General features: G+C 41.7%; 2 protein-coding genes across 4 annotated transcripts in view; both read right to left on the minus strand.

Annotated features, from left to right (window-relative positions):
• Positions 1–16,195: 16,195 nt before the first annotated feature.
• On the minus strand, positions 16,196–55,634 carry plod2 (procollagen-lysine, 2-oxoglutarate 5-dioxygenase 2). Of its 2 annotated transcripts, XM_018741308.2 has the most exons (20): positions 55,141–55,634; positions 41,257–41,348; positions 40,072–40,205; positions 35,730–35,893; positions 32,677–32,789; positions 32,433–32,496; positions 32,225–32,322; positions 29,853–29,954; positions 26,796–26,921; positions 26,581–26,702; positions 25,402–25,506; positions 24,094–24,219; positions 23,541–23,682; positions 22,400–22,462; positions 20,624–20,737; positions 20,304–20,369; positions 19,648–19,752; positions 19,192–19,338; positions 18,658–18,783; positions 16,196–17,539 (listed from the first exon to the last, which is right to left on the minus strand). In XM_018741308.2, the coding sequence occupies exons 1-20, from the start codon at positions 55,271–55,273 to the stop codon at positions 17,384–17,386; spliced, it is 2,298 nt and encodes a 765-aa protein (XP_018596824.1). In that variant the 5' UTR covers positions 55,274–55,634; the 3' UTR covers positions 16,196–17,383. The 2 variants fall into 2 exon arrangements, with proteins under 2 accessions (XP_018596824.1, XP_018596825.1); XM_018741309.2 differs by lacking the exon at positions 22,400–22,462.
• Positions 55,635–65,249: 9,615 nt separating this feature from the next.
• LOC108927560 (phospholipid scramblase 2) overlaps positions 65,250–72,089 on the minus strand; it is a 9,032-nt gene continuing 2,192 nt past the window's right edge. The window contains exons 3-7 of one of the 2 annotated variants that reach the window (XM_018740959.2): positions 71,824–71,866; positions 71,247–71,467; positions 69,742–69,903; positions 68,124–68,285; positions 65,250–67,374 (exon numbers count right to left, since the gene is read on the minus strand). In XM_018740959.2, coding sequence (XP_018596475.1) covers positions 67,345–67,374; positions 68,124–68,285; positions 69,742–69,903; positions 71,247–71,467; positions 71,824–71,866 — 618 coding nt within the window. In that variant the 3' untranslated portion in view covers positions 65,250–67,344. The other variant, XM_018740958.2, reaches the window with a different exon arrangement.

Here is a 72,089-nt window from a genome sequence, read left to right on the forward strand (position 1 = left end):
AGCGTATGAGTTTATGACTTAAAAAAGGAGGGGGGGGGGAACATTTAATGCAAAGTTCCACAATTTCTAATGCGCTGTGTCCATTATTTCTCTCGTCCTCTTTTTGAAAAAAAAAAATGGCAGGAATCATGTCCTTCTTTAGGGGGGAACAAATGTCCCCATTTCTATGGAGAAAAAAACTGAAGATGCACTCAGGAAATAATGAAATAAATAAGAATAAAGGGCTTGGGTGCTCAAAATCCCCAGATTTAGACTAAGAGGGGAGAGCGCACACAGCGCTGGCGAAGGCGTCCCTCCGAAACGGGTCCGTCCCAAAAAATCAAAAGGTTTTTTCAGTAAACAAGTGTTTTCCCATCTTGGCTCCAAATCTCACTTTCATGCACCTATTTCTGTCCCGGCCGCTTAGAAAATGTGTTAAAATACACTCAGCCGGGTTGTTACCTTGGTTCTGCTTTGGGCTTTTCACAGTTTTTGCTAAGAAACCAAGCGTCTATATAAGAGGGACGCTTAAAGAAACTCGTAAAACGGTTCTCCTTTTATTTTTCGTCTTGATGATATTTTACAGCTCGCAGCTGCGCAGCGCTTTGGCCGCTTGCTCTTTAAGGGAAACCCGGCGAACAGCATAGCCTGAGTCCGGGCCGCGCGTGCAGCTCGGCAAACCGAGGCAATCGGACAGGGCCAGTGAAATTTGGGGGCGGCAAAAATGAAAAAATAAATTCGAACCTTGGAAAAACCCAAGCTAAGAAAAACCTTGTGTAACAATAAAAGAGCAGTTTTACTACAAAACTGAAGATCTGCCACCTTGTATACTATGTAAACATGGTATGACACGTGGCCACTAGCTGTCTTTGAAAAGCTACAGCTTTGGAGGGAACAACTGTTATGAAACAAACTGTGGCTCCACACGGTAAATAGAAAGTATCTTTGTTCCTTTAAAAACTTCAGCCTTGAAAAAAAGCTTTCAGTTCGTTTTCAGTTATTGAAGTATTAATTTGTGTTCTGTGACTATATAACATTGCCACATGCGTTATAAATAAAAACATAAAAACAATACTTTATTTATAAATTCAGATTTTAACTCCCTTTCATGATTTATATGTATTTAGGTAAAATATATATATATATATAATATATAATATATGTCTATGTCTAATATAATATGTCTAATATATATCTAATATATAAAAAATATTAAATTGAACTGAACTGAACAGAGAACAGCACAGTGTGGCCCAGGTGCCTTGCAGCTCCTGGGCTGTGGATTCAGGTGTGTGTGTGGAGTTTGTTCTGAGTTTGTGTGCATTCCCTCCAGGTGCTCTGGTTTCCTCACACCATCCAAAAGATGTGTTTCGGGTGAACTGGGTAATCAAAATTGCCCGTAGTGCGTTTGAGACTGAAAGAGCACGTGTGACTTCCATCTGACAGACAGGCACCCTGTCGAAGAGGTAACCTGACTCACACCATATTTTCCCGGGATAGACTCTGGACCACCACGACCCTGGACTGAAAATGTTTGAATTGAGCTGGACTGAATGGAATGTTCTCCCATCTATTTTAAATGTCCTTCATACCTTACAGAAACCTTGATTTTAAAATGTTCTGCTGGACACCTTCATGGGTATTTGTTTTTTCTAAAATAAAGGAATAATGTCCTGATCTGCTTGATCTGACAGCTTCCTCTTTACTTTTACCTTTTATTAGATAACAGCACATTTTGAAGGTTATAATTATTTCATTGCATTATTGAGCCTTGGAGTTTTCATTAATATTCCCAAGAACTCATGCAGAACTGTTGCATAACTGCAAACAACAAGTGTTTGTTTGACCAATATTAGGCAGCAATGACTTTTTTGGATGGCAATGAAATGGTTTATACTAGAAAAGTAAATAATTATGCAGCCAGATGATGGACATCTTCCTTCCTTATCCTGGCACAGCCATCCTGTGTGTGTGTGTGTGTGTCTATGTGTGCGTGTGTTTATTCACCGCTCCTCACATTTGTGCGCCCGACCTTGTGAACCAGACTAAGGCTTTGCTCCAGGCCCACAAGCTACTGGCTCTCAGGAGGTCTGGAGTTTTTTTTTTTTAAAGCTTTGTACTTTCATTCCCTTTCATTTTGTTTGTGTATGTGCCTCTTTGTGTGTGTGTGTGTGTGTGTGTGTGTGTGTGTGTGTGTGTGTGTACGTTCAGCTCATGGAAACGACAGCTGTTTTGACAGGGAAGCTCTGTGCCCCTGACCTTCGGCTGCTAATTTTACCCCTGCTGGGGATGGGTTTTACAGTCTCGTTGCAGCCCTGATAACAACCTGTCGTTACACAAAATGCTACCTGTCCGGTTCTGCCTGGCTCTTCTTCATCATCTGCCAAAAATAATACAGTGAAAAAAAGAATGTTCCCTTTTAACAGACTCGATTTCCCCATAACCATCCTCTAAATGGATGCGGTAAATAATGAAAACATTCCCTCTGTCCCGCGTTTGTTCTCCTCTGCCACTTGGTGGAATTCGCAGGCGGCTTCACCGGGTTCGAGTCGAGAGGGACGTGTTTGAAAGGAAATTCCACAGCGTCACTGTAACGCAGACGTGGAACGCAAACGTTTGCTTTTCCGATAAAAACTCGAGGAGAAAGCCAACTGCCAAGAATGCCCACGTGGTCAACTACCCTTAACCCTTGGGTTGTGTTCAAGACACCTCTGCTTTTGGTGTTCCCATCCAAAAATGGGTGGCTCATTATAAATGTTTATAAAGCAATTGTGAATAACATATGATGACCTAATGTTGTGTTACACCTTTTAACCAACTTCATTCCTAGTCATTATCACAAGTTCTACACTTCTTTTAAGAGTTTATGGTCTGTAGACCTCATTTACCCGAATTGATTCAGTGAAAGGGCTGATCATTAATTTTATGTGCTGAGATGCCTCGTGTGAAGGATCTAATGAAACCCTATGGTAATTGTGATACAAACCCTATTTCTGATAAAGAAAAGGTGTAGATGGATCGCATTGGACCAAAACACAAGCCAAGGGTCAAAAAACTGGGTAATTTTTAAAAAAGTAACTAATTAAATGAAAATTTGATTTCAGGTGCCACAGCAAGTAGCTCTGCTGTCTCACACCCCCAGGTGGTGCAAGAGGATGTGGGTTCAGTCCCCGCTCAGTCTGTGTGGAGCTTGCACGATCTCTCCGTGTCTGCGTGGGTTTCTTCTGGGTGCTCTGGTTTCCTCCCACAATCCAAAGATATGCTGTTCAGGTTCACCCATAGTGTGTGAGTGACAGAGAGAGTGTGTGTGTTTTACTGCTCTATGGATGAGTGACTCAGTGTAAGTAGTGTATCTAACAGTGTAAGTCACCTTGGTGAATAGGGTGTGTTGGCTGATAACACTACATAGAGTTCATTGGTAGTCGCTTTGGAGACAAGCGTCTGCTAAATAAATAAATGTAAACGTATCGATGAGTTGTGCTTGTGCAGTTTCAGATGGGGACACAATGCCCTAAATCTGCCCTCGTGGTTCTTTCTCGTGCATTGTTCTGAACGAACGAACGCATTAAAAAAACCCTAACAGTAAAATTGCCCTGCCTGGCATTCTCACAGCAGGATCCTATCTTTATTTAGTCTTGCTGCTGACCACACTTTCCTCTCCGCTCCAGTTTAATGTGGTCATTCTGCGGGAATGTGCCGCCAGTAGCTGTGTGCTCCCTCCCAGTGTTTACTGAACCTGGCAGGAGCCCATGAAGCCCCCCTTTGTTCCTTCCTCGAAGGTTCTTCCAAAGACCTGGCACCGAAGACCAGCGACGGTAGATGCTGGAAACATGGGGAAGTCTGGTTGCCACAAAGTTCTGGTCGTCCATCGCAAAAGTGCAGCTCTTTGCACGTTAGTCGCCTTTTAAATTTATTCTGGAAGCAAAGACGACGAGAGAGGAGCATGACACAAAGGAGAGAGAGAGACTGATTCAAAAGGCAGCACAAGTCTCCCGTTGGCGGGACTTCGATCCCGGACCCGAATCCGTAGTGGTGACATGCTGTTTGTGCACGCAAACAGGAGCCAAGAAAGTGAACCCTTGTGGTTTGGTCCTTTAATGTGCAGCCAGAGGTGTGGGGGGATTAGGGCAGCAACCGCAGGAGGCCTGCGGGTTGTCAAGGGGCAGCAGGTTCACACGGCGGCCCTGAATGCATGCCCACCGTACCAAGGGTCTATCTGCACGGGCAACGGAGCTGCCGCAAGCGCTGAGTACAAATCCGACAAGAGCCACGCTACGGTGAGCATGTAATCACCGCGTTTCCAGCAAGGGCCGACTCCCTGAGGGGCGGCGCCGTGCCATGAGGGGCAGGGTCACCTGAGGTAAATGGAAGATTCCTGCATCTATGAATACGGTCCACTGCATTCTTAATGTATCAGCCTATTTATTTTCCCTCCATTTTTATGGTCCAGATTGAGGTAGCTCTCAAGCATTAAAAAGAAGACAAAAAATCATTCCTATGATACCACACTCCCTGTACTGATGCACTGTGGCCCCGTGTGATTCTTTTTTTATTGTTCCCAAAAATCAAAATGAAGCTCGACCTAAGACTTGATGGTGCTCCCAGCAATCGTGAAGGTGGAACTTACTCACATTGTAGTTCATGATTTCCATCGTTTCTTCCAAAAGAGGCAGGAGCACTGAGACAAATGTATTTCCCATGCGACTGCAGTTTATACATTTCTGAATATATGGAAATGACCCCAAAGACACACTTTTGGTAGAGGGTTGACTGACAAATGTTGAGACTATTGCAGCCATCCTGCATCTGAAGGTTCCTTGAGGTTAAGGTTAAGGTTGTGTTAGGGTTACTGTACCCTAAATTCTTCTTTCAGTGCCTTCTTTCACACTCTATACACTACTTGCAGCAGTAAAAAAAACAACTTCTCAGATACATGTAGTGGCAAATTTTCGGGCATTACCTTCAAAACGCAAACCATAGATTGTTTCAGCTCTTCGTCGTCTCATTAGTAGCAGTGCTTGTTCTCCCAGACCAAACATCATCAATAAGGGTCATGGGATCATCATTTAAATGCTTCCGCCACCTGAATATTGTTGCCATACTTACTGACACACCTGTCTCTCAGTTGAAGAAACATCACTAGTGGCCTCCATCTCAAAATTGGGGTTTAACAACTGGGTGGGACAATTGAAGGGCGAAAACTAAATGTTTAACCTTCTTAACTTCACCACGACAGCCAAGGTAAATGCATTCCTCCTTTTCACAGAGAAAGTGTGAGCTCAGCATAAGTGGCTCTACTCAAATGATCTCAAATTTATTTAGAAATGTGGTGCGTACGTGACATCTCGCTGACTCTGGTTACCGTAAAACATCATAAATGAGAGCTCCGTTTAATCTGCAAATCCAAAAAAGAACTTCTTCGTTCGCCGTCTCTGCCGCTTTTACGGTGCTGTTCAAACACAGGATATCGGTTTGTTAACACAGCTGTTAAGAGGTTCTGGAGGTCTCCATATCGCATGACAGGATCTCAAAACATCTGCATCAGCAGAGCTGGATGAACAGTTTGTGAGAGGATATTTTGTACATCTGGACAAGCCTGATTTACACATAATGGGTTAAAATTCACACCCTGGGTAAACAAACATATTCGTTGCTTCATGAACTCATCGGTTTAATTTGCAGTTGAATAAATGGAATCAGAGACAATGAGAACAAGCACTGGGCTCAGTGAGTGGCTCAATGTCCCATCTTTTTCCTAGTTTTCCTCATATTTTTGGGATTCCAGCACCCAATCTTGATATTCATTCATTTTTCACTTGGAGTGAAGGCTCCTTTCGATAATTCTTATTTAGAATACTAAAATATAGTCACTGGTGCTTAATTTTTGTTTTACTTATTGTTGTATTTGTTTTTTTGCCAAACATAAAGACTGGTCACCAGTACATCTATATATCTATGTAACTGGAATTCACAGCAGTGGTGCCACTGGACAGCCTGTGTAGTCCAACCAACCAACAAACCAACCAAGGTCATTAATCGCTTCTCCCAAGCGGGGTTGAGGTGAGCCGGAGCCTATCCCGGAGACATTGGGTGCGAGGCACCAGTCCATTGCAGGGGCCTGTGTAGTCTTGCTCAGCTTTTTAAAAAAACTATAAAGCATTTACAGTATCTTGTCATCGCATGACTTGCCTTGCATTTCTCCACAGCATCTTGTTTGGTATAAATAAGGCATGTAAATAGAATAAAGTACTTCATGGATGTTCGAATGATTGTGGAGTGGTACAGTATGTTGAACTAGGGGAATGGGTTAAAACATCCATGAGGTGCATTCGACTCCCCGTCACCTTCTTTCTTCCAAGAACTCAGAGAGTGATTTATGACACGGTAGGTGTACTTTCATACTTACTACTTTCATAAGCCTCATGCATTATTTTTTGGCCCAAAATTAGTTTTTTTAGTCTATGAGAGATTTTTTATGTATCAAATTGTGCTAACTGGGGACTGAAAAAAAAAAAAGAACAGCAAATTTCAAAATAAAGATCATATTCACGGTCAGAGACTTTTTTTTCTTCAAGTAAACCTATGTTTACATGATACTTTTTAGGAAATGAAGTTACGACTTCAGCAAATGCTTTATCTAAGGATAGGCTAAATCAGTGCAATTATTCATGAACCACACAATGTCACTCTGTGTACCTATGTATAGCAATGTAAATGAGTACATACATTTCACTGTTCTTTTGCTCAATCAGTATTCAAACTCTCTTTTTATATCATGTTTATAATTTAGGCGTATTTTATGAGAAGCATGAGGACCACTTTTAACACCTTCTCTTAGACAGCTGAGACATCTGATGGAAAAGGACAAAACTCGTTAGCAAACTGGCAAACTACTGTTGGTGGGCTATTCCCCCATGGACGGATGGGCAAAACTAACTAATTAACTAACTTTAACACCTTTTCTTTGACATCTGATCAAGTTTCAGAAGTACATATACCAAACTGAACCACTTGTCGCTGTTCTCCATTTACTATGAATAGCGGTGAAAGCTGTCTGCTCCCACCAAGAGCAAGGACGATGTTGGTGAACTAACAGTGAGCCGTTCCTGATGGCTTTATTATACACACCAAGCATGACCCCAAGGCCTCTGGTCCTTCCCAGCTTCCCCGTGGCAGCATTCCTGGCTGTGGGGCTTGACCGCAGCCCTCTTAACACCTCCGTTCCCCATTTGGAGCAAGTGGGACATTATAAATCCCCCTCCCCGACAAACACGGGCTGCAATCCTGCTGTTGAGCCACTTTTCTTATAAACCAGAGCCCCAAATAAAGTCCAGGAAGGCAGTAAAATGCAATCTAGACATGGCAGCACTTTTCCAAGGGGCCCTGAGCAACACTGAAAACCTCAAAAAGAACCTCATTTGTCTGCCCATAAATCAATAGTCTGCATAAACACCGTGATGTTGGGCTTATGATTGTTTTTATACTGTGTTGCCGTGTAATTTGGCAAAACGGCACATACTCTTGGGTTACAGTGAAAGAGTAAACAGTCGCGCTCTGAGAAAATAAACGCTGTGCTTCTTCCGCAAGTGTACAATTTACTGTGATTGCTGTTTTCTCTTTAAGCTACCTGGAAAGGCAGGTGAGCCTGGACGGGGACCCTCCTATCACTTTCCACTCAAAGGATGCACCACAAAGCAGTTCAGGTTACAGTCTACTCAGTGTAAATTGCTGCTCCTTTTTTTTCTCCAAATCCTGTAATGGATGATCATTTTTTTTTGTCCTAAAATTAAGGCAGCTCCTCCATATGAAGCCAGGTTATCCCAAGGGCTTTTTTTTCCCTTTACAGTTTTTAATTCATCCACTGAGAGTGAAAAAGGCATCATTTTCATCCAAACTGCACAGTATGGAGATTATATACCTAAAATCACTACAGATGCTCCTACACTTACGATTTTTTGACTTTACGATGGTGAGCTGGCGATAGACATTTAGTAGAAACCGTACTTTGAATTTTGAATTTAGATTTTTTTACTGGACAAGCAATATGCAGAGTGATACTCTCTTGCGATGCTGGGAAACAGCAGCGATCCGCATCTCCCATTCCGTCACACAAAGATGTGTATTAGGTGTATTAAATGCATTTTCGACTTACGATAGGTTTCGTGGAACGTAACCCCATCGTATATCAGAGACCACCTGTACTGCTCCTGCTTTTCATAATACCAAGATAGATTAGGAAGTTTTTTTATCTTCGTGTACACTTTCAGCTCCATCATACAGAAATAAGATGCCATCTCTTTCTGTCATATGTCTCTTTTTCAAGGTTTGTCTATAATAATTGTAATATTAGAAGACATTGTTCTGTTGCAGTGCATTTTTTGTTCACTGAGTTTGTAATAAAGTGGTTGAGAACAAAGTCTGGGAATCTGACGTCCGCTTACTGTCACGTGGAACCAAGGATGCGGGGACGGCTGGACCCAAGTGCAGGATCGTTCGTCAGGAAACAAGGGGTCAGGCAGGTTCTTGTTGTTGGGGACAGGCGAAGAGTTGGTCGATTGGCGGTCAGAATGAGAGCAAGCATCCATGGACGTAGTCAGGGGACGAGGCGAATGGTCAAAAGCCGGGGAACAGAGACAGTAAGCTAGGGACGAGGAAGAACAGGACATAGGCGCAGACAGGATGATTGTCTCAGTGAGATTCTGCAAGTGCAAGGGAACTGAGAAGGGTCTTTTAAAGGCAAGTGCTCACATTGGTGTCAAGTGCTTGATTGGTGTCAGGTGCTGTTGATTGTGGTGCGGGTGTGGACGTGACAGTACCCCCCTCCCTACGAGCGGCTCCAACCACCCTGCAACACCTGAAAGGGAGGCGGCTTCTGGGACGAGGCGCCGGCTTATCCAGATGGTCCCGATGGAAATCGGCAGTAAGGGATGGATCAAGGAAATTGCGGGCCGGCACCCAGCTGTGTTCCTCAGGACCTTACCCCTCCCAGTCCACGAGGTAGTACAGACCCTCACACCGGCGCTTTGAATCCAGAACGGTGCGGACGGTGATACCACAGGAGGGGGTATTGGGCCACCCCGGGTGGCTTGGAGCAAGGAGGTGCTGTAGGGCTTCAGAAGAGAGACATGAAACGTGGGGTAGATGCTTAAATGAGGAGGCAACTGTAACAGGTAGGTGACTGGGGTGATCCAACGAAAGATTTTGTATGGGCCTATAAACCAGGGGCTGAGTTTCTCAGAGGGCAGTTTCGGGCGGAACCAAGTACGCGGGGACGGCTGGACCCAAGTGCAGGATCGTTTGTCAGGAACCAAGGGATCAGGTGAGTTCTCGTTGTTGGGGATGGGCGAAGACTCGGTTGATCGGCAATTAGAGTGAGAGCGAGGATCCATGGACGTAGTCAGGGGATAAGGCGACTGGTCAAAAGTCGGGGACCAGAGACAGGAAGCTAGGGACGAGGAAGAACAGGACATAGGCGTATATGGGACAGTTGTCTCAGTGAGATTCCACAAGCGGAAGAGAGCTGAGGAGGGTCTTTTAAAGGTGAGTGCTCCATTTGATGTCCATTTACTGTACCTTGAAAGAAATAATTACACACACACACACACACACACTTTCAGAACCGCTTGTCCCATACGGGGTCACAGGGAACCAGAGCCTACCCGGCAACACAGGGCGTAAGGCCAGAGGCGGAGGGAACACACCCAGGACAGGACACCCGTTTATCACAAGGCACTCCAAGTGGGACTCGAACCCCAGACCCGCTGGAGAGCAGGACCCGGTCCAACCCACTGCGCCACCGCGCCCCCAGAAATAATTACAGCAATGTGCTTTACCTGAGCTGCTGTTGTAAAGTGCAAGAAAATACATTTCGGCTCAAAAGTTGCTTTGAGCTGAAACGATTAATAAGCGAAAAAACAATAAGCACTTAAAGGAAGAAATAATTAAACTTCTGGACAACATCCTTGCGTGTGCCAGAAATACCACATTTCCAAGCCATTGTATGCCCTGCTCTCGTGCTCTGTGTGGCGTGGCAACAAAGAGATGCACATTCTTCCATGTTACATCATGCACAGTCTTTTCATTTCAAAATGTCCTTATATGTTTTGTGGTCCTCAGTTGAAAGCCACTATTCTTGGCTGCAATTACAACTTCAAAATGCATAATGGAATCAGGTTATAATTAGAGGACTCCACCGTTATATTTTACCTGGGTACGTTGGGAGGGGCAGCGCCAGCTATGATGGTGTCCCTGTAATTCACTCACTGCGGGCTGCAAGGATCCATGACAATGACCTCATGCGTGTAACTGCAGAATCCCAATTACATGCCACCGTTTCATTTGTGTGTATAACTGGGGCTCTTGAGTTAATGCATCTCTTTACTATAGTAAATCCCTGTTGCCGTCTTTCATATGAGTACATTTGCATATTCAAAGAGTAAAATTTAGAACATAAAGGATGACAATTCATCTAATGTAAACATATCTGAGCAAAGATGCAAGAAGAGCTCTTTTGCTGCCTGATCCTGAATGTCTCACGTCTGCTTCTTATGTAAATTTGAGAACCGTTTTTTTTTTTTCTTTTTATGCTTTATTAATGTCTCTGTTTGAAGTAGCTGGGTTCACGAGCATTAAAATGTTCCTGTAGGATTTTCTCATTTTAAATTAGCTTTGATTACTTTTTTAGCACTTTTCCACAGCTGAGTCACTTCGCCGACTGAACTGGAACAGAAAAAAAAGGCTTTTTAAGACGCTCAGGGAGAAGATATTTATATCTGAGCTTCTAAAAATGAAAACCAGCTTTCTATTTTCATTTGTTGTATATAAAACAAAAATTATAATACAATTCTTATTTTATTCCCAGTAGCTGAGCATTATCCTGTGGGCCAGATGCTAAGCACACCTCCAGAAAATGTCAATAAATAAATTCAGAGAAAATACTACACTCAATTTATTGCACTGAAAATTGAAAACCTTCTCATAGAATTATATCAAACATAGTAGTAGTGTCATGAATCCCAATGGCCATACCTTAGGAATCCAAGTCATGATTTCATTTCCCCCTGTACACCTGGCCCCAAAAAAGTCCTTTGTCAAAAAGTTCCCAAAATCCCCTTATTTTATGATTGTTCTACAGTCAGGTGTCCTTGTCACCCTCACCTCACCAATATGTCCACTGTCTTGTATTGGTTTTAGGATGTAATTCTAATTTGTCTAATTCCAGTTAGTGTGAAAAACTCTGCACTTAAAATCTCCTTCAACCGCTGTGTCATTATATATGGCACAGTAAAATTTCTTTTATTTTTCACTTTCTTTTAGGTAGCTGTATTTTCAAACCGAGCTTGCACTTCATGGAGCCCCCGAAGCTCATCTACTGTGGTTAGAGCTGCTGCCTTTGGACTCAAAGGTGTCAGGTTCAACTCTCACCTCCAGCTGCAGTACCCTAGAGCAAGGTACTTACCCTAAATTGCTCCAGTAGAATTACCCAGCTGTATAAATGGGTAAATAATTGTAAGCAGAATAATGTCAATGTATGTCATTGTCTACTGCCACCAACTGTTCCATAAGCCCCCTGTTAAGAGCCACTGCTGTAGACTATATGAAGTAATGGCACTGAAATTTTCAGACTGTAGCCATGAACAGTGAAGACCACAAAAAGTGAAATGAGATACAAAAAAAAGCATGGTTAAACGTGTGATCAACACAGTTATGCAAGCTATCTGCTGGAACCATGACGACAGCATCTGAAAGTCTTCACTGCAACCAAAAGCACAGTTTGCACCGGTCATCAAAGTGTGAGAAAATCTCCTCACCACTTTCTTTCCCCTTTGACATAAAAAAAGTGTTGATAACTGCTTAAAATCATACTGGGTCTATTTGTCTGTGTATGGAGTCAATCACAGGTGGCCGGTTCGACCGGAAGCGCCATCAGATGCCTTTTCTTTTCATCTGCCCACCAACGCGTTAATAATTGCGTCATTTAACCACTTAACAGATGTCAGACTTGCAGCCGTAGACAAACAGTTTACAGTTGAACACGGTGCTTGTGCACAAAGCAGCATAAACACGGTGCCCAGTGTCAGCGAGGCAGTAAACAGGATGGCACCACCCACGGATGGGAAAAACAAGCAGGGTGAGGCCCTGGGGCCCGTCTCCACCTCTAGGCCCCACATCTGTTTATTCTCAGGCCCACACTGGGCTGTAAACACTCTCGCTGGTGAAAATGCGGCGCGGTTTATACTCAACTACATGCCACACTGTGGGTAATCACTATCTGCCACTGGGCACCCTGCAGTTAGAGGGACAGCATAAATCATGTTAACCATAGTCTAATGTTTCATGTCTGTTTTACCAAGTGGTGATTTGACCTTAAACGCTATCTTGGCCTCTACTGGCGGTTCATAGCATTTTGCTAAAGAAGCACGGCGGGCTTCCTGGAGTCCAAATCCTGTGTCTCAACTGATGGGTAAAAACATAGGAGACTGACTTCTGCGAAGGCTGAATTTGGATTTCATGCCTTCTGGAAGCTGAGAGGTACCAGAGGCCAGAGCCACAATGAGCTCTTCTTCTTAGTTATAGTTTGTCTCGTACTGCGTTAAATTCTCACCCTCCATCAGCCCTAGTTTACTAGTTTCACCTGTTATAATGTCAGTGATAACGTCCCCGTTTGGACTGTCCAAACCATGTCCACTTGTCCACTGAGTGTCACGTTGTTCACGTTTCATTTATTTCTTTAATCTGCACTGTTCTGTTTTTATTAAAGGCTGAATTAATATCTAAACGCTGAGTATTAAATGTATGCGTGTTTTATTTGTGTTTAAGAATACCGCACGTAATAGGTATGAAAGAGCTGCAGAAGAAATGCAGGTAGGCAGCCTCAGAGTAAGGGAACTGCACTGTTATGATGTCCATCCATCGTCAACACCTGCTTGCCCCGAGGCGAGCCGGAGCCTTACCTGGCAAGGCTAAGGGGTTGGAGGGGACACACCCAGAATGGGATACCAGTCCATCACAACGCACCTCAAGCAGGGCTCGAGCCCCAGACCTGTCATACAGCAGGCACCGACTGAACCCACTGTGCCCCCACGCCCCCCTACTTGTTATGATGCGTTATCACTAATGTTGGCTACCGAAGTAACTGCCCGTTTTAATGCGAAGCATAAACATGTGCCAGAAATGGAGTTTGGGAATGCATATCAGTTAACGAAGAAGTGGTTACATTCAACCGAGAATACTTACAAATTTCTTCACAAAACAATTTCAAATGAAAACACAATAAAAAGAAAAAACTTTTTAAGGATAAAAACTGTTTAAGGAAATGCATTTGCATTTTCTCAGCAAGTATGTAGCAAATCAGACAAGTTTCATACTGATACGGCTTGTTCAGTGCTTAGGCTGGTTTCCAAAATGTTCTTTTCTCTGGTAATTTGTCAGTAAGTTTCTAGCCTGTGCATGAACTCGAGCTCCCGCAGGGGTAAAGCTGATCAATGTCAGCTTTCAGCACTCGGCCCAAGGGAAACAGGGAGGTTGGGTGTTTGAGGGGCTGCCTGCAGAAGGATTGGGGTTTGGTGGGAGGATGGGGGTTTCCGCTTACAAAGACGGCTTTCACTGTTCTGTGGCTTTTCACGGAGGTCCGACCTAGATCCCCCTCAAGCCAGCACTCCAAAAGCTGAATGAAGTGGCTCATGGGACCGAGGACCGAGCAACGGCCCACACCAGGGTGCCTTTCCTCTCAGATACTTTTGGAAAACAGCCTGCACTTCCCCAAGGGATCTCTGCACGACCTCGGCAAACCAGTACACGGCACGACCCTACCTTATCATCATACCGAAGTGAACTTGACTAATGTGTTCAGTTCCCAAAACGTATTCGTTGTTTCCCGTTATTATCGTTCCTATTGTTCTTGGCTGATGTTCTCACCAACTCTTCATATGGTACACAGCTTAGATCATCCTGTGGTATGACAGCATGGTGACCGCAAGTCCCCCTCCTCTTCCTCCCTGCTCCACGCCTCCCACACACTTTAATCCCAGTGCGACATGTACATATAGGCCTGGGCGAGTGTGTATGTGGGGGCGCGGTGGTGCAGTGGGTTGAACCAGGTCCTGCCCTCTGGTGGGTCTGGGGTTTGGGTCCCACTTGAGGTGCCTTGCGACGGATTGGCGTCCCGTCCTGGGTGTGTCCCCTCCCCGTCCAGCCTTACGACCTGTGTGTTGCCGGGTTAGGCTCCGGCTCCCCGCGACCCTGTATAGGACAAGCGGTTCAGACGATGTGTGAGTGTGTATATGTGTGTGCGTGCACGTGCGGTGGAACCCCTGGCCATCTTTGCTCTGCAACATGTGCATAAAGACACATTTATGGGTAACACTGAGAATGGGAAGAAGAAAACTGTATGTCTAGGTATTGTACTGTATTGTAATTTTCATATGCATGAGTTTGTGATTTTCATATGCACGGGGTAAACTTATGTTGCCTACGGAGACTTAGATTTGTTTCACCTTCAATGTATGGGTCGTTGTCACCTGCACTTCCCACGTAAAAAAAGGCATCACTTAAAGAACTGTGTTATGCAGATCTGTGCATGCTTTCGTTAGATAATGTGCTTAATATGTGTATCGATTACATTTTTTAAAATTACATTTAATGGCTATGTACAAATGAAGGATTTTTAGTTAAAATGCTCAACGATGCTTGCCTCGAAAGCTGACTTAAATACTGCTAATAACAGTTACTGATGATAACAGAAGCCATTACGTAATTAGGTTGAGTAGCTATTCTAGTATCTATTAATAGTATCTAACAAGTCTAGGTAACTAGATTAAGTAACTAGCAAATTAATGATTCTATAACCTCCAGACATGATGCAAAGATACTTTACAATTTTTACTGTGTCTGTTCAGGGTGAACAAAAAGGTACGAAAGTAAGTGCTCATTCAGTCCCGGGTCTATCAACTGCAAGGTAGCAACACAGCTGTTGCTGTGATAAGAGGTCATGTTTTAAATATTTTAATTACTTAATTTGTAATTTTTTGAGTTCTTTTGTTTGAGTAAGCGATTGAGGCTGCAGTGGTCTTCCGAGACACAGAAATATGAGGCAGGCTTTGGGCCGAGAGTCATCTCTGCCCATCTGTGTTGCAAAATTTTGGGTAACTCATTAGAACAATGGCTGGAGTCTGAGATCTGGAAAAAAAAGTATGTGTGTGTGTGTGTGTGTGTGTGTGTGTGTGTGTGTGTGTATTTGCCCTGAACAGAATAGCACCTGGAACTTGTGTTCTGTATCACACAGTACATTATCACGCCTCTCAGTGTCTTGTCCAGTGGAAGGAAGCAGCTGTGAATTTCCGCCATGGAAACCAGCGATGCTCAGCGTGTGGAATCCAGCATGTGGGTTTCTGATTGCGTAATAGGAAATGAAATCATGTCTCGAGATGATGGGAACATTTACTTCACACAGACTGGGTATACCATGACAGGTTCAGTGGTCTCTAATGTCTTGAATATAAAAACCTTGATTGTTTGACCTAGTATCCATATATATGTACTGTATATACAGAATAATGGTAAATGAAGGGACAATAGTTTGACATTAACTCATAAAAATGTACTTTAATGAGTACAAGCTACTTGAAATGCCTGAGATTAGATTTTTTTTTTTTTTTTTGGTCATTTTGTCATGCCATTTAAGAGTCCAAATCTGAAAAAAAGCATATGTGCCTTTCATTTGAAAAGACATTTGAAATTCAGTTTCTTCCTTTTCTGTAATCGTTGGCAGGAGTATCTTTCCAGTGATGCGCTGCAGTGACTGGGCAGAACAACTCAATTCTAGTTTAAAAATATCATTTATTATTTTACCAACAAATTCACAATAAGTTAAACATTTGCCTTGGCTGAGGTTTGAGGTTCACAAAACAGCTCTCAGTGACAGTACTTCTTTGTGTATTTTAAACATTATCAGTTGATAAAAAACTCTTAGACATCGCTTTTTGCAGAAAACTGTTCAAGTAAATGATTCTATACTTATATGGGTTCTTTAAACATAAAAAACCCAATCTGTTCATCTTCTTTTAATCATTTAAGTTAATGTGATTGTGTTTTTGACAGCGGAAAACCCAACATAACAAGACAATGTAAATGTGTTGCACACACAGGAAAAAGAAAAGACATATCAAGAATGCTTAACAGTAAAGCCCCAAAAAATGTGAAATATGACATTTATGTTTTTCTTTTTTTACAAATATAACCATATTAACAGTATTTATGAACGTACATTTCCTTGAAATGTTCTCTGAAATTCTTAATGGGGTCCACAGAATCATACTTTAAATTTTCCACAACGAGCTGAAATGCCTTAGCTGAGAACCACTTGCTACCAGTTTAGTAAAACAAAATCGTTGCTATGAAGGAAGAACACTTTTATTATTATTAACATTCATTAGCTGATGCCTTTCTCTAAGATGACATTATGTTAGCTAGGCAGCATGCAATGATTTATCCATACACCCATATACAGCACGGTATTCTTACCGGAGTCATTCAGGGTGACTGCCATGATCAAGGCTACTACAGCAGAAGTGGGACTTGTACCAATAACCTTCAGATAATAATGTGATAGCCTTAACCTCTACAACACCTGCTGCCCCAGCATTAAGGAACTAACCTGATAAATAAAATTCTACTGTATCCATACTCTACCTGAGGAACAGCAGGTGGCATAGTAGCTAGAGCTGCAGTCTTGGACTCAGCAAACCTAGGTCTGAATCTCACCTCTTGTTGTAGTACCCTAGATTAAAATACTTTCCATGAACTGATACAGTAAAAATTACCCAGCTGTATAAATGGGTAAATCAGTACAAGTTGCTTTGAGGAAAACCTAAGCTGTGCATATACGACCCTTCAGTCACTTTGGGCAATTCTGCAATTTAACTGAACAAACATGAATATAGAGTCGAAGTAAACAGAAGTTAACTTTGAATATGGAAATTCTGCAAAGACAGAGCTAAGGCTCATTTAAACCGTGGAGCATAACTTCATTGTCTATATTAATTTTCTAAAATTTAACCCAACTGAATAGCAAGTTCTCAACTAGCACAAACAGTTAATTGCAAAGTAAAATACCCATCAAGGCAAAGTAATAAAGAGATGTGAAAATCGGCCCAAATGGACCATTATTGCCCATCCCTGTTCCACCCTCTCACAAGGTCTAACCATATAGAGACAGTCCGCACACCACAACAGCCTTCTTCTTAATTTTCTCCACAATTCCTTTATGATACTGTCAGTAATGTGGTATTATCTGTAATTTGGACCGTAAAAATGAAAACTGAACACAAAAAACAACAAACAACAAACCAACAACAAATGAAAAGAATCAAACTAACAAACAAGAATCCTAGATGGTCAGGGAAGCTCAGGGGTCGATGAAGGACACTGCAATGTATCGGGTGCCGTTGGTCGTGGGCAGACCTTCGTGCAGGTGAGTCAGCCTACCTGGGTGCATGAAGCTCCACCCCTTGCGTGGGGATTCGATGGAGCAGTTATACCTGTGGAAACGGCAGCCTCCCCCCTGAGCAAAAAGAGACGCAACTCCCTCAGTCCAGCATGTACCAACATAGAAAGAATGAAAATAATAAGAAAATCACAGAGAAACATGAGTGTCTAGCACTGGTGATCATTAACTGGAGGTAAAACACAAACTGTTTCTCTGGTAAATTTGTCTTATTTTGCATTAAAAATTCAATTTTCCATTTCTCACTCCATGCTAATATTAAATGCGTATGCAAATGGGAAAGTCAAAGGCAGTTTGCAAAGTCACATGTCAGTGATTTGAATACAAAACAAATGATTGTCTAATAGAAAGCTTTACATAATGAAAAAAAAATAAATAAATAAATAAATAACATGGATGCTGGCTTTGTCCCATAGATAAAATGTACGTCCACCAAAAATTGTACAACAGAAAAATAGTGACATAACAACCAAAACTTTATGGTCAGCTTCTGAGAATTCTTCTGATTTACTGTTCATTTTAGTGCTATTTTTTGTTTTAAGTCTTGTCTCAAACACATTTCTTCTAACATATTACAGCCCCTCTATTTGCTATTGTGCAACATTTTGAGAACACTGAATATTTTCCATTATACAGCATTTTGTATGTCAAAAAGTTTCATTTATAGTACTAATTTTAAAGAGATTGTGGATTTGATTGCTGAAGAAGGTCCTTTGGAAGGATGCCGTTACAGTAAAGGGGCCTGATTAGACTTGCCAAGATGGCTGAGCAGTAAATATTTGGAATTTGAGTGGAAACCTGAGCACCCAGGGGCAAGCCATTGGTTCACAGGCAGAACACAATTTTCAAAATCCATCTCAATCTCCACTTATACATATATAATGTATATAAGCCTTGTTATATACATTATTACATTATTCATTATTAAATTGAATTAATCAATAATGTAATATTGTTCTTACTTGCATACACATTTATATATTTATATACAGTATTATATTCTATTGTTCTTAAATATATATTCAGTAAGAAACCCATTAAAACATGGCGAGAACATGCATCTCACACACAGACTATGCACGTATTAAACCTATGTCCAATCACACAGCTTTGGCACTGCTTGACACCGGAGCTACTCGCTGCACCGCTGTGCGGAGAATGATAAAGTGTCTCACCTGGAAGTCCGAGCCTTTGTTATTCAACGCGATGTTGATGGTGAATGTGGAGGTATCGTGGTGCGGCCTGAGAGCAGGCTGCCTTTCCGGACTGTACTTGACCACAAAGTTCAACAAGGCATAGCCCTGAGGTGGGAATAAACAACCAAAAATGAGAATTTCCATGAAACAGAATCATTTCCAATTCCTTAGACACTGATTGTTAGGAAAGCCACATACTTACCCTATCATTTGTAAATGTGAAGCATGAAGCAAAACATAAAACAGGTAGAGCCTTGAGACTTTATACCATAATAGTTTTTTGGAAGCGCAGCTAATAAAGTCAATAAACTAATAACTTGATTCCAAGAAATTAAGCACTAAAGTGGTTTTCATTTATTGCAGAAGCAAAGTGTGTCTATACATCTAATTTGTCAAATACAGTTGGAAACAGTCAATAGCCCCGAAACCGACATTTAAATGATACATTAATAATATTCAACGTCAAATGATCCGATAAAGTCCCCTGTGCCATTTCGATTGTGCCACCGTTACCTTTGTGTAGTAGCCGGAGAAGACCTTGAGCGTCACGGGCGAGATGTACTCGCGAATGAAATGCAGCCATTCCTTCTCAAAGTTTATCTGGGACATGTGAATGTCGTCTGTTGGGACATTTTCATAACCACCAGAGATGCGTTTGTCCTGGATAAACAAACAGGACATTGAAAAACGGGAAAGAATTCCCCTGACTTAGCTTGGCTTATCTTTTGTTTTTTATTTTTTTTAATTAAATTAGTGATTCAGCAACTGTTCATTCGATTTATTTTCAGAAAATTTCCAGTTAAACTTTAGCAGCAATTCTTTATAAATTCTCCCATAAATAAATAAAGAAATGAAAGACTTCCAAAGAAAATTTTCATGGCCACGATGTCACAGTGAGCTTCAGCCGAATGGTTTCACTTATTTGAATGACAGTTGATCGAAGGCGCAAGGAACACATTTCTAACCAACCTTGTGTCTTCCACCAGACCATAACCCATAATTCTCCATCTCCTCAACGAGTTCATCACAGGCTTTTTCGGAGAACACTGGGAACCAGAAGACATCAGGACAAGGCTGCACAAGAGCAGTGAGGTGAGAAGACGACGAAACAAACACTTTTGTTTTCACATAACTAATCCAAGTGGTTCAACATTTCATTTCTACTAAAAATTATTCACAGCTTAACAGTGCATTGATTACCTCAATTTGGGAATAAAATAATAATAATGCCAAATTAATAGTGTTAAAAGCTTAGTTTCAGTTAAATTAGACCTTTTATGTATCCCTAACTGTGCTCACCTATCTATACAAACATTGCCCACATAATGACTTTCAGTAATAATGTATTTACATTTCATTGTTCATCACATATGTTTGTTTAGCCAGCACTTTGGTCCAAACAGAATTTTGTTCATTTTAATAAATTCTCTACAATACTTAGGATATCAAAACACAACATTTCTGTTCCAGAAATTAATGTTCAGGAGACAAAAAATTAATAAAGACTGTAAATAGTGCACAGCTTCCTTCAATATGGATTTCGTAATATTACAGCTTTGCGATAAATTGTATAGTGTATGTGCACCTGTCTATAAATGTAGACTTTGCGCTGAGTTTATACACACCTGCTCTGTGAGGTTCTCGGTGAAGATCCGCGTGTAATTCGGGTGGATGTACTTCTCCTTCCAGTCCTGGCTCGAAATACCACATTAATGGTTAGTTAATGGCCAGTTTAGCCTAAACAGCAAGAAAACCAACAACGTCGTACCACACAACGGCACACCCCTGAATGCAATTCATAAATCAAAATGGTCGCGATTATATTGTTTATTATGAGTTATATTATTTTTGCAATTTTTAGTCTGCTTTTCATTAGGTTGCTATATTCTTCTAGCCCACAAATATGCAAAAAGAGGACAGTCATGTAGACTGACTGTTGACTTACCACTGGATTTTCGAATATTTGCCACAAATCGTTGTTATAATGCGATGTGTTGTAGTTAGCAGTGGAAATTAACCTTCCAAAGTCATGGCGGTTTGTAACGTACATGAAAACACCCTGCGGCAAACAAAGAAATGCACATGAGCCTCTTCAGAATAGCATTCTGCCATTAAATAAGATCACCAACAAAACAATTAAGTGGCCCAAAATGAAATTTCTACATTACAAAACATTTGTAAATGCCAAAAAAATAAAAATATTTAATAATTAAAAAAATTGTATACAAGGCAAAACAGTCAAAAATTTTATGATCAGCAAAAAACTGTTAATAATATATACAGTAATTTCCCATATGGAAGCTAACAACAGTAGAACACTGCTGAAGTGTTCCTTGGGTGAGTTTCCTATTGAATGAAAATGACACATTTATTCATGTAGCTGATGCTTTTCTCCAAAGCAGCATACAATGTTAAGGTTACAATTATTCCAATCTTACAATTATTTACCTATTTATACAGCTGGGTAATTTTACTGGAGCAATTTAGGGTGAGTACCTTGCTCAAGGGTATTACAGCCAGAGGTGGGGATCGAGCCTGTGAAGTGTGGGTCAAAGGCGGTAGCTCTACACTACCAGTTGCCCTTGTCCCCAGAGTTCTGATATAATATGATAATATGATATTGAATGAGCAAAAAAATGAAAAAATAATACGTAAATAATCTGGGATTATTTGTGGAGTTTTGAGGGTTCGGAGGGATTGCAGCAGGAAGGCGGTCTCGTGTTTAGGACGTGCTGTGCAGCTGGGGAGAGAGGAGCTCGCATTGAGGGTTCCCCTTGGATTTGCAGGGTCTACACTGAAGCAGGACGACATTTTCAGCCCAGGCTTTTACAATTGCTTTTAAGGCGTGATGCAGTCAGGTTGACCGACTGACCACATTTGGTTCCTTTTGCAAAATGAACTTGTCAGTTAATGTTCATTGAATTTATGAAAAAAGAGATCATAGTGATACAGCCAAATTGATACAGGATTGATTTGGATTCTTGTACAGAAATAGAGGTCATAGACATGTGGTAAGGCTGTGTGCCCAGTCAGGGAGTCACATGGCTATTGGCTTAGGCTGAAAATGACTCGGGTGTCTGGAGACAAGCGTGTTACACATGTGCTCTGGGTTTTGCCTTTAAACAAAGCAGGGAACTTGGAGATACCAAACTGATGACTGATACCCTTTGACCTACTTTGTTCTTCCTTCTAGCAGTAGAAAGCTGGTATGGCTATGGTAAAAATTGGCACAGGTGATGATAAAAACAAATACTTCCTGCACACCTTTCAAAAGGCCATCAGCGCCATGTTTCCAAAAGGTTTGGCAGAATAGAACGCAAATTAAAACTCGTTCCACAAATTCAAATGTCAAAAATGCCAAAGAACATTATTTAAACTATAAAACTATACAATTTAATATTTTTTTTACAAAAGGGGTTATATTTCAAAATATGGAGTCATGAAAACTGTGGGCTGTTTACATTCAAAAACTACAAGCACTTAGCATTAAAATGGTTTGTTCTTTAATGAGATATGTCTTTATTATGTAATATTTAACATGTGTTGTAATATGACTTCAATATGTAGCATATAATAACTGCTCAATCATGATCTAAGACCTTGATGACTCCAGTGGGGCTGGACAGCTGCTAATCCCTTGGAAACTGGTGCGGTTTTGCACTTTCTGTCGTTCTTTAAGCTGGTAAATGGACAGAGAAAATAATTAAAAACAAGACTAAACCTTTGGGGGTCTGAGCATATGGAATGTTTCCGGAGAAGGTGCGCCTTTTTCTCTTTGTACGGTCTAAAACGAAGGAAAAGCACCATATAAGTGGTGTAACATTAATTTGTGAAGAAAGAGAGAGATAAATGCACATGTGGACATCAAATACAGTGGAAGAATGAAAGCTGTGCCCAAGCGAGAATTTCTTTGAAGCCTTTACATATTTTCTTTTTTTTTTTTTTTAGAAATGCCCGACGAAGAGGTGCATGCTGGGAAATAAAAGGCAAAGACCACATTTGCACAGAGCCCGAGACCAGCTACAGTCTTCATGTTAGCCGTGGTGACACGTCGACAGCCTGGAGCACACAGGTGGACAGGACACAGGTGTTGAAGGAAAGAGGGATGATTGACAGCCAGCCACATTACACAATCAGACCGATCTGGTCCCGCAACACAGTAGGTGAGGAGAGGAAAGAGCGTAACGGGTCACGAGTGGAGCAGCAAACCTTGAAACGCACCACAAAGGCCATCATGAACATAAGTCATGCCAGGAAGACAAACAGCACATGAATGTACCGGGTATACTTGCCCGTTCCTCTCTGTGGTTTCAGCCGAGCTGAAGGTTAGTTTAGTGTGAAGAAAACACTGCATCGACACACTGACAGCCTCCGTTATTCTTTTCCTGTATACAAGTGGTCCCCAATTTGCAATGGTTTGACTTACGATTTTTTTGCCTTTACGACAACGAGCTGGCGATAGACATTCAGTAGAAACCGTACTTAGAATTTTGAATTTTGATTTTTTTTCCCAGGCAAGCGATGTGCGGTGCGATACTCGCTTGCGATGCTGGGCAACAGCAGCGATCCGCATCTCCCAGTTTGTCACGCAGAGTTGTGTATTAGGTGCATTAAATGTATTTTTGACTGACAATATTTTCTACTTACGATGGGTTTCGTGGAACGCAACCCCATCGTAAATGGGGGACCACCTGTAGCAACTATACAGTATGGTGGCTGTACAGGTATGTAAACAGATATTCGCATTTTAAAGTACTAACTACTAGTATCTCTGCAGACTTGCTAAATGCGGAATTATTACTGTATTATAATACACTTGCAATAATAATGTTATTATTTTGATTCTAAAATAAATGTGCTACCTGCTCTCTTGTGTTTCGGCAAAGCGCCATATCGGGATCCAGTTTCTCCAGAACAAAATAGTTCCTCTCCTTAAGCTCGTTCCTCAGGGTTTCTCCCTTGATAAGATAAATGTGGGCCATGTATGGAATGTTCCAGACACCACTGAGGGAGAAAAACAAGAGGGAAATGTAGTAAACGGATGGTTTTAATTCCTGCATGATTTATACAGTTGGATGGAACATCATTTCATTTGACGCATTGTGACACCCATAAAATAAATCAACTATCTCCAACAAAAAAGGCCAATTGTAGTGTGAAAAGCATAAGACACATGTTGAACATTAAGTCAATTTATCTGTGGTGAAATTTGTTAATAATGACATTATCCTCGTCTTGATTTACGGTCCATCCTTGTGAAGCGATGCAGTGAGATATAGAAAACTCCTACAGTGATTTGCCCAAGTGAATTTTCAAAAACCCTCCCTTTCCAATAACACGGTATTTAACAAAAGCCGACTCCAGCCATCTGCTCTGTACTCGACAGCAGTCAAAGTTAACGTCCCCCCAACTTACACACGCTTGCCCTGCACAATATCTACGTAGTCTTCGGAGCGTGCGTAATAGCCGTCCAAACTCAGGGCCCCCCAGAAGTTTGACCACAGTTTGCTGTGGCGGCTTACGAGGGGGGAGATGATTTTCCTGTGGGGAGAGGAACAGAGAGGGGAGAACTTGGAGAATCAAGATGAGCTTTAGGGAGTTTGAAGACTGATGCATTACAGTGAAATCACACTTTCACCATCTGAGCATCATAAATATGCATAGAAAAGGTGTTTTTATAGGGTAATTGTTATAAATGTGTTAGGTCCAGAACATCTCCACATCTTCTCCTTTTGTACCAACTGATTGAGCTACTTGAAAACCTTGAGGCACTATGGATTTCCAGAACAAGACCTGGGAGACCTTTTGCGAATAGCTGTATCTCAGGTGTGGATACGGCACAATAATTAACCATAATTTAATTTATAGGTCTCTTAGCAGCATCAATCCAGTATATCATTCTTTATGGAGACAATATGTATATTTTTTGCTGTCTTAAATAATTCATTAGTATACTGCATTAGAAGAGCATTCTTGGGACTAGCAAACTTTTGACTGCCTGCCTAGCTTATAACCTCTGTGCTCGTAGTGCCTGTTGCCTACTAGTACTGGACACTAGCTATAAGAAAGTCCTAACAGTATATATTTATTACTTATTAAAATAACTTTGTACGTCTATACAAAATGTTTTTATATTACATTTTTCTGTAATTTTCGGGATAAAGAGGGTCCGCGGGGTGACGCAATAATCGGCCCACTGCTGCAACCAGAAAGAACATCGCTTTCGTGAGGACAGCACATTACTGAAAATACATTATGACAAATTATAGTGTCCATATGGAATTCATAGTATGAAATGGACAGAAACACCAAAATGCAAAAAAGGGAAAAAAAAATAAGGTTAAGGATTTACATTTTTTTCACCGCAGAGCCTGCATCGAAAAAATTCCCATGGCTTCTTTAAATATCACCACGGTTCCTTCCAGAAGGCATAACTGTCGAGAAGTGTCACACAAGTCGCACGACTACCACAAAGACATCTGTTTTGCACATACTTTCGAAGTCAGGAAAAAAAAAAAGGCTGCTTCTTTGTTTTCCTAAGACCTGAAGCGGCAAGTTGACCTCAGACAACAAATCACTGTACCGCTTCCATGAGCAAGACAGCAGGGCAGCCTCTCTTATTTGTGAAACTGATGGGACTTTTATTCAAGCTGGCAGAAATAATCATCATCCTACAGTGATCAAACAGCAGCTGTAAGGAGGGTGATGGGGGAAGGTGAGTACCTGTTCTGCTCTATGAGGAGTTTCAGGGTTTGCCTGTTCGAGAGCATGACATCGGCATCAATGCTGAAGTAGAAGTCACAGCCTTCATCCATGCGGCACGAATCCCTTGGAAAAATATGCAGAGCGAGAATTTTATCTGAATTATACTAATTTCTCAGGGCTTTAAAGATTCATACATAGCTACATCAACTAAACCCCTAACTAAAAGTACATTAATAAATGAGTTATGATTTGAAGAAAATACACAGACAAAGAATAACAAAATCGCTTTTCAGTCTGTATCATCTTGATCACTGAGCAGCACTAACCACAAACGCAGAAGCATTTGTGTTTATTAAAATGCATTAAAACATATACAGTTGGTCCCCGATTTACGATAAGGTTACGTTCCGCGAAACCCATCGTAAGTCGAAAATGCATTTAATACACCTAATACACACTTCTGTGTGACAGATTGGGAGATGTGGATCACTGCTGCTGCCCAGCATCGTGAAAGAGTATCACACTGCATATCACTTTTCTCAGGGAAAAATCAAAATTCAAAATTCTAAGTATGGTTTCTACTGATTGTCTATCGCCAGCTCACCATCGTAAAGTTGAAAAAATCATAAGTAAAACCATCGTAAATTGGGGACCACCTATACTCAGTCCAGGTTTCTAGAGGTGTTTCTTTTCTCATATATAAAATTGCAACCTTTCTAAAACAAGCCCAAAACGACATTTTACTGTGCAATATAATGTAGAAATTAACTCTCTGTACTGTGTCCCGCAGTAGGGAACTGTGGGTAATAAATTGCCTTTGATTGCTGCCGCAGAGTTTATTTGAATGACTTCCCAAATGGCCTAGTTTCAAGCGCCAGAGACAAAATAATAGAGATTAGAGAAACTTGATGTTAAGCGGTAGACTGCAAGAGGCTGGCACTGATCAAAGCATAGTTTCTGTTTAACTGGATCCCAGAGTTAATAATAAGGAGAAGTTTGTGAGTGGATCGCCATGACAACGGACCTTCATCAACACCAAGACCTATATAATCAGACCCAAGTTTGGAAAGAGTTATTTAAAAGGCAAGGAAATATTTGCATGTTGTAATTAAGGGTGGTTATTCTCATATTTCTTTCCATTACATAATTTCCTTCGTGAAAAGTATCTGTAAAATCATGACTACAAGAGACACATACATTCCCATGTTCCTGGCCTCTCCTTGGCTCAAGTTCTCCTCAGGGCCTACAACCTTGAAGCTTTTGAAGACATTTTTATTTTCTTCCCAGAATCTCTGGAGGTGCTTTTCGTGGTAAACTTCCTAGAAAAAGTGTGGGGAGGGGGGAGAAATTAGTCAGGAAATTGAGCAGGCTCTCTAGCCAACATCAAAGACAAATTTTAAAAAAATACTCACATTGTTGTGGACAAAAATGGAAAGTTTATTTTTAGGGTAATCGAGAGTCAGAAGTCTTTCGAGAAATTCTGGCAGGAAGGGAGTTGGCTGTTCGATAAATACACCGACCGTCACGCTAGGGTATTCCTGTTTGGAAAGCAAAGGTCAGTCAAATATCCTCAAAAAGACTCACTTGCAAAATATTATTTCATAATACTTGAGATTTTAAAACAAAACGACTTGGTAAAACGTGAGTCGGTCAAAGTAAAAGAAATTGTGCGAGTACACCGACTCCTCATATAAAGAGGCCCCTCACAGCAAAAAAAACCAACGACAGCTTATGAAAATGATGACAGATTTTTCATGCAATGGCACTTTTGGCCATGGATGTGGCCACATAATTTTAAGAAAATTATAGAAAATAATAAAGTATGTAAAGAAAACTACTGTATTCTTAGCACAAGGCAGCGTGGGTGAATTACATGAACAATTTCGACCAATCACAAACGCTGAATAATGGAAATGTGTTACATATAGGATTCATTATTATTTCATTCTGATGATGCTTTTTTCTGAACAGCTTACACTGTCAGGTAACTTATAATTAGTTGCATATTTATAGTTAGCTCATTTTTGCTGGAACAATTCAGGGAAGTACAGCGCTCAAGGTACATTAAAAGGAGGGGGATCAAACATTAGTTAGTAACACTAAACTCCCCCTCCCATAGCACAGTACCTGCTGGCTTTGTAGAGTATCCACACACACACACAGAGTCACACACTGTGGGCAATGTAGTCAGCAGTCCACCTGAAACATGTGTCTTTGGACTGTGGGTACCAGGTATTTCAATAAATTTTAGGTGGCATTTTTTTCAGAAAAAATAATGATAAATCAGCCCCCTCGCTAAGGTAATCCTGCTCCTGGGATGATTTCGCAAACAAATTATCCAGATTATATTATGAATGTGTTGCGTATATGCATATGGATGGAAAAAGAGAAATTGTCTCATAGCAATGGGATAGATAAGGAATTTGTATACATGATCCTGGTGCCTGAATTCAAAATACCAAAGAAGAAAAACATCTGAGTTCTTAGTGTATGTTGAAAATATTCCATACTTCTCTATCACTTTTATCTTATGACCGGTGTGTTCCGGTATTTTCCCCACACATTCAATGTAGAGGCCCAAAAGTGGAAAGGAAACACGGGAAAAAAAAAAAAAACAAAAAATGATGTCCATCAGGCAACCCTCGTTGGCTTGAACCTGGCAACACGTTTTCGGGACAACCGCTGAAATTCGCTGGGGTCAGAGAGAATGTGCACAGAGGCGTCCTGTACAAAGTGAGCCGCGTCGGCAGTGACACCCATTTAAGTGGAAGGCTCCGAAAACCCAAAAGCCATTTCCTGAACCGCAGCCCAGTCACGCACTCCTGCTGCTTCAGGAGAGCGTGATGCTTTTCTGTGCCTTTAATGATGGTTCTGAGTCCCAGAACCGTTGGGTCTCGGTTGTTGTTACTGGATCGCGTACACTCTCTTCCTTCTCTGTCTTCAATGGCCTTGTGCTACTGGCATTGCCATTTTTTTTAAACACTGAGAGTGCTGCCAGCTGCACTGTAACAGCACCATCCAGCATTCTGGAATGTCATATTAAAAAAAAATTATGCTTTTACTTTTATGGTATCTGCCAGTAATTAAAGAAATAAGAAATGTTGTTCACCCCACACTTTTGACAGATATCAGACACCTGTGCGTTCTGAACATCATTTGCAGCTGCACTGCCGCTTCATTTTAACCACTTTAACAGTACTAACAGGGATAACTTCTTCCATGAAATTACGTTGTTAGGCCAAGTCTTGTCGTAAAGGGATGAGATTGCTGTTATTTCTTCAGCAAAAAATACAGTCCATTTCAGAACAAAAAATGTCAGCTAAAATTAAAAATTAACTAAAGTTAATGCCGTTTTTCCTAATGCCAGACAATAACACCAACATATTTTAGAATATTTGTAACAAAAAATCTGAATTCTATCACTCATTATCCAACCAGAACTGTAAGTCACCTTCAGACACTCTGATTCATAGATCACAAGAGAAACATTTATTTGTAATATAAGGGTATTCATGTTATATAAAACTTACATATGACTGGAAATACAAACACACACACACACACACACACAGTCCGAAACTGCTTGTCCAGAGCAGGGTTGCGGTGAACCAGATCCTAACCGGGCAGCACAGGGCGCAAGGCTGGAAGGGGAGGGGACACGCCCAGGATGGGACGCCAGTCCATGGCAAGGCACCCCAAGCAGGACTTGAACCCCAGACCCGCTAGAGAGTGGGACCTGGCCAAACCCGCTGCACCACCACACCCCCCAACATGACTGAAATATTCATATTTAACATTTCAATTAATATCTATATGTTTACTGCGATGGACTGGCATCCCATCCAGAGTGCAGCCCCCTCAGCATTGCGCCCACTGATTGTGGGACAGTATCCAAACTATCGCAATCCTGCTCAGGACAAGAGCTTAATGAAGAGAAAGGGATGGTTTTACAAGTTTACACACCATTTCTTATTAATAGTATTTAATTTGCTATTTTAGCTGCGTGATTTTTTTAACATCATCAGAATTGTGATTGGTTGAAATGCGAAAGGAAGAAGGAAGCAGGAAGCAGGAAGTTTATACAGAGTAGCATCTGCGTGCTTCAGAGTGAAACACAGTTTTGCAGTGAATAAAATATCCATTTTAGATGTAAAATTGCTACATTACCAAGAAGAAAATGCTACTGTGCTAAATTATAAGCCTGTTGAATGTGATATATAGTTTCGTAAGCTGTTGTATTGCTTTTTTTTTTTTTTTTTTTTACGGGACCCCACTTAATGAACGAAGAATGTTTGCTCTCCACCATTAGCTTAAACTCCTTTATGTGTCACACTTACCTTTTATTTTCTGTTAGTTCTACCCATGCAGCAGCTACCTATGAATTCTCACATATCCCAATTAAGAATCTTCAATTGCTTCATTAGTGGTATGGCTACGTCCCCCTGTTGAAAACCCAAAGGCAGACTCACAGGGAAATGTGACAAATCCAAAATGTCCTTATCGCAGACGCCACAGCCATGCTCGTAGTTCCAAGTGTTAGGGATGTAGTTGCCCAAGTAGTTCAAGTACAACTGTAAAAGAAAGCCAGTACATTATACAATTACAGAAGGAAAGTGAAGAAGAAGACAAAAGGCATTTTTGTAATTCCAGATATACATGATCCTCGACTTATGACAGTGGTCCATTTCGATAACCGCCTCCTAAATCTACTTTGTCCTAAGTCAAAAATACCCCCATATTATATGATCCATATGGACTGAACTGTCAGTCCACCTAACGGCAATTAACATTCATGAATACTAACGTGGAGACTGGAAAACAACATAGTAAAGTTAGAGGGACAGCCATCGCAAGACTAATTGGTGGCAAACCCCATCTGTCATAACTCAAGGACAATCTGTTAATTGTTCTCTTTCAGGGAACTGCCCGTAGAGGAAGTGGCTGAAGATGTTGCTCCTCTGAGATCTTGGACAAAAAGCTCATCTGCAGGGAAAGCAGCAGACCTTCACTATTGATTTACCCCGGTCCACTTCCGGCAGTCCACCCCCTTCTGAAACTGCAGCAATTAGTCTGTACCGACTAAAGGCTAAGCGTGACGACAAAGAAAATGTGAGCAAGGGAAATCCGGCAGGTGAACTGTCACCTGCCACCGAAAGAGCCCAGAAGCAGACTCAACTCAGACTCAGAGCATAAGCAGGATGTTGTTTCTACCGCTTTGGATTTCATGTCTTGGATGAGTGGTGGCAAGAGAGCTTCTGGGTGGGAAGCCTGTGGGGTGCCGCTGCTCTGTCTCTCGTTACTGGAAGCTGTGATTCATAAGAGCTAATCTCTCCATTTCAACACAAACAGTTTCCAGATGCTCCAAACAAAATAAATTTCTAGGTGAGATTACTATCGATCCAATGGGCTGAAGAGTGGCATCTGTCAGCACTCCACCATCAACTCATTGCGATATTTTTCTGGCTGGCACCTTCACTGGCTCCCATTACCTCCCTTTAACTTTAACTCTTATGTTCATTCAAGGCTGCTTCAGTTTATGGATGGAGTCTTTTCAGTCTTATGTGACATGAGTCCAGAAAGCACCCACATGAATTGATGACTAACCCAATATCCTGGAACACAGGAGTCAGATGTGTGGCCCAAGGGCAGTATGGGGTCCATTGTTTCACATAATGCATCCAGCAAGACCGCTTGTCCCATACAGCGGTCGCAGGGAGCTGGAGCCTAACCCAGCAACACAGGGCAAAAGGCCGGAGGGGGAGAGGACACACCCAGGATGGGACACCAGTCCGTCGCAAGGCACCCCAAGCAGAACTCGAACCCCAGACCCACTGGGGAGCAGAACCCGGTCCAACCCACTGTACCACCACGCCTCACAGCCAACAAGAGAATTTGTGAAATCATAAATATATGCTACACCCACCACAAATTCTACACGTGTTATTAAGTCACATGATAACAGTTACACTTAGACACACACACCACAACACACATGGAATAAAACGCAATAAAATACACATACACACACATTTTCAGAACCGCTTGTCCCAGATGGGGTCGCCGGAGCCTACCCGGCAACACAGGGCAGAAGGGACACACCCAGGAGGGGACGCCAGTCCGTCGCAAGGCACCCCAAGCGGGACTCGAACCCCAGACCCACCGGAGAGCAGAACTGCAGTCCAACCCACTGTGCCACCGCACCCCCTCGCAATAAAATACATAATTTTAAAATGTAGCCATTTAAGATTCGGTATACCACTTGATTTTTGCACATGTGGCCCTCAAACTAGCTCACTATAATGATTGTGACCCTTGGTCAGAAAAGCTCTACACCCCTGGACAAGAGACTAAAGGAAAATAAATTCCTGTCTATAATCACTTACTAAGAATGAGAGAACAGATGTTTGGAATTTGAAGAAAGTGACTCCATGTGTCTGTGTCTGTTTACTCAGCCCTGGATTCCTTAACAACCCTTACTGTATATGTCAGATATCCTCTGGAACCACATTCCTACCCCGAGGGTCACAGCCAGTGAGAGTGATGCAACACTGCTGCTATCTGGCAAGGAGGTTCTTCTTAGCTAAATAGCCAGCTGGATTCCACAGTGAGTGCAGTCTCTCCCCCATCGAGATGCTCTGCAGTCCATTTCATTATTCTTCAGAAATGTCATAACAAATGAGGCATCTTGCATCCTTGCCAACATTTCTCATCTACAGCATGTATAAAGTTGGACTTTTCCACAACTTTATTTCCATGACTGGACAAAAGAACTGGAATCCTTCTGCCTTTCCTATACCGTTATGCTCCAGCAAATTTTACTTCAAGAAAAACTCAAACTCACTTTGGTGTTTCCGTTGCCATGGATTACCACCGGCAACGTGTCATAGACGGTGTTCCTGACTCGAACCCTTTCGTTACCGAATTTCAACAGCACTTCATCTGAAAAAGAAAACAAAGGGGAAAAGAAAGTGTGATTCTAAGCAAATGAAAGTCTTCCATTCCCTGGGTCTTCATTTCCATTCATGGGGCAGTGAACAAGGACTGCTCACCTACAGCTCCTTTCAGGTTCTGGAAAATCTGGCACTTGTGATCAAGAGTCACGTTTAGACGTTCCTGTAAAAGAGTGTTTGAGAAAAAGATTGAGTTCCATCCATCCATCCATCCATCCATCCATCCATTGTTTGTATCTTGGTTCAAGGTTGCTTACAAACAATTGTTTCTATAACAATACTTTTGGAATATCTGGCACATTTGCAGCACTTGCATTTTTTTAGCCACAGTAACTATTCTTACTCTTTGCAGGGGATCCAGGTATATTTTGGTGTAAAACAGCTGATCATCATCATTCTCATGAAGGTTCCATTGCTGCACAATCTTGTTGATATATGGTGCATAGCCAATGATACCTGCAAAAGAAATAGTTTTTTTTTTTTTTTTTTTTAATTTCACCACAACCCACAGAAACAAATAAAACTGGATGGGTGGTTCGAAATCAGCAAGTTCAACACAAAGTCACATGCTCCAGATGTGTTTGTATTTACTTTTTTTATACAAATATGTGTCTATAGTATATAAACCAACTAGCCTGACTAAGAGATGAATCTAACTGTTACTACTACTTGCACTCAAGTGCTTCAGTCTTTCTCTATATCTGGCATATAGTCAACAATCCAACACAGAGTGAGACATCTGGCAAGAAACAGAGATATACAAGTGCTGGGCGGGAAGGTTCTCTAACCAAGAAACCACGACTAAGAGGGATATGATAGAGCTTGGCAGGCTCAGAGTCTCACTCTGAACAGGAAGGGTTACAACTTCTAAAGCATGTGAGGTTGCTATGGTTACCACTGTTTTTTCTTTGCTCTACCCCAGAAAATTGACCACAGAGGAAGATTGCAGGGTTGGACCATGTTGTTGGTTCACTTTTGGCTACCGCCAACTGGAAGCCATCAGACACTGAAAGCACAATCCCAAGGACATTTATTACCTAAATAAAATGGAATGGGACATAGTTGAGTGAGAGGGTGGAGAAATCATTAAGATTACATGTCCAGTGCTTCAGATCTCTGAAAAGTACTTATTAAGTATGGCTCATCTCAGAATGACAGAATTCTAATGCACATGAGTATTCCTCAAGAAGTGGGAAATTAAGCGTTATTAAGTAGAGATACTTAAAAAACACAGAAACGTTTTTGTAAGCTTCCAGAAAAGGCTAACCACGTATTTAGAATCTGCTCAATGGAATAAGCACATTTACAAAAATACAACCAAAAAGAAGAAAGAAGTGGAATAACAGCTTCTTATCATCTCCATTTTCCTTTGTTTTTATATGCAGTCTTCATTTGTACATAAAAATTAAAATTCAGCCTTAAGGTCATCTTAAAAAAAATGGAGGAACAAGGAAAATATTGAGAATGTTGTTTTAACAGCTTTGCTCCTTCTTCTTTAACTAATGTATCTGACATAGACATAGACTGGCTTTCCCATTTAAAGTGGCACTGGGTGAGGAATGGGAAATCACTTTTGTCTTAAATGAATAGAAAAGCACATATAAATAGAAAAACACAAAAAACATCCTATGAAATGATGAAATGATTTCTCATGAACAGTACTGAAAAAGAAATGTGTTGTTTTGTTTTGTTTTGGGGAATGGGACTTTTTTTTTGGTATACACATAAATGACATTTTGATGGGTCGATGCCAAAGACGAAAAAAATCACAGCAAGACAGAAGTGTGAAGAGATTCTAACATATGCCTCATGTCCTGAGGTTTTCTTTTTTTTTTTTTACAAGTCCTCTTTTTTCCACGAATGACTCTGCCAGACTCTCGGTACCATTGTGGTTCCTCGTTCATCCTCCGCTGACAGCCCAGAACACTGGCAGGGCAACCTTTCTTAGACACATTGCTGGAAATCCAAGCAAAACAGCCACCCGTCTTCAATGCTCCCGCCCAGCAAAGTCTTTCTTTTGGATGTATTTGCACACAGTACCAAAGAAGAACACAAAGACAAATAAACATGTCATGCTAATGGTACCAATTGCCCTCCAGGACTGACAGAGCCCAGTCCCAGCCACGCAAAGTCCAGGGAAGGGAGGCGCACTGACCACCACAGCAAAGGCAGCAATTCAGCCGTTAAAAATAGCCAGCAAGATAATAACTGTATGATTTGGAGCACCAGTGACCATGGCCTGATGAATACATTGGTTCTGAGGTAAGAATCTCCTGCTGAGATTTATGACAGAAGAGGAAACAGTCATGCGATCAACAGGCCCTGCACAGATGAACCCTTCACCTAATCCAGGGCAATGAAGAGGCCACTATTCTGTCCCTCCTTCCAGGAAACACCGCTGTTTGACCAGCGAGCGGCTTATGTATTCAAACAGTAAAATATACATTACAGAAAATTATTGTTTTTCTGGAGGACATAGATAAACTTCATCCGTTTTCGCAACCAAAATTCTAGACATAGTGTATTCTATGAGAAACCAAGAGCCAACACGACTGACTCAGTCCTCCCTTAATATGGTGGGAAATCTGCCCTGACCTTCTGCTGAACTGGGATTGCTTGGCTCTTATCTCCTCCCCTGAGAGATATCCATTCCCTAGGGTCAGACTTGGGAGGTTAGCAGTACGCAGTGCAAAAGTGGTGAAGGCTGACTGCAATGTGTTTCTGTGTTTCAGTGTGTGATAAAGAGGTATCCAACCTTCTTTTGCCCAACGGACACAATCATTATGAAGAGGTTCGAGGGCCACATGTGTAAAAATCATAGTAAGTGATGTACTGAATCTTAAATGCCTCAGTTGAAAAAATATTTTTTATTGAGGTTTTGGGGAATATCTATAACTATTGTGAATTAGTAGAATTTACATTTATTCATTTAGCTGATACTTTGCTCCAAAGCAACTAACATTGTCAAGCTACTTACAGCAACTTACCCATTTATACAGCTGGGTAAGTTTTACTGCAGCTATTTGGCATAGGTACCTTGCTCAAGGGTACTATAACAGGAGGTGGGATTCAAACCTGCAACCTTCAAGTCCATAGGTGGCAGCTCTAAATACTATGCCACACACTGCCCTCACTTTTACAGCACTAGTATATATTATATAGTATTATAGTATAGTATATGTTATAATTTTACAAAAGCTCTTGCAGGCTGCACTTTGGGCACCCTTGGCCAAACCTCCACTTCCACCTCTGGTAGAGTGAGGAACTCAACATGATTTGGGAGAACAAGCTTGATACTTCCAAAATCCCCCCAGAAACACTGATTTCTAGTTGACATTTGAGTGTCTGAAGTCACACAGTGGAGTAAAATAACACACCTCCAGTACAGAGACCCACCTCCCGAGTTCAGGAAACGTTTGCCACTACGGACGGAGGGGTACTTGTCCGCCAGTCGCTTGTCCGGCCAGATGAGCCCCTCAGCTGCAAACAGCACTTTGTGGTTTGACTGCTGGAACTTCTTCAGCAGCTCCTCCGGTCCTCCCGCAAAAATGACATCGTAACTGAGGATAGAAAACACACATTTGTACCTTAAAACACCATTTGTACCCTTAAATATCCTTTTAAATGCTGCTCACTCCTTCTCCAATGTTCTGGTTATGCCCTAGAAGATCGTCAAAGACCTGCACCTTGATACTTAAAGAACCTGACTACTCCCTACACCCCAGCTAGAGCACTGTGCTCCTCCAGTTCTAGCAACTTGGTGGCCCCACTCACGAAGGGCCAAAATCTGAAAGTCAAAAGATTCTCAATTTTAGCTCCAGTGCAGTGGAATTAGCTTCCTATTCTCTCTTCATCTCCTATCTATGACATAAACTTTCACTACATCATATGCCAAAATTAAAAAAAAATAAAAAATTTAAAAAAATTAAAAATGACTCTCTGAATCACTTCTTTGTGCAGCTACAATGTGATTTATGTTGACGAAAGCGGAGGTTTTGCATGAAGTGACGGCATTTCAAACACCGCATGTCTGCATGTATAAGTCTCCATCTGCTGATGCACTTTTCTTCACCCTGAAACATACGTCGCTTTGGAGAACTGCTAAAAGGAATGGAAGCAAACGGAAATGTACGAAAAATGTGCTGCTGCTTGCCCCATTTAGATAGAGATCTTCCGTTACACCCAGCATTCCTTGCACCATAAGAGGCATTTACAATCGTGCCAGAAAACAATGACAAATAGCTTCAAGGGAAGAACAGAATGCACATTAAAAGCGATGTTTTCACAGATTCTATCAGTTCTACAAATAACTGCAAAAAATGCACTTAATGTTGCTATATGCTCTGGTAAATTGCTCAGGAGGAAAAAACTGCTAAATGAATAAACAAAAAAGTAAAAGGGAAGCAAAGAATTTTAAAAGGTGGAATTCACACACACACACACTGTCTGAACCTCTTGGTCCACCCAGGGTCGCGGGGAGCCGGAGCCTAACCCGGCAACACAGGGCGTAAGGGGACACCCAGGACGGGACGCTAGCCCATCGCAAGGCACCCCAAGCAGGACTTGAACCCCAGACCCACTAGAGAGCAGGACCTGATCCAACCCACTGCGCCACCACACCCCTCCCAGGTGGAATTCAGTCACAGGCAAAAATGACAAGGCCCATTAATGTTGCCCTCCATATAAGAGAGTTTAGCAGCTCAAAGGAAGTTTATTCTGTAGATGCAGGCAAATGTACATCTGGCTTCTACATGCCAGCGCACATGCTAACGTGTCCCCTACCAGTGGACATCAATGCCGTTTCACTGAACTTATATGAAAAATAAGGCACAATCTAGGCAGGGGGAGAAAAAACATTTTAAATAGAAACCCGTCGAAGAGAGAAAGTCAGAAAACATCTGGCGAACCGAGACTCGAGGCAGACGATGAGATTCCCTGAGCGTAACTGCAATTACCTTGTCCAGGCATGACTTCTGAAGTTCCGCTTCCTTTTAATTAAATGGTTTCGTCAATGAAACCTTAACGGCGCATAAGAATGACTTCTGAATTGGGACTTTTTTTATTGGATGCATTAAGATGTATTTAGGACTAGTCTCGTGCATGTAGTCCGCAGTCCGTAAATGCACAGTTCCTTCCATTCACCGTCTGTAATATTAACCTTTCTTCTTTGACAGCGCCACTGAAGGAGGTGTTTAATTCATCCATTATAAATAGACATCCTGCAATTTGCCTAGAATAACTGCTTTAAGTGCGTAACCATTTATTATGTTTGATTACCTAAATCGTCCAAAACACCAACATCTGCCGGAGCCAGATTTTTAAAAGCCCGTGCTGTGCGTCAGTTTTGAACGTGCACAGAAACGTTTATATAAGGGTGCGATGACCTTTGAGCTGAAATTCTGCATTCATTGCAGCTGATGTTCTTGAATATTCACATTCCAGCACCAAGTCATGGTGAAAGATAATGCATAATTTTCGAGTCATTAAATTTTAAGAATTTTACTAATGGAGGCGGTGTTATCTTAGGAAAGCTCCTGCTCAGCATTCACGCACTCTTTTGAATATGGAGTCTTATCAGCAAAAGTTAAGAAAAACTGCTTTTGGCTGCCTATGTGGTGATGGGTAACACAAAAGCACCAACTGCTATTTGAATGGCTGTTGGATATATGAAAAAAGCTGAATAATACAGAAGTCCCACCACGTATTAATGGGTTAGGTCCTGTAAAATCCTCAGACAAAGTTTTAATAAATAAAAAATGCCCTGTCGCACTTTTATTCGTTCATTAGCAAAAACTGCCAGTCCAGAACAGAGCCATGTGAGACAGCCATATCCCAAAATCAGAATTCAAAGCAGGGGATATAATCCTAGGTGTGATGCCACTACATTGCAGTGTAAAGCTATTACTATAATAAAATTAAAACTCATTTCAAATGACAAAAAATAAAACATGCACATACCCACAACTTCTTAATCTATGCAGCTGAGGTCACATAAGCCACTTTCAACATTCTTTTTTTATGCACACAGCCAAAAGCTGAGAAAATTAGATGCCTTTAACTGTATTTATATGTAAGGTTATGTAAAAAATGCTTGGATAAAGCTACAGTAAATAAACAATACTTTGCAACATTACTTTCTTAATATTTTTATTAACATTGATCTGTAATGAGCTGTAAACTCAGAAAGTGAGTGAAGAAAGGTGCTCCTGTACTTTTGATGTGTCCCTGCAGCTTCTGAGAGCATTTTCTCGCCAAATAACAGCAGGATGCAGAACATTTACATTTATTTATTTAGAAGATGCTTTTCTCCAAAGCAACTTCGAATGAACTCTATGTAGTGTTATCAGACCACACACACCTTATTCACCAAGGTGACTTACACTACTTACAATGGGTCACTCATCATATACCAGGGGAACACACTCTCTCTCTCTGTCACTCACACACTATGGGGGAACCTGAACAGCGTGTCTTTGGATTGTGGGAGGAAACCAGAGCACCCAGAGGAAACCCACACAGACACAGGAGAACAAACTCCACACAGATTGGGTGGGGATGGAACCCTTCTCTTCTTGCACCCCCCGGGCACTGTGAGACAGCAGCATTACACACACACACACACTTTCCGAACCGCTTGTCCCATACAGGGTCGCAGGGAACCGGAGCCTAACCCGGCAACTCAGGGTGTAAGGCCGGAGGGGGAGGGGACACAGCCACGACAGGACGCCAGTCCGTCGCAAGGCACCCCAAGTGGGACTTGAACCCCAGACCCACCGGAAAGCAGGACCCGGTCCAACCCACTGCGCCACCGCGCCCCCCTCTTTAACAGAAAAAAACACCTTTAAGAGATGATCACCTATTTAAAAATAGCACTTGAAAATAGTGTGTGAACATGCAAACTCTACACAAACTGAATAAGGATCAAACCCATGTACTCTCACACCACCCAGGCGCTGTGAGACAGCAGTGCCACTTGCTGTGCCACTTGTTGTGCCACCATGCTGCCTGCAGAAACGCATCTAATTTTCCTCCATAAGAGACTGAAATTTTAAAAAATGTAATGGCAAAGAAAATGCAGTTTAAGAAAAATTAAAAATTGAACAATTTTGTACCTTTAAAACTTAATTAATTGAATGTTCATAACACATTTACATTACATTTTACATTTATTAATTTAGCATATGCTTTTCTCCAAGGTGACGCACATCTCAAAGAAATTACAATTTGTGCATTACATTAGGAGAAAGAGACATAGCAGCAAATGTGTGACTCTTAAGTACAGTTAGTTTCCTTCACCATATGCATCGACGTTCATCACACAAGTAGCTGCATAAAACTTAACTAGAATATGAACGATTCCTAATCACCTCCCATGTAGTTTTTTTTCTATTATTTTTGAGATATATAGAAAAATTTACGTTACATTACAGGAATGGCTCTGTAAAGGATTGATTCAAGCATGATCATGAACGTTTATACCTTACGGGCATGAACATTGTTACATCAACAGACCACGGGTGAATTGCCGAAAAGCACAGTATAAAAAAAATCACATTTTATAGAGGATACATTTTTGCTTAGATGAGAAGGGTGTTTTGTGCTTTGCTGCTACACATGTAAGAAAACCAAAGATAAGCAATCTATTATCTGTCCTCTATAGTACAGTAGGAGCTGCCCTCCTGGGATCAGACCAGCACCTTCTTCCAATACAGCTGTGCATGAATCTCACATGTCCCACCTGTCCACTGACAAGATCACCAGGTCCTCCTGATCTGCCAGTGTCTCCATAGCTTCTTTCAGCAAGCGTACCTTCTGACCCCCGCCGATGTTATCCCCGTTTCCCCCCTTCCACTCCTCGCTCATCCCGAGTACCTGCCGAGAAAACATTTTCAGATGCGAACTCAGTGATTCTGCCCCCAGAAACTCTCTCCCCTTTTAACGAAATACCAAGGTTGAACATAATGGTGACTGCAAGACTGACAAGAGCAGCTGATCAGAGCTCCTCACTAAATTTCGGCAATTTTCTGGTCCACAGGCACATCTGATCTGTACCATCAAATGCTATGTCTGTCCAATTTTGGAACATATCACAAAGACAAAAATAAGTAAATGTCTAGGATTAAAAGGTCCTTTAATGGGCAGGATAGTAAGAAATATTTACTGTGTACAAGTCAATCAATTTCAACATGATGCCTGTAAAAAAAAAGAAAAAAAAACCTGAATGTGATTCTTATCATTCTGATTTCACTGCCTTCTTGGCCAGGAAATGATTCTTTCCTTGAAGATATAAATGTACTTTTGTGTGTCATCATAATAACATAACGGATGGCAGGAGATGGGATTGAAAGCTATGACCTCTCAGAACAAAGGCAGCTGCTCTAACTTCTATTATACCAGCAGTGCTGATAACAGCTATTTATTAAATCACCCCCAGTGGAAAGATATAATAAAGCTGTTTTGCTTTATTTTTGAGAGATTTGGGTGCTTTTCAACAAGAAAATGATTTCAGAACAAAATTTAGACAATGCAATTAATGATGTCACTTTGTTTTTTGTTATGATAATGGTTATTATTTTGCCAGCTTTACCTGCATTAGTTTTCCACCTGTCCATTAAACAGAGTGATTGGACTTGTCTGGCTAGAAAAATTTGAACAGATTACAAGTCCCAAACAGCCAGAAAGCCATTAGTGATGAGCCCTGCTGAAGCTATGAGCCATGAGACCTGCTGCTCAGATAATCCAGTTACTGTAGTCGGTGTCTTTATCTACTTGGTGACATTTATATTCTCAACATGGGAGACGCACCCCTAATTTCTCCCGAATACATAACCCCGGATGTCTTGCGAGGCTGTAACAGTGCTGCTGTGCTCAATGTAGCAGTCCACAGACACTGTTCGACCAGGGTAGCTGGAGTTCACCCCACCTTCACAGTGTAGTTGAAATAATCTGCCGATTGCATGAAGCGTAGGAAGCCATCAGTCTCCTTGGTAGCGACTGTAAGGACCAGCAGTTTGTCTGAAAGACAAAAGGACACTAGATGTGACAAAGAGACATGTAAGTGCCCAGTCCATTAGTAAAGGTGGTCCCCGACTTATGATGAGATTACGCTCCGCAAAACCCATCGTAGGTCAAAAACAGCGTAAGTCGAAAATGCATTTAATACACCTAACCTACCGAACATCATAGCTTAGCATACGTGCGATGGCCGTTACGGCTTGCTGCCTTCATGTTGGGCAATTATCTTGAGTTTCTCCTCAAGAGTAATTGCTCTCCTCTTCTTCTGAGCAGCAGCGGGATTCGCAGATGAGTGTTTCTGTCACATTATGAAGGCACAAAACACAACGTAGATACGGGGGGGTATCTGTTTAGCGACCGCGTGACAGACTGCGAGATGCGGATCACTGCCGCCGCCCAACATCACGAGAAAGTATCGCACCGCATATCGTTTTCCCGGGAAAAAATCTGAATTAGAAATTCCAAGTACGGTTTCTACTGAACGTCTATCGCCACCTCACCATGGTGAAGTCGAAAAATCGTAAGTCGAATCATTGTAAATCGAGGAACATTTGTACTGGAAAGAATCTCCAAAGATGCGAAGGGAAGAATATAGGAAGGATTCACGAATTTGAGACTCAAACTGAAACAAATCAGAGACAGACAGGCAGGCAGTCTACTCAAAAGTCACTAAGGGGCCCTAATTACAAAAGGATTGTTCTGTTTTCAGAAGGAACACGGCAACTTGGGTGAGCATCATGAGGTCAGTCTGTCGAAACCTTGTAGCATTATGATGATCACAGTTGGACTTAATGTCATCATAACAAGTTACGGTAGTTTTGGGAGACACACCTCTAAGAACCCACAGTGTTCGAACAGGTTACAAAAGAACAGGTCACCATTTGTACAGTTTTTTGCACTTGACTAAAGGCCTCCGCAGAACCTTCCATTTTCTGCACGGGTTCTCGTATTTCTCACACTACCACTACATTTCCGCTGTACGGCGAGCCAGGCTGACGGAGAGCACACCGCTGCAGGTCTGAGCAAAAACAAATGTTGTATGGAAGGGGGAAACTGTTCAACGCTAGTCGTCAATCTTCTCTGGGGTTTGGACAGCGGTCCCACGGAAATCTTAAACAAACTCCCCTGACTAGCAGGATTTCTCCTATGTAATTTCTAATAATGCAACGCAATCCTTCTGGTTCTTTTCTGCATTTTGGTTTTTTAGATGAAACATCAGTGTTTTACCTGCTACTGCAATTCTAAAACTGCTATTTTAGAAAAATCGCAGTTTTGTCTTCGTAAAAATACTTTTGATAGCAGGTTTGTCTTCGTAAAAATACAATAATCAGTTGGATTATACATAAGTAATGCGGCTAAAAATTAAACAATTGTAAGGGAAATAACATGAGGAGTACAAGGGAATTGCTGATTACTTTGAATTCTTACATTCATTGGATGGAAAAAAAAAATTTTCCTCTCAAAAAACATGACATAATTAAACTGCCCTTCCAACACCAACATCACTAAATACCGCGAATGTACAATTACTATACCAGAGACTGGATATCCCAACTGCCAAATCTGTTATTACAGTTACACATGTCTATCCACCCTTGGCTGTAAAGATCTCAGGGGATTCCTCAAGGAAAGAGCATGACAATATTTACCCACAGCTCTTTACGGTGATGTTATATGCATCATCTTCACAAAATCATATGGCAACCTGACCGTTATGTATGAGTATCTTCAATGAATGCACATGTTGATGATGCACCTTTAAAACTGATAAATGGTACATGCTGTACGTATTTCCTTTTCAGTTTCCCAGTGTCGGATTTTGTCTTCCTTGTTGTGCTACGAGTTAAATGCATACACTAACACGAATATAAGCGTTGCCTTTATGATAAAATGTGCAACAACGAACAAAGCGTTCCGGACGTTTACATGGGGTGCTTGGTGTCCCGTTGAATCGGGAACTACGGGTGCTTGGACAGGACAAAGTCCTCAATGCACATACACCAATTTCCTCAGAAAAAAGGCTGACATCAGTTTCCCGTTTGTTTTTTTTTGTGTCATCCTCTTACACTCACCATGCTGTCAGTCTTCGTTTTTTCTTTAATTTATATTGTGGTCCGCAGAGCTTTATTACGGTATACACGAGTCCCTGAACGCCCATTAGGCCTGTCTGTCGGCCAAGGTTTTGCGAAACAGACTTCAGCACTCCCACAGCCAACAGAACACACCATCCAATAGCATCAGGTGTGTCCCACCAAGCTCTCAGTCCAGCCATACATGTGTTTCATTTGAAAAGAGGAGAGGGGCTGGAAGACATGAGGTTGGGAGTGGGGGTCTGGATTCACCAACATCTGGAGAGATCATTTACAATCAGCGGTGAGGAACAGCTGTTTTCCTTGTAAGAGGATATACCTTACAGACAGCCTTTTATTTATGAACCATACCTCTGGGGTAAAGTGTGTACAGTGGTCTTATTGAAATCCACCCCTCCCCTTTGTGTCAAACCTTTTAACTTGGGATCTGCATATACATGTAAATTCTCAGATTTATTTATTTATTGACTAAGGATGTGCAAAGTAGTCAAGAGTAACAGATTTAAGGAAGTAATATCAGGCATGCCTAATGTGAAACATATCTTTCGATGCACATAACTGTTTTATTTTAAAATTAAAGACAACTAATGTGACTTAAATAAAGAGTTGTCTCGGGAAAGTTTAAAAAGCTGTAAAATTGAATATGCAAATGTTTTTTTTTTTTTTTTTTCTTGAGAACTGGGTCTGGTGGTTCTTTTCCAGCTGTAAACGAACTTTTACCATGTTGGTAAGATGAAATCATCTTGGTCTGCGAGGAAGAAAAAACCATGGGGGCACGAGTTAGGACATTCCAGGCCCATTACGCAACAGTCTGAGGGTGCGGAGACTCCTGGGAAACCTAGTACAGCTGAACCAAACAATATATTTCAGTTGGTGCTTCTATGGCAGGTTCTGAGACTGGCTTAAAAAAAAAACAAAAAAAAAACAAATCTGGACATTTGCAGGAACTGGTCCTGAGAAGCTTTTAGTGAGGCCTACAGAGTTGCCTACAGCCAGCTACCAATGGCACACCCTGTACACACTTTCCGTATAATGCCACCTTTGTGCAATTGTGAAGAGCCACTTTTATTCGCTATATCACAAGCAGGTAATTCACGAAAACTGGTGGAATTCCTAGCAACAGTCGGGTTGCCAGGGTTTCGGGCCTTCCGAGCAAACAAATGGTAGCCTCAGATGAACCAGAGCTGGGAAAGCTTGCTTTGGCGGTGTGGCATCGTCTCTTAGGGGGATGGCTAACGGCTGCCCTTCCAGGAGGAGGAGTCCGGAAGTCCCAGGAGACACAGAAAATGTGTCCCGGACACATATAATGAACTGAGAGCAGCTTTGTCAAAGTCATATTCCGATGCGCTAAGTCTGGAGTCCAGCGGAAAAGTTTGCAAGCAGCAATATGACTAATTCAGAGGCACAGAACTTGTTATGCTGGAGAGAAGCAGCACAGAACGGATGTGCAGATGGCTTGCTTGACAGAAGCTGAACTGCAGCGTAGGCAAACACAGGGGCCACCTACAAAGTGGAAAATTTAGGACTCCTTTGTTTTCAGTTGGGGACAGTCGTCGGCCGGACACTGTTGGTATTAAGACAATATGCTTATTCTCGGGTGTTAGCTAAGTTTTCATGTTACCCAGTGTTTCCGTTTTTCCTTTACAAAACTGGGTCACAACATCAACACAGAATGTCTACTAAGAAAATGGGTATTAATTTTTGCAGTAGAAGAAACGTGACAATTGAGTCAACTGCATATTTTTGAAGGGAACTTCTGGTTGTAAATCATATCACACATTTTACAAGAAAAACAGAAAGAAATACACATCTTTCGAAACTATACACCAACCTTTCTCATGTGCTCCAAAGTTGTGAGAACAGGTGAATTTTCCCCTTATGTAAACATCTATGCTGGATAAGCACCACCATACATGTTGTGCCGGGCTAAAACCTTAAACATGGCGCCAATTTTGAGTTGTTTCCATAGGACATCTGCAAACAGGTTGATGTAGAATCACAGACGGGAACCTTTAAAGGTGAGCTCATGTATTTTTCATCTGTAGCTCTCTTTTCCTTCAGAGAAATGCAGAAATCGAACAAGTGCACTTCTCAAAGTGACATACAGCTGACGTGCACCAACAGGAAAAATCTCTAGGCATTTGGATTCTCTTCTCAACTGGAGGAGAATAAGCTGGTAGACACGCCCAGGATGACAAATTGTTCTGCAGAAATCATTTATATAGGATGTTCCCTTCAGCATTCTCAGATAACTCCAGATTCTGGTCAGAAATGACATTTAATTGCTCAGATGTCTTCATAATGTTTATTTGGCTTGGTATCTCTTTCATCTATAGTAAAATCTCCTCAGCTACAGCGAACTGGTACAGCTAGAAGCAGAACGGGAAACAGCTATTTCTTGGGACACAACTGTGTGCTAGAGAAAAAAAATGGACATCTGGTGTCCTACTTCATGGAAGACATGCAAAAGTCTGTCAATTTAATCTTCTCAGAATCAATATATGGGCATCTTGGAACTAGGAAATGTGACCCTGTGTTTGTATAGTACCGAAATTATGACTCCATTTAGATCTGCCAGGGAGAGTGGGCAGCCACTGATACTTGGATGCCCAGACATTTTTTTTTTCTCTCTTTTGGTTAAGATTTTTGTGCATTTGCATTGATTTATCTGTTGATACAGCAAAGCAATTTTTACTGTGGCAGAACTAGAACCTTGCTCCAGAGCTCACTATGAGATTCATGATGGGATCCTTTGAATCCAAAGGCAGCAGCTCTTCCCACTGCACTACTTGCTGCCCTGACCCCCCCCCCAAAAAAAAAACACATATGAGGTACATAAGTTCACAGAAGCTGTTAACATTTATTTTAATATCGCAAACCCTATTTTTTGTGCACAGAGCAGGTTCTGTCAAATTAAACTCATCGAATGAAACTCTCATCAAACATACTGACTTTCTGACAGCTCCTGACTGGCATTCTATTTACAGCATGTCTGAGTAAAACCAACACCGCAGTTCACCCTTCACCTCTGATTTTGTGAAATGCACATAGCAGGAATGCTCCAAGAGTGAAGTTAGATTTCACAGTTCTGAATGTTTCCCTTGGGAGCCAATGAAAGGTCATCACTGCTGTGCCTACAAAGTGCAGCTTACTGTGCCTACAAAGTGCAGCTTAAAGAATTTAAATCTGAAAACTTAAGAAAGGACATGCACAGTTCGCAGCAATATAGAGATGGAGCGTCTGGTTAGAGCAGCCGTTCAAAAAACCTTTTGACAGCTCCCTGCGAACAGTCCACATCTCCAGAGTCAATGCCTTCTTACATCCCCTTTGGAACTTGCAGACCAATCCTCCTCCCCCTTCGCTGCACTTCTGTGACATTCACAGCAAGCTTGTCTCGGCACATTTTCACATGCTGGTAAGCTGGAGTTATGTCTTTCCAATGGAGCTTTCGGGAAAAGTAAAAGCAGCCACTTCACAAATTAGAACCTATAAAACAAAGCTGTCAAATATGGAAAGCTACCCATGTCTTTATAGCTGAGAAAAGTGTCTATTAACATCTACTTAGGTTATGGTTCCATGCTTTCTTGCCAGTTTGACATATTATGTACTGTGACGAACATGGTACACTTGCTCCCCGTTATCCAATTCTAATTCACTGCTAAAAATGGACCAAATATAAAAAAGATACTAATGTCATTGCTTCTTATGGGAAATAATCCCAATTTTTTTCAAGCCCTTCCCAAAATCACCTCACAGTCACCTTAAATGATGCTTAATACCTTAAGGAAAAAGTTGTGCAACGTAATAAAATAGAACAAATAACAATTAATAACAGTGTTACATACTGAAATAAATAAATCATCAATAATGATTTTTAAAGTAAAGCTGTTGTGATAGTGTGGTGGACTGATCTGCGAACATAAACTTGTGAGCACATAACCAAGACCAAGTAGACTGCAGCTGAGAGCTTGGGTATGCATTTTACACAATGCAATACATCTCAAAGTGTCTCTCACACAGCTAACCAGTTCAGTCTCAGTTTCCTGCACTGGACTGCATGTTGCAGACTGGAAAAATAAAAATCTGTACCAATTTACAATAAATGGTATTAATAATCACAGACTAGACACGCGAAAAAAATGGAAATTGGGAGACCGATAAGTATATATGAAAAATGCCTGGGAAAAAAATATATATCAAAATTTCCACTCCTGTTTTCCATTTGGCTTGATGAGATAATTCAGATGGGTAACAGTCTGATCTGGAAGTTTCCCCTGAGGTGGAGCACAGCTACAAGGAGAAAAGCCTACCGATTTGGAAATGCCTTCACAATTTGTCTCGCCCATCGTACTTACAGAAATATAAGGTGATGAAAAACAGTAGAGAAAGATTCCCAAAGGGTTTTGTTGTGATGCACCATATCTGTGGTGATGCATATCTGACCTGTTTTCGGAAATAGTTACCAAATAGTTTAAATTAGCCCCACACACACACACAGACACACACACACACACACAGACTGGCTAAAGCCGCTTGTCCCAAGCGGGGTCGCGGCAAGCCGGAGCCTAACCCACCAACACAGGGTGTAAGGCTGGAGGGGGAGGGGACACACCCAGGACGGGACGCCAGTCCGTCGCAAGGCACCCCAAGCGGGACTCCAGCCAAACCCGGTAGGTTTTCTTTAATTGTCTGTTATTACAGGCCAACAAAAATTTTAAAATACTAATAACAGTTTTAGTCACCTACTAGACCATGTCCTAAAACCCTTGCGCTGGTTAGTGTGTGTACAGTAAAAAAGTGTATTCAGCCAGAGTATTTAAGAACTAAAAACTCATACATAATTACATTTCATTCATATTTGTTAATTTAGTTCATTTTTTTCACCAAGTGGCATAAAATTCAGACTAAATTCTTATTAATCTCTTAATTGAATCCCTTAATCTTTTGGTCTCAGTACCGAGGTTCTTAATGGTTTAGAGAGACCTGGAAAACATGAATATATGCAAGAATTCCTAGGAAATAACGGGGGCTCCCGACGCGTAACCATGATTCGAGAAAGTATGGAAAAGAAGCGACAGAAACAATTTTGCTTTCTGATATGTCAGCAGGAGAAACTGTTCTCAATAAGCTCAGAAATCCTTTCATGAATGGGGTAGAGAGGAGTGATGGGAAACCGTGGCCTCTGCTTTCCCTCCTGCAGCGCGGGACACAGTTGCTCTGGAAAATGTGAGGCGGACGCGGAGACGGCGCATCGCTGTCTGAGAACCAAGCATAGTCACATTTACAGGAAGCCCCCGGCCCTGACCTCGAAAGTGCACAATGACACTCCTCCCACCCAGCAGACACCCCCGCCTTCACCCCCTTCCCAAAGTGCTTCTACAGCCCACCCCGCCACTGCAAAATTCTCGCCATTCTAAATCGAGGAATTTTAATGTGACCATAAGCCAGCCTTGGTGCGCTGCTGCCGCAATGGTACCTGGGAGTGAGGAAAGTAGACTTACAGACATTCCTTCTCCCCGAACAAATAACCTAGTCTCTACCTGGGTGACTAGCTCATGTGTTTCCACTTAGCCCCAGTAACCTAATTCAGGCCCTGGGTACAGGGGGAAAAAGAAAAAGAAAAAAAAAACAGGGATGTTTGCTTGGAGATAGACAGACGTTATTTAAGCTAGCCACTACGAAAATAGAAATTGCTTTCTTGTGGCAGTAAAAACGTCCATTATGGGTAAAACACAGCAACACTGTCATCCAGAACTGCTGTAGAACATCCGCAGAGGGTTGTGCTTTGAATCACACTACAGTGACTCCGCAGCCGTAAAGAGCCCTACCTCAGAACGCTGAATGATATCATCAGCATCTGCTTAGGCAATAAATCGAGAGTTCTGAGCCAGACAACTCAGTTTTACCCACTTTCCCTACAATGGAAAAATAATATCAATAAAAAAACCTAATAAAATTTTTCTGGTCAATTGAAAGGGACTTGATCTTGGCCGCTTCAGTGATTTAGCACTGATTTATAACTGTCAGCTCCTTTGATTATGACATGAACATCCCAAGCTGTTACAGAAATTGGCAGTCTTTTCCCTTGTGAAATTTCAGAATGCATGCCTTGGGGTTCTTAATGTTCTTGAATCTTAAATCACGGCATTTAATTTTGCTGCAATCGTGCATATATTGTCCGTACTTGCTTCGTATGCATAACACATTACAGCTGTTTGCTCACCCACCTGAGTTATGCATGAATAAAAAGGCCACTTTTCTGTTTAATCAACAGATATATATGTATGTTTCACTTCATTTCTTGGAAAGAAGGTACATTACAAGCCAGGGAATAAGCATTACATTGATGGAAAGGGAAGGCTAAGCACACTACAGTAAGGTAAGAGTTCATACGTATTTACACGTTCAAAAAATTGTAAGTACACTCTGCTACCCGCAGTGTGATATGCAGGTAAAATTTACATTTGCATATCTTAATCATGGGGAGTGCGGTGGGTTTGACCGGGTCCTGCTCTCTAGTGGGTCTGGGGTTCGAGTCCCGGTGGGGGTGCCTTGCGATGGACTGGCGCCCCGTCCTGGGTGTGTCCCCTCCAGCCTTGTGCCCTGTGTTGGGCTCCGGCTCCCTGTGACCCCATATGGGACAAATGGGTTCAGACTGGTGTGTGTGTGTGCTATGCAGGGTTTGCTCTGCAGGACACATACATACGTGGCTTTCAAACCCTGTTAATGAAGGTCTTTCAAGTTGCTTTGATTAAGAAAACACAGCTGAACAAACATGCAAATTGTGCAGGATTCCCGCAGAAGCCTGACAAATGCGAAGCATTCGAAAACCGCCGGCACCAGACTCGCCCGGCCCGACTTCACCCTCAAGCTTTATTGTTTCTAAAATCTCACAGTTTTGCCGTTCAGGCCACATACTGCCTCGGGCCGATAACCACAATGAAGAAACACATGGATCGAGAATATGTGTAGTGTCTTAATGCCGCCACAAAGCCAAAGTTCGGCCAACGGCTGACCAATTAGTATGACGTGTGGCATCACTCGTCAGCTGGAAGAAAAGCCACAACACCAGTGTGTGATTAAAAACCCGACGCCTCCGTTTGCACAGCACACACAATCAGGGACATGGGCATATTTTGCCATGTTTAAAAAGTGAACTGCAGGTTAAGTTTGCCAGAATTACAGCTCCAACGGCTTACAGTGTGTAGAGTAGCTGCCTTAGGATCTGACAGTCATAGGTTTGAATCCTACCTCCTGCTGTATTACACCTGATCAAGGACAAACACACACACACACACACACACACACACACACACACACACACACACACACACACTGACTGAAACCACTTGTCCTGAGAGGGGGTCGCGGCAAGTCGGAGCCTAACCCGGCAACGCAGGGCCCAAGGCTGAGAGGGGAGGGGACACACCTAAGACAGGATGCCAGTTCATCATAGGGCACCCCAAGCAGGACTTGAACCCCAGGTCCACAAGAGAGCAGGCACAGGCAAAATCTGCTGCGCCACCATGTTCCCCCCAATCAAGGAACTTAACTTTAAATACTACCGTAAAAATTACCCAACTGTGTAAATTGTTAAATCCATGTGTATAGCTTAAAACTATAAGTCTCACTGGGAAAAGTGTGCGAAAAATGTAACATGCGTCACTTCACGGCTCTTCCTTGCAGTTCACACACAGGGATGTTCTATGCATTTAGAGAAATCACAAAATGGACTTTAAATCAAGAGCAGTGAAAGGAAGGGCAGCCTAAACGACGTGTCCTTGGCAGGTCACACTCGGCATCCCTGTCATTAAATTGCATTTTCGCTGAGCGCTCGAACACACAGACTCCCAATCTGGAAGGATGAATGTGGTCACTTTCTCTGAGAACTGCAGCACTCCTCTCTAAGGATAATGTTATGCTAAAAGATTAGTTATCATAATAATCAATATTGGTATTACGACTATTATGTACATTGTATCGTCTAGCTATACCCTGATCCAGGGTGTCTCATGCAACGTATACAAAAAATAATGACAAATACAAATAAACAGTCCAGTCGCTGTAACAGACAATAGTAGAAGCAATACTGACAAAAAGAAGACAAAAAAAAAAAAAGAAAAATCATAGTCATTGTGACTTCAAACTCCTTATTTAAGATTAAATATCATATCAGGAAAATACTGTACAAGTTACCATGACAGTAACAGTGTTACTTCCTGTATAAGATATGTAACTGCTTGCATTCTAATGAATAACATTAGTGTAACTAGCACTAATAAGATTTTAATTTTTCTCTTTTTTTAAGCTTTAAAAAATTGTCTTCATGAAATTCACACACACACACACACACACATTTTCAGAACTGCTTGTCCCATACGGGGTCACGGGGAACCGGAGCCTAACCCGGCAACTCAGGGCGTAAGGCTGGAGGGGGAGGGGACACACCCAGGACGGGACGCCAGTCCGCCGCAAGGCACCCCAAGTGGGACTCGAACCCCAGACCCACCGGAGAGCAGGACTGTGGTCCAACCCACTGCGCCACCGCACCCCCTCATGAAATTCAATACATTATATTATTGAAACACAACAAGCTACCCTGGAATGACCCAATAAGGCATTAGGAAAACAGAGCACAAACCCATACAGTATGCAATACAGAACACAACATGCACACATACAGAATGAAGCAAATCACCACACACACACACACACACACACACACACACACACACACACACACACGCACACACACACATACCTACACCTGCCCACCATGCTGGAAACCACACCACCCACCATCCTAGTAACACCGAGTTGATGTTTATGAACACCTAGTTGCCACGACTCCTCAATTTAAAACCCTGCTTTGACTTGCCCTGGTGCAAGAGACATAGAAGGACCAGTTCTGATTCCCTTCTCTGCAAAAATCTTAAGCTTGTGTCCACTTGTCCCAAGAATTGGTTTATTTGTCATACCTATTGCGTGGTTTTTTCCCTCCGGGACTCAACAGGCATGCTAACAAGTGCAAGCTTGTGTAACTGCTCATCCCGTAAGCACTGAATCCATTTTTCTGACTAAAGACTATTTGACCAATTGACCTAGGCCAGGGGTCAATCACTCCCCTGGGTTATATTGGTTTTCTTGGTAACCCAATTCTAAATTGCATTACAGACATAATCAATGAGGTAGGGATCACTTTACCTGGAATTTCAGGCACTGATCAAAATGTATTATAAAACGTTCAGGAAAGTGTATCGGATGACCACCACTACAGCATAACACCATAATGGGCCTGAAAAAAACAGGTCCAATAGCATTTCACCAAGGCTCAACATTAATATCAACTTAATGGACCTCATCAAAATAACAAGCCACTTTCTACAAGATGTGTACCATCTTTCAAGGCAAAAAACTTGGAAAGGGTGTTAATTTATACTGTGGACTCAGCTACATCCGCAATGTAAAAAAAAAAAAAAACAATCACACTTAAACTGCCTATAATTTGAAGGGAAACAATTATTGCTGATGTATAATTAACTTTCTCTCATGACACAATTGATGGCAGTGTTGCAGATGTCTGTAAAAGAATGATAAAAAAATTCTAATATGAAATTAAACTGCTGTTAAATTACACAATAAGCAGCTGACAATATGCAATCTTAAAGTATAGCTTTTGCTTGCTGGAATGAATGTTTTCATTATTTATATCACTTACCTAGTTCAAAACCAGCTGCAAGACCACAGGCTACTACTGGTGATACCCAAGTTCCTTATTATCTCATGTGGATTTCATCAAATATTTACACTCCTCATTGTGAACATACTGAAGACATTTCATTTATTTATTTTTTGATTTTTTATTTTTTTTAACAAAAAAGTTTTTTTTTTTTAAATAATATTCCATAAATTTGTTTTTCGATGGAACTCTAGTAAATTCTAAAAGGAAAAACACACTGCAGGGTGACCTGACATAAACATTTTATTTATCTCCTCTATAAAAAGACAGGAGTTGTGGGGAGAAAGCAAACCTCTGTACAACACATATGGTTTTACTTACAGCCTCTAACGAAGGGCTTTACAAGATGCCACACGAGCTGCGTTTTACAGAAGTGATTTAGAGTTAATGAGAAACCAATTCTGTGACGCTTATGTATTTATCCAGGAGGGATTTAGCACACAGGTCCATAAAGTTCTAGCTTTCCTGCTGGCACGGCTGGGAGAGGCTGTCATCTGGCTGGTACAAATCAATGGCTTACCATTTACCAGTCAGGTACACGGCTGCGCTTCCCAGAGCTCCTCACACCCTCACGTGTTCCAGTCTTAAACTGGAACTTTACATTGGGAAGCTGTCCAATGGTGTCCGCTCTTTGGCACCCTCGTATACACACTGATTCCCAGATGTTTCACTCTGAACATTTATATTCAGTCATTTACCTGCCCCTTTTCCCCAAAGTGACTTAGAATTTTAAGCTGCTTACGCTGATTTTATCCCTTTATACAACTGGCAGTTTTACCGGAGCGATTTCAGGGTGAGTTCCTTGCTCGAGGGTACTACAACAGGGGGTCGGACTCAAACCTGCGAGTCCAATGACTGCAGCACAAACCACTACACCCCCTACTGCCCGCTATTTTTTATCATGTCTGCCAGAGAGTGTGTGTAAGAGGGGAATTAACAGAGGAGGCAGGTACAGTAGTTCAGTTTTAGAGCTGTCACTCTATGTATCTGAAGGTTGTAGGCTCCAGTCCAACTCCTGCTATAGTTCTCTTCATCAAAGTGCTCAGTGTGAATTGGGACAGTGAGAATATCTCTATACAAATGGGTACATCATTGTAAAATGTATTATCTAGCACTAAGTCGCTTTGAAAGGCAGTAGTTTAAATTAATAATAGAGCATCAGTTCTTAATAGGGAGTTTTTTTTTTTTTTTCTGAAAAAAACTGAAAACTGTGAAGATTAAATGTGTGCCATATTTTACAACCATTTCCACGTAGTACATGTGAACAGAGGCACTTTTTTTTTTTTTTAAAAAAAAAAAAGCACTAGGCGCCACGTTATTAGCGGCTGAGAAGCTGTTAATGAAAAAGAAAAACTGGAAAGTCAAAGTGGTTTACATAAATTAAAATCTTAAGTAAACGACCAACTACATTACAAGTGTAACTAAATCATGTGTAACGTACAACAACAGTTCGCCCTCCTTAGGTTTATTTAAGTTCTTTCTTCTGCAAAACGCCCTGTAAAGTTTATTAATTATTGGAACAAATGTGCTCATTCCGCACTGGCTTTTCCTCGGTTGGAAATTAGAGCAACGAGAAGATTTCATAAGGAACTTCGAGCTAATCCTAAGAACAAGAATTAAATCTACTTTTTTAATGCCGCTGTGTGTCGTTATTTGTTCACGACGCAAATATTCCCTCTCATAATTAAGTGAAGTAAACAGATTTAACGGTAGGTATCACAAAACACAGCAGAGAGTCACGACGACACCTATTATATTTTTGTGGGTAGAGAAAAAAAAAAAAAACGGGAAAGAAACTTGTGTTGAACACTGTTGAGGGAGGTCATCGCTCAAAGAGGTTATTCGAGGCTCGACCAAGTGCGCAGAAATAACTGTCGGCCAGTCGCGCGTAACGGGACGCGGCGCTTCAGACTGAGCTCCTCGCTCGCGGACACATTCACGGGGCGGTGTGTGCGCTTCCTACCTGCGCGAGGCGGCTCTGGCTGGCGTCCCTCGGCGGAGTCCGGCACACACACGTGCGCGAAGGAACACAGGAGCGCGCACACGCGCGCGAAGGAGCGCAGCGAGGGAGCGCGTGCGCCGGCGGGGCTCCGCATCGTCCGTCGTCCGCACTGTCGGTGCTCACGGGGCCGTGTGTCTGTGTGTGAGTTCGGTGTGAGCGGGGTGTGACCTGCGTGTGAGATGTGTGTGCTTGAGTGGTCAGTGAGCACGGTGGGGGTGGGTGTGTGTGTGTGTCGCGGGATGGTCAATAAATAGTGCGATTCCAGCACAGTCGAGCGCAGCAGGCAGGGTGAGGGTGGGGCTCCGACTGACCCCACGTAGTAGAGCTGTAGTCTGTAGAAACACACACACACACACACACACACTTGCTCAGACACTTAGTCTAGTGGAACAAACATCACATACAACAGTTCAAACACACACAACCATGACCCGCCCTACACACACTTTCTACCAACCCCCAACACACCGGGGCACAGAACCAGCTACCCAGTTCATAGCCCACTCACATACTTTTCCCCAACCCACACACACACACACACACACACACACACACACACACACACATCTACCACCACCCACTAAAAGATACACACACACACAAGATCCAAAGGAAAACGTGGATGTGTGAATATAACTTCCAGTGAGATAAATCACAACAGTTCATAACACCTGTCGTTCATAAAATTATGTGCTGGAAAAATATACTCTACTTTAGTATAATATTCCTGTTTACTTTAAAAGAAGACTAAATAAAGCCACAAGTGTAATAAATTGCCATTATTGCTCAGTAAGGGAATTAGGCTTCTATGTGAGTTGGTTTTTCTGAGGTTTTCTGGTACCAAATTAGACCTCCATACAGATGTCCCTTGGTATTTGACTTTATGAAACAGGTGCACTTGACCTGTGTTTAATTATAACACACAGAAAAAAAAAAAAAAAAAACTGTCCTCTCCATCAGGACTGAAAGCAGATGAGCTGCACTTTGCAGCAGCTGTCGTCTGGAGAGCCAAGAAAATAGGGATTTGAACCCGTGACCTCAAATGCCCTGCAGTAAATGAAGAGCAACAGTGGTGACGGAGTTAATAATCCAGTGTTGGTCCTGATATAGATTTTCTGTAGCGTCCGGACGGGAGTCCGACACGGACGCGCGTTGCTATTACGTCCAAACACAGACGAAATATATATAATGACTTCACGTGCAGTGTGAGGTTAGAAGTGTACGGTGAGTATTGTAAGACACTCGGTGAAAGTGAAACAAGAAACACGAGACCAGGAAACACACACGGTGTTGGAACTACGGTGAACAGTGAAACGCTAATCTGTGAGTCTGACCGCAACCCTGAGACGTGACGAAATACCGGACAGGAACGAAGGACCAGGACTGAAGAACAAGAGGCAGGAACTGACGGGACGGGCACTCGGGACTGGAACATGCACACCTAGGAAACAGACTGAGGGAACAAGAGACTACCAATCGCCAAAGAAGCACAAGAGAACTGCTGATTAAGAATCCGCGACTAGTTCTGCTCCGCTGGCTCCTTTTATACCTCCATGTCCTACGAGACTGTGAGGTGATAGGTAAGCGTTAACTAGCGGCACTGAGTGGCGCCGCCTCTGACCAGGAGGGGCAGTGACCCCGTGGGATGTGACATTTACACTTCATGAAACATAAACAAAATGAAATATCATTCTCTTTTGTTCTGTCATGTGCAGTAATGAGGCTTTTTAGATACTGTGAGTAATTAATATCTATGAACTGGGATATTATAAAGGGAAATGTGGACAGGGTGGTGCAGCAGGTAGTGCTGGTGCCACAGAGAACCTGGACTCAGATTTGAATGCACTACTATCTGTGGGTAGTTTGCATGTTCTCTTGTTGTTCACGTCTATTCCCTCCCAGTGCTCTGGTTTCCTCACACACACACAGTCTGAAACTGCTTGTCCCAAGCGGTGTTGCGGAGGGGGAGGGGACCCGTCCGGGAGGGGACCCACCCAGGACGGGATGCCAGCCCATCACAGGGCACCCCAAGCAGGACTCAAACCCCACACCCACCAGAGAGCAGGACCTGGCCAAACCCACTGCACCACCACGCCCCCTTCTGGTTTCCTCACACACACACACACATACACACACATCATCTGAAACCGCTTGTCCCATCCGGGGTCGCGGGGAGCCGGAGCCCAACCCGGCAACACAGGGCGAAAGGCTGGAGGGGGAGAGGGCATACCCAGTATGGGATGCCAGTCCGTCACAAGGCACCCCAAGCGGGACTCGAGCCCCAGACCCACCGGAGAGCAGGACTCGGTCCAACCCACTGCACACCCTACTCAACAATCTATTAGAATAATGTAAATGAATGTAGACAGAATCCATATTGTTCTTTTTAAAGGCATTTTTTTCTTGGCTTCGGTGCATGTTTGTTTGTGAATAGTCCAGATGCCCATTGTGCAAACCGCAGTAACATTCATTTACAACTGGAATGAAATCTGTGTACGGTGAATGGCGAAGTACGGTAGTTTTTCTCTTTTTTATGTGCAATTGCCAAACTGTTTGTGAATGTAAACAGAAACAAAAGCCACTCCTGCATACATCTTTAAGTTCAGCTCAACGACAAACACAATATCACATTTATGTTGATCCATTTCTAAGTTAATTGCTTCATCTGTACAAGTCTGTATTTTTATAGAGTTAAACCCACCTCTTGTAACAGATTGTCTAACAGAAGCCTAATGGTCATATTTATTCTGAAATTAAAGATGACTGCTATTAATAACACCAATTATAATAATCAATATATGCTTTAAAGTACATTCAGGTATTATCGGGGCAACATAACAATACAAAATTCACAGTTAAGCCTTTTATTTTATTTTATAAACTCGGCCAAATCCAGAATGCGGGGAATACGGCATCAGCCATCTTTTAAAGGATAATAATGAGCACCAGCCTCTAAAGCATCACCCTGTTTTAGTAAATTATAATGTAAATAACCAATCTTTACAGAAGTAATGTATGCACTAAATTGTAAGTTTACAAAAAAGAGGCTAAAATTACGTTTAATATACATTGTACTGTGAATGTTGTGTGGGGATGGGCTGGACTTTGGTACTTCCCAGTAACAGAACAGGAATGGACAGTAAGCACACATCTGGTCCTGGTGCAGCGTAAATGACGGTAAAAGTCCAGTCGGGGCAGCCACGTACCTGGGTCGACTCGTATCCCCCAGCAGCACCTTGGGCTGCACCCGCGTTTGGTTTCTCAATTACAATGGTGAGTCACCCTTCCGGGATTCCAAGTTTCCCCAGGCCCGACGGAGACTCCACCATAATTGCCTCATGGCTTCCAAAAATAGGTTTCTTTTTTTAATTTCTTGTTTCAATGGACTCCTTTAATCATCCTTCTCCAGTTTAATTAGTAGCTTTAGCCATTGGAGGACACTCCTTCCTCTTTTCCCATTCTTTCGACATTTTTCCAACACAATTCATCTTTTTTTTTTTTTTTTTTTTTTTTCCCTCATCCGCCGCCCCACTTAATAAAGGCATAAAACTGAAGGGGCGGGAAAATGAGCGATTCATGAAGAGTTCTTGAGCCACAATCCAGACCTGTCAGAATTCAAAACAATCCCGCAAAATGAGTTATGAATTGGATTATCTCAGAAAAAATATACGTATAACAAAATGCTGGACGTCTCTGCTCTGTAGTTGGCAAACGGAAAATGTTTGTGAGGTCAAAAGCATTTCATTAAAAGACCTCATTTGTTCACCTCATTCAACCCGACCTCAGTGCTGGTTAAAAACAACAACAGAAAAAAAAAAAAAAGTTTTGGTAAACCAGTTTGCCAAGGAGTTTAAATTGCATTTCGTTTTTACACGCTGAAACGCTCCCTGCTGCTGTCTAGTTTATGAGCTTAAGGAGGAATTTTACTGGCCGATCTGAACATTTCTTTGGTGACTCCTTAAAAGTACGCAGGATTAAATTCATGAAACGTCTTTCATTAGTGTAACACCGAATGTTGCCATCGAGGCACCAAACCTCAAATCACGAATTTGTCAGACGGACCATTCCGGTGCACTTTGTCATCACAAAAGCCATATTCGCCACTTCTGAATGGAATGTGCATTATAAGCAGGATAATAATAGTCGATTACATGCTTTGTGCGGTCTAGAGACACTGGGATGTCAACAGCAGGAAAAAAACATCCAAACAATATTTTCGTCAGCTGTGCACAGCTAGTGCGTCTTCATTGCTGTGCCTTCGCTGTTTCGGTGAAGATCCCCAAAGGCTCGAACAGACCCCCCATGGTTTCCTCCACACTCAACTTAACAGTGTCATTTAAGGCTGCCTTTTGTTTAAATGTATCACCAAAAAAAAATGAGTCAGAAGGTGATCAGGAATCATCAATATTCTGAGTTTTGTGCAGCTACCCATGTGAACGTTGGTTCATAGGGTGGAAAGAAACAAATTAACTGTGCTTAAGAATCACACGACCGCATCTGAGTCTCTCCTTCTGCTAATGTAATGAACACATTGTATTTATAAGAGATGGAGATGGCTTTTTCTTTGGAGAAAAGTGTCTGCTTAATGAATAAATGTAATGCGAATGTAAATGCACCTTTTTCACTAAGTTTGTGGTTCTTTGCAGTCTCGGGAACACGACTAAATTGTTCAGCATCCTTCGTTATGTCGATTTTGTATTGATTATGACTAGTTAAAGTTTACTGATTACAAAAAATACCACCAGTTTTTCTACACTGTCAGTTTTACTTTGGAGCTTCACAGAAATTGAAAGATTGCAGAAGGCACCAGAACATTTTAGAAAGGATCTGATCCTGAAAGGAACTTGAATATTTGGTGTTCGGTGCCAAAAATCGCCAAAATTTGCTCATTTCAAGAATGAGGAATGTTTTTCTAAAAACACACATATAATATGAACTAATGCTAAAAGTATGTTTAATCTAACAAAACTGAAAGGAAAATGCAAAAAAAAATAAAATAATACATTTATTTATTTTTTTTCCCTTGTGTAAATGGGCACAATAAAGCCATAAAATCCACACCACAGGAATGTACAGGAATGAGTTCTCACAAGAAAAGAAAACACGTACAAGTGATATATTGGGGCAATAGCACAAAAGACAAATGAATTCTATATAGGGAATAATGCATAAGAGCGAATGACCAGTAATCATAATACTACAATAAAGAATAAATTATCATGACAATAAAGTAAAAATAAGAAGTGAATCTGCTTACATGGACGTTTCAAAAGGCCACAGAAATTTTAAGATATGTGATACAACTTATATGAGTTAACAAGGTATTATTTGTAATGTGTTGCACCGCTATTGTTTATTTTGATATTCTGTAGCTTATTTTCAGGAGCTGTTTTTTTTAACCCTCTGAAGTTTCCCGATCGCTCAGCCTGATGTTTAACCGCATCTGTTTATCTTTGTCCCTCTTTTGGGAGCACAACAGATCACAGTCGGTTTAGGAGCAGCAGAAAGATTTATGGGTAATGGCTTGAATGGACTTGAATGTTTTGGGCAAGGTTCTCAACGTGAATTTATTTGGTAGAATATCCAGATGTTGGGGGGGGGAACAGTGTTGTACAGCACCTGGAGTCTGTGTTTGGGCATAGGTTTGAACCTGGTTCAGTCCATGTGGAGTTTGGATGTTCTCTCCATATTTGCATGGGTTTCCTCCCAAAATCCAAAAACACGTGTTTCAGGTGAACGGGTGACTCCGAACGGCCTGTCGTGTGTTACTGCGTGTGTATCCCCTGCAATGGGCTGACGTCCCTCCCAGGGTGAACCCTGCTGCACTGCCTTCTGGCATCTGGCACAGACTCTGGACCACCACAGCCTTAGGATAAGTGGTTAATGAGAGTGTGATGCTCCACCTCCATTCTGGTTTAAATGCCTGCTTTGGACCAAATGCCCATGATGTTAAGGATGTATTTGAACATTAGCTCCTTTCCTAGGGTGGATGTGGTCATGCGCCTTGTTGGTTAGAAGGTGAGTTTCTGCTAGACAGTCTGATGCTGCAGCCGATGTGGAAATAAGTTAGTCAGAGACACGGGTGCGTCGCTCTTTCAGTTTATTTTCCAAGGATGTGGTGTTTGAGCAGACAAACTGTGGCCCCGCACTGTCATTCCGCACTCGGTGTTCCCAGCTGGACCCCGGTGTGTACTTTACTGGGATTCATCCGTCAGGCTGAGTTTACACAGCGAGACATATTTTAGTGCGTGGCACTGGAGCAATGTAAACACGGCAGGCTGACCGGTTTTCCTCGGCTGCAGCGAGGCACAGAGGGGTCCGAGGGATGCATCCGACGCAGCTTCCCATGGTCCGAACAATTTCTCCGCCCGACTATATGTACAGCAGTATAGTTCTATGCATTTACCTATGCACAATGCAGTTTTTTTTTAAAAATAAATGTGCAAAAAATTCAACGAGTGTGTTTTCACGTTGTCATTATGGCATGTTGTGTGTTTGATGCCAAAACAAAATAAAAAATCGGTTCAATCCATTTTGAAACAAATGTCCAACGCAACAAGTTGTGGAAAAAGTGGAGGGGTATGAATACTTCTTGAGAGCACTGCATACACACACACTCATACATATCTCAACGATGAATGCACATTTTAAAAAAACATGAAAGTGTTCAAAAATAAATAAAAACTCAGCATACAGAAGCACGGGGTAGCATGCATTCTTCATTCAATATGTTACTGAATTAAATTGTGCATTGGCCCCCTTGTTAGAAAGACATTTTACACGGGAACACGAAAGCACCATAAATGTTGTTCTTCCTTGACATCTGTGCTATACGAGTTCGGAGAATTAAACAGAGTAGATCATTTGTTAAGACAAAATGAATATGCTCCCGAGGGGCGTCATCGAGGTCCAGGGCAGATGGTAAGGAAAAGTGCGTTGTGCACAAATGGGAAAAGTACAAGCGTCAGTAGTAAGTACCACAAGATGATAGGTATGGACTTTAGAGCTGATTTCATTTACATTTACTTGTTTATGAAATGCTTTTCTGCAAAGCAAAGCACAGTATTTACTTGACACCTTCACCCAAGCTGAGTTAGGGTTAGACACACTAATATCCCTACAATTGTTCACATATTTATACAACAGAGCACACACATGCTAAGTAATGCACACACAAAGGGCAATTCAGAGTCACCAACTGACCTGAACGTCATGTCTCAAGACTGTGGGGGGGAAACCAGAGCACCTGGAGGAAGCCAACACGGGGAGAACATATCTGGTTCCAACATCATAACTTGTGACCAATGGAACTAATGGAAGAAACCCATTGTAATGTGTTTATAGAATATTGTACATATATAATTATAGGTGGTGCGGCGGTTGCTGTGGGTTTGATTGGGATCTGCTGTCTGGTGGGTCTGGGGTTTGAGTTTTGCTTGGGGTGCCCTGTGATGGACTGGCATCCCGTCCTGGGTGTGTCCCCTCCCCCTCCAGCCTTGTATTCTGTGTTGTCAGGTTAGTCTCCAATTCGCTGTCACCCCACTTCGGACAAGCGGTTTCAGTCTGTGTGTGTGTGTGTGTGTGTGTATGTATGTATATGTATGTAACTACACATATAATGCCCTTGACCAAGATACTTACCCTGAATTGATACAGTAAAAATTACCCTGCTGCATATGAACGGGAAATTGTTGTGACTGTGCTTTGTACTGTTACAAACAAAACATAATCATATAGTTGCAAGAAATGCATTAATGAGAAAAAGTTTTTTTTTTTTGCTTTATACTTACCTAATCCATCAATCATAGCAACGAAACAAAAGGAAACGACACCTTATTGTGACATTCCACAAATCACTGGGTTCACTAGCAAATGTGTTTACAGAGTCCTAATTAGAATCTCTTGGCTTTTAACATCCAGGATTATAAACAGTTATAAAACCTTAATTAAATAGTTACATCAATAGCTGGATTATAAATAGTTATAAAACCATAATAAAACCACATCGGCCTAAAGTTTTATGGGCTACTAAAGGGGCAACTAATACTGTGGTAATTGGTAGAGCAAGAAAAGCTTAGATATAACATGTTTTAGAAATCAAAACCTTAAGAATGAAATAAGGGTATTACAGTGCAAAATACAGACCGCAGAGCTGGAATATGGCTGTGTGCCATTTATTATATTGCATATCAACGTTCCTCCTTATTAAACTTGCGTTGAAAAGACTTTGGCAAAAAGGAGTGTTTGTTAACCTTTTATTTCCATTTAGTCCTTGTAGCCAGAGCCATTTTACATTTACATTTATTCATTTAGCAGACGCTTTTATCCAAAGCGATGTACATCTCAGCAAAAGTACAATTTATGCATTACATTAAGAGAAAGAGACATAGCTGCAGACATGTGACTCTCAAGTAAACCTAGTTTGTTACCTACTCACTTGCTGCACCGAGGTTCATCGTTCAAGTAGGTGCATAAAACAGAGGACAGACAAATCCTGATACCCTCCTACCTTTTTTTTTTTTTTTTTTTTTAATATTATAAGATACACAAGCAAGCAAATACAATGCCAGAGTAGTGGCTGTATAAAGGCTTATCTGGTGCTGCTCATGAGGTTACGGTGCATGAATATTTACACCATACATCAGCTGGAGAGATCTTGGGCAAAATGGGTCCGGAAAAGGTGAGTTTTCAGACCCTTCTTGAATGTAGAGAGTTTCAGCAGTTCTGAGTGACAGGGGAAGGTCGTTCCATCACAACGGACCCAGAACCAAGAACCTCCAAGCTTTGCCTTTCGTGCGCGGGACCACCGAGCGAGCAGAATAGATGAGCGAAGGGGCCTAGCTGGGGTGTAGCGGTTGATCAAGTCCTGTAAATAGCTGGGAGCAGTTCTCTTGGTACATTTGTAGACAATAACCAGGGTTTTGAATGTGATACGGGCAGCTATAGGAAGCCAGTGCAGAGAAATGAGAAGAGGAGATATGTGGGAATGCTCTGGCAAATCAAACACAACTCGTGCAGCAGCGTTTTGTAAAAGCTGCAGACGTTTGATGACAGTAGCAGGAAGGCCACGCAGGAGAGAGTTGCAGTGTCCAGACGGGAAGTCACCATGGCCTGGACAAGTAGTTAGGCAGTCAATTTTTATCTGCTGTCATGGACTGAGGCCACAGAGGGACCACTTGCTTCATGTGGAGCTGAAGGGCACGAGTTTGAATCCTCTCTCCTGCTGGTAATGCCCTTGACCAAGATACTTACCCTGAATTGATACGGTAAAAAATCCCCTGCTGGATAAAAGGTAAAGTGTTGTAACTGTGCTTTGGAGAGAAGGATCAGCTAAATATGACACAGTTAAGAATCATCCTTCATATCATAACACTTATTTGACACCTTTGGCTTCTCATAAAAGACGACAGAAGACGCATCAGTCCAGTTCTGAAAACCAAAGTGTGGAGACGGCTGGATTTTAACTGCTCTTCTGTGCACAATAATGGTTTGGGAACCTTTTCCACTTTTCTTTTGTTTCCAAGCTTGTAGGGAAATTGTGTTTTTTAATTATTTTATTAGAAATGAATGGAGTCCAGTTACAATTACTTCCCCCTTATAAATCCATATTTCTGCTGTAAATATGAAGTCCTTTCTATTGTACTGCACCAGCAGGCATTTCACAAAAGCACAATTACCCTGCTGACCAAGACTATTATTTTAAACCTAATTTAAGGTGTCACACATGAACTCATAACCAGGGAACCTCTCCGACCGTCGGAGCAGCTCGGCGAGTCATCTAGATCCCGGTCAAGATTTTCACCTGTGTTAAATCACGACCTCAACAAGGATGAGCTCGTGGAAATATTCTCAGTAAGTTCTGGGACTGGCTGCAGCATGCCGTTGCTATGGTAACGACAGGGCCGTTATCCCATTACATCTTTACGTATGATATTCGTGTGTTTCATGGTTTGCAATCACAACAGCATCACACGGTGGTCAGTCTTTGAATTTACTGACTGTGCCACATAATGAGACAAGAAAAAACTGGAACTGTATGAAAGTCACAGAACGCTGTTATACTACCTTGTCATTCTTTTGGCTGCTTTTATTTTATCATAAAGCACATGTAGCACTGGGCTGGATTACATTGGTACGTTTGTTCGATGCTTTTCTCCAGCACCTCACAGAAATTAAATTAGTTGACAGAAAGCTGTAAATAAGAGTGGTCAAACTCTTGAAGGTTACACTCACAGTAGTCAACATTTGCAACACGTCTCTTTTCCACAAATACTCTGCACTTTCTCTTTGCAGAGGCAGCCAGTATTTGTGGAACTTTTCTTTGTGCAACTCTTAAAATTTATTACATCGTTTTATACTTTATTTTACCGAAATGATTTTACTTGTGTTTATAATACTGTCGCTTTTAAAACGGCAGACTGTGCAACAGCTGCACTTTCCCATTTAAACACAAAAGGAAGTTTGCTTACATACAGAAGTCGGTTATTCTGATGGAGTAAAGGGAAAAGAACAGGGCTTTCGGAAGGTCAACAGATTGCAAATTTCATCACTGGCCATATCTGTCAGCCTATATCTTGAGCCGCGCTGCACTTATTCAACATATTCATACAGGAGCAACGCTCTTCACATAGCAATATGGCGACAAAAAAAAAAATCCAAGCAAGTAGCAATTTTACAAATATTCCTGATTGCATTCCAGGGATTGAGGTCAGTTCACAATTGTTCACGAACAATCAAATATTGACTATTGTTGTAAACACACAAACCAACAAGATCAGCATTACCAACAAATTCAGGCTTATTAAAATAAATTAAAATGGTAGTGAATTGTAATATAGTGCATCTTATTCCAGTGTACATACAGTATTACTACATTTTAAACCGTGGCAGCTTATTATGATGTTTAGTGAAAAAGTTTATTAATGGCACTAAAGTGTACTCGAGACAAAAGGTAAACACTAAGGTTTCCCTTCTTTCCTCTTTTAACTGCCTACAAGAATGGTAGTTTGAAAAATCACAGTAAGATTTAAATGCAGGTATTTTGGAGTGAGTTTTCAAAAGCAGTTTTAATATTAAATATTAATAACGAAAAGTGCTACCCAGGTTTGTACACTCTGCTGTGAATGCAAACTGGAACTGAAAAGCAGTTCAGAACCAGTCATTTATATTGCAGCTTCAAAAAAGCAAATAAGAAAAATCATCTGCTTTTTTAATGTATAGGATAGATATCTCTCTTTGCAAGAGCCACTTATATATTAAACTGATGCACCAAACTGTAAAGTTACTCCTTAAGTACTTTTACAGCGGTACAGTAGTGGCAGTGATTTTAGAGGTTTGGAATATTGACAAATACTGCCCCCCTGTGGATAACCAAATGGGGAAAAAATACACGAAAAAGTAAATAAATAAATTCATTAATTATTAAACAAATAAATATTACATGGACGGTTCATAATATGATAAGACGTTTCATAAAAATGCCAGTATCTACACCTTAAAATGTTTATCTATCGGAAAATGTATTTTAGTAAGTAACTATCAAAATCCAGAAACAAAAACGGATAAATTAATAGTGATTCATGCTAACTTTAGTGTTCAACATATGGATGGCGTATGATTAGAAATTGGTCACTCGGAGTTGGCAAATGCTGCTTGAACAGGCCAAAGTGGTGTAGGTCTTCGCTCTGTTCATAGCTGATTGTCTAGTAAGTAGCTAAATTACCGATTTTAGTGATTTTTTTTTTTTTAACTCCCGATTTTTACCGTTTCTTACTTCGGACCAAATCGACCGATTAGTTTAAAGTAAATATGGTTAATCCGGAACTATTTGAGCCCCTCTGACACCACAGTGGTCTTCCTGCCATTGGCGGTGCAGCAGAACTGGTTCCTCTGCTACATGAACATCAGCCAATGATGGAAGTTCTTCCCAAATCTCACACGGTGAACATCTGGAGTGGAGGAGGCAGTGGTGGCTGCCGCTCGGTGCCCATCTCCGACCCCAGCTACAAAAGGGGCTCACGTTCCCTTGTTTTCCACACGCAGTGCAAACAGAAGTCCTGGTTTCCGAACCGAAAAAGTCACAAACAGGGTGGATGCATCTTGACCGGATCCCGACCGTCGACAAACGTCTCGTTGTCACTCTTTCCTTGCACCTCCGCCCAGCTCCTACTGGTTGTTTTCGAAGAACATGAAATCCTAGGGGGGGGGGGGGGGGGACATCACACGGAATACATTAACAGGGATGACACAGAGTCACATGCTCTTGTATGATCAAGCACCATGAATTTTACTGACAAGCAAGTGGTCGGTTCAAAAATTATTCAAATTCTATAATTCTCCCCTTTTCAACTGATTTCAGTTGTGCGATAAGACCGTAGTTAAAATACACGGTATCGATAAAGCTCTTGTGCAAACTGAATTTTTAATAAGTTCACTTCTATATAAGACTTAAACAATCTGTAAAATTCAGCAGGGGGGGAGTTTAGTTCATTTTTGCAAATGTAATTGCTCAATTCAATTCAGTGTAAGAAATAAGAAATCAGAAGAAAATAACTGACTTTATTTAAATCTTGAATAAACTCCCTCTGTTGCTTTTTACAGGCTGCTTAAACCTCATATGTGAAGTTATTACAAATTCAAACTGACACTCTGGGACAAGCGGTTTCAGTCAGTGTGTGCGTGTGTGATATTCTGACTAGGTCAATTCAGGGTAAGTACCGCGATCAGGGATCCTACCGCAGAAGCAAAGCTGGAATCACGAACCTTCAGACTGCAGGGAACCAACGGTACCACAAGGGCAAGATATGATTTCCACGACTTGTTGCTGCACATGGTGATTTTGCACAGATGTGTAACAAACGCATCACTGGTGAGACAAGAAGTGTGGGTTGCGTTTGAAGACCGCAGGGTTCTGCGGTCGGGGGGAGGAGGAGCGGGCCACTCACGATGAGGAAGCAAGCGCCGATCATCACAGCCTTCATCTTCACGTCCAGGTCCATGGGAAACTGGATACCGAAGTTGTCCGTGTCGGTGAACACCTCGCGCAGGAGCCCCGTCCACTGCTTACTAATCTTCCCAATTTTGCTGACTTCATCCATGGTTATAATCTGTCCGTTGCATGATTTAGGTGAAAAAAAACATGAGAAAACGTACAAGTTCGCGGGCTGACCTGCACAGCCGGGCCTGTGTAGTTCAAAGGGCCTTTCCGGAACTTCTCCAGTCATTACAGATGTTTTTTTCAAATGATATTACTCATTCACAACTTCTAAATTTATATTCTAAATAAATAAAATTTCAAATAAATCTTTACAGCACATCTTGCATGTACGCTTAACATGTAGAGAATCCTTATAATAACCTAATAATTTTACATCATTCAAATGGCACTTCGTGTTACATTACATTTGTTTAGCAGACACTTTTCTCCGAAGGGACTTCCAATGAACTCTTTGTAAAGTGTCGTCAGCCCACACACCTTACTCACCGCGGTGACTTACACTGCTAGATACACTACTTACACTGGGTCACTCATCCATACATCAGTGGAACACACTCTCTCTATCACTCACACACTAGAGGGAACCTGAACAGCATGTCTTTGGATTGTGGGAGGAAACCAGAGCACCCAGAAGAAACCCACACAAACATGGGGAGGACATGCAAACTCCACACAGACTGAGCAGGGATCAAACTCACAGCCTCTCGCACCACCCAGGTGCTCTGAGACAGCAGTGCTACTCACTGTACCACCATGTGCTGCACGTTGATGTTACCAGTGGGGTTGTGACAGAGACAACTTTCTCGTTTTGGAGACCTTGTTTGAAACTGGGCGGCTCAATATAATTGTTTGTAATGCAATTTTAAAACACAGATAATCTTCTAATGTTGTGTTATACCTTCAAAACAAAATTAATGAGTTTTGCACTTCTTTTTGGACTTCATGGTTTATACACCTCATTTACTTTAAATGTAAAATTGTGTGTGTGTGTGGTGTGTGTGAACTTCTGAATTCTTTATTAAATTCTCTCCCATATATTTTCTCTGGTGCCCAGGCCTGAGCAGACACACCACAGAAGAATAAAATGTGAGTAGAGCAGGTAAAATTCAGTGAAACTGATAACTAATTTTGTGTTTATACATATATATATATATATATATATATAATATATACATGCATATATATTGTATATACACACTTCACAAACACACACAGATGCCTGGTGTGGGGGATGTCATGAAGTCTTACAGCAATCAGATGAAAGAAACCGTATTTATGATGGATAAAAGTTATAGAAGGGGAAGGTCTGGCCAGAACACACCCAAAATGGTTAATATGTAATTATGTTGTATAAAACTTTTATTCACAGCATATTATCATTTTCCAGTTGCACATCTGCTTATTTTCATTGGAGCTTATCTCTCATCGATATTAAGAAATCAGCTCAAAGGTACTGATGCAGGTGCCCATCGGGCTTCATCTGGCAGCGTTCAGGTTACGGTTGTGGGTTCTGAGCCAAATCACCTGCTGGGCCCATGCAAGGTGTTCCTAAAGGGTGTTCCCACCTCGAAGTCCACGTCGGGCAGGCAGCTCCACCCGCAGAAGGGTCCGTGGAGCTTCAGCACGGGCTCCCGGTTCTCATTCTCGATGATGAACCGGGGGAAGAAGGGGTGCCACTGCTGGAGGACGTACCCCACCGTGTTGCCTGGGGGAGACTGCACTTCCATCTGCACGTGGGGAACAAATGTTTGGGTTTGGGTTTAAGTGAAGCATCACAGTATGAAAACACAGTCCACGGCTGGACACCTGCGTTGGATGTGCCTGGACTGCGACACTCCTCTCAAAGGGAGAGCTAGTAGTACAGTGCTTAAAGCTGCTGCCTTTGGAAAAGAGGTTACAGGTTTGACTCTTACCTTGGGCTCTAATGCTCTTGAGTAAGGTACTTACCCTGAGTTACTCTATTAAAGTTACCCTGCTGCACAAAGGGAGCCATAGGTAGATTAACACTGTAAATTGCTTGGAGAAAAGGATCAGCTAAATGAATAAATTCAAATGTAATCCCTGCCCTCTCAAAGTCTAATAAAGGTCTTGACACCTTTTCTGGAGCCATGTCTCTTCTGATCTCCCAACTTGAGGCTCAACACCAGATTTCTGTGTCCACAGGTACATTTCACAAGTTACCTGTCCATACAATTTAGCACCTGCCCAGTTCTGGAGCACGTGGCAAAGACAAAAATAAACAAATGTCTAGGTTTAAAAGATGCTTCAGGACACAGGATCTCAACACAAATCTGCTAGTCAATGATAGTTGTGAAGACATATAATGTGCAACTTGTAAAAGACGTGACTCTTTGGGCTGCATCCGGTGCGCTTCCGCATGTGGTTCCTATCGTTCTGATTTCATCGTCTCATGTAAGGTGGAAATGTTCATGCACCGTAATTTTATGATCATGCCGGGATAGACCTTTTACGCAGCTACTTCTGCAATGTACGTAAATGTTTGTGTGTCTCAAACAAACAAACAAATAAATAAATAGTAGGAAGGTGATCAGGTATCATGGATATTCTGATGAAGTTTTATGCAGCTACTCAGTGATGAAACGGGTAAATGTATATGTCTCCCAGCGCGCAAAGCAATTCTTTCTATCGAGATATAAATGTTCATTTAGGTTTCATCATCATTGTATTTTCTTTAGTTTTTTTGGACAGTGTTTAATACGAACAGTTACTAATAGTGAATATTTTGGAAAAGAAATCACCCAAATCACATCAGCACAGAACCATTACAGCGTCCGATGATGTCCGTGATTCAGACTTGATTATTATGGCACTGATAAAGTTATACCCCCCCAACCATATGTCCATCTGTGAAATAAAAATTATGCTGCTACTTATAAGATGGCTTTTTACTGAAGAAATTCAGCTTGAGCACTTTGCCCCAGGATACTCCAGTTGTGCTCCTCAGCCTACTACCTCTCCACACATTACGGAATTTGCCCATATTTTTGCCAGCTGTTTAAGTCGAATATGAGCGACAGGTGGAGAAAGAACGTCCCGGAGGCCCTCTCACCTCCTGCAGACAGCAAGGAAAGAAGCAGGACATGCACTTGAGCGGCCGGGTCACGGTGATGACCTCCCGGCCGAAGTTGTCGAGCACGCGGATGGTGAAGGAGCGCAGGGGCCCGCAGCACTGCCGGCTCAGACAGTCGTTCTCCTCCACGGCGTAGAACACGTTCTGACCCATCGAGTTGCGGATTTCGTACTTGTTGTTACTCTCGAAACCTGCAAGAGCTGGACACAGCACGCATGGAAAAAAGGACACATCACATCACTGTGAAAAGCTTTGACACAAACAAGGTCTTTACCTGTACACAAGTACCAGGACTAGTTTACTCCAGTAGGACTGCTTTACACTGAGCACAGCAAGTGTCTATCGTGAAAAAAGGCACTTTGAAAAGGAACAGGTGCACAATCCTAAGGAACCTTCAGATGAAGAATGACAAGTACAGTCCCTAAACCTTTCAATCATCCCTCACGTAATTATAATTCCATTTAATTCCAACAAAAAAATGTGCATAATCATCCCAGCACCACAAAAAATTGGAGACGTCTCAGCAGCTAGAATGTTATTTTGGTGTACAAGATACCTTCTATAAGTTCAACTTTCTGTTTTATAAGAAGCTGGTCAACCTGTGTGGGCAAAGTACAGAAGAAAAAGTATAGTTATATTTACAATATTTGCCATTCCCAAAGTTAATAACACTATCACAATGTTTGTATTATGGGCAATATACCTGTCTATTAATATATAACGGTATATACATTACAGAAAGACAGATAACGCAACAATCTGATTTATACACGATAATTTAATTTATACCCTCGACAGTTTGTCAATTAGTATTTCTTTACA

Source organism: Scleropages formosus, chromosome 19 (assembly GCF_900964775.1).
Source record: "Scleropages formosus chromosome 19, fSclFor1.1, whole genome shotgun sequence".
NCBI lineage: Eukaryota > Metazoa > Chordata > Actinopteri > Osteoglossiformes > Osteoglossidae > Scleropages > Scleropages formosus.

Excerpts from the sequence above, each read along its gene's own strand:
- plod2 (XM_018741308.2), bottom strand. The coding sequence starts at position 55,273 with ATGCGGAGCCCCGCCGGCGCACGCGCTCCCTCGCTGCGCTCCTTCGCG. Across the intron at positions 26,922-29,852 it reads TGGATTTGTCACATTTCCCT|GAATACCCTAGCGTGACGGT; the intron begins GTGAGTCTGCCT and ends CTTTCCAAACAG. Across the intron at positions 18,784-19,191 it reads TCTCCGGCTACTACACAAAG|GGCTATGCCTTGTTGAACTT; the intron begins GTAACGGTGGCA and ends TTCCCACCTCAG.